This window comes from Corapipo altera, unplaced genomic scaffold (assembly GCF_003945725.1).
Source record: "Corapipo altera isolate COAL_440 unplaced genomic scaffold, ASM394572v1 49, whole genome shotgun sequence".
NCBI lineage: Eukaryota > Metazoa > Chordata > Aves > Passeriformes > Pipridae > Corapipo > Corapipo altera.
This window is the reverse complement of record NW_020884879.1, coordinates 1,694,499-1,765,106: the sequence shown is the minus strand read 5'-3', so window position 1 is coordinate 1,765,106 and position 70,608 is coordinate 1,694,499. Positions and strand designations below refer to the sequence as shown.

At 38.1% G+C, this 70,608-nt stretch overlaps 1 protein-coding gene across 6 annotated transcripts; it reads right to left on the bottom strand.

The window, feature by feature from the left end:
* Positions 1-10,791: 10,791 nt before the first annotated feature.
* RBBP8 (RB binding protein 8, endonuclease) lies at positions 10,792-54,709 on the bottom strand. Of its 6 annotated transcripts, none has more exons than XM_027638746.1 (19): positions 54,594-54,709; positions 45,803-46,027; positions 40,710-40,752; positions 37,371-37,466; positions 35,365-35,477; positions 33,551-33,626; positions 30,327-30,490; positions 28,787-28,888; positions 27,995-28,092; positions 27,196-27,323; positions 25,368-26,250; positions 25,157-25,283; positions 21,607-21,707; positions 20,709-20,823; positions 20,024-20,176; positions 19,245-19,314; positions 18,201-18,297; positions 13,829-13,970; positions 10,792-11,924 (listed from the first exon to the last, which is right to left on the bottom strand). In XM_027638746.1, the coding sequence occupies exons 2-19, from the start codon at positions 45,912-45,914 to the stop codon at positions 11,827-11,829; spliced, it is 2,718 nt and encodes a 905-aa protein (XP_027494547.1). In that variant the 5' UTR covers positions 45,915-46,027; positions 54,594-54,709; the 3' UTR covers positions 10,792-11,826. The 6 variants fall into 6 exon arrangements, with proteins under 6 accessions (XP_027494547.1, XP_027494549.1, XP_027494546.1 ...); XM_027638748.1 differs by lacking the exon at positions 54,594-54,709 and adding an exon at positions 52,835-52,881; XM_027638745.1 differs by lacking the exon at positions 54,594-54,709 and adding an exon at positions 48,839-48,958.
* Positions 54,710-70,608: the final 15,899 nt, after the last annotated feature.

Genomic DNA, 70,608 nt, shown 5'->3' with positions numbered 1-70,608 from the left:
AGACAGGACAGACGGCAGCAATGAGGTGCAGGGCGAGCCAGATGAGTATAGTGACCAGCCACAGTTAGCATGCACTGGTCTTTTATATCCCATAATTCTCCCCCACTTGTTATTCTCCAAACCACCATGATCCCTCCCTTTTGCCACTTTTGATTCCTCCCCATAACATCCTGTAAGTTTGTTCCATCCCAAGGTGCTGTTCCCTGCATCTCACAATGTGCCAAACCCCTCAGGAGAGCATCTCCTGAGGTGACACCCTGATGGATGTCACCCTTGGCCCGTGGGGCTGAGGTTCCCCCAGGACAGCCCTGCAAAGGGCAGGGAGGGACTCATGTTCCCAGTGAGGTTATAGGGACTCCCCACCTGCTGTCCTCCCTCTGTGCTCCTCTTAGGGGATGGTGAACCTTTTGTCACATAACAACACGAGGTCTGACACATGGAAAACTTTTTGCCGTCTCAGGTTACTTTGAAAGCGTTGCTTAAATAAAAGCATAAATTTATACAATCTTTTGATTTTAGGGGCTGCAGCTTTGTTGATACAACAACTGTGGGCTTTGCCATGACCCCAAAAGCGATGCAGCAATGAATTTGGGAAAGTGGAATGGTCTGAAAACACAACCAAAATACCTAAATGCACACACATAAATAGTAAAAGAGGAAGAGTGCAGAAGGGCTGTCAGTAGGCCAGGAAAACCCTGGAATTTCACATGTTGAAAATTCATCCAACGTCCTTGATATAAAGTTACATGCAGGCCACTTCTGAGCAATAAATGAGTCTATATTATCCCAAAGCCTTAGAAAAGCTGAACAGGTTAGTGAGTGGGCAGCTCGGAAATCCTCCTTGAAAAATTCTTCCTTTCGGCATCAACCATGTCCAAGGAGTATCAGGCCTTTTATGTTGTAGCTTTTTTTTACCTTCAAAAAAATGAGATGTGCACAGCAGCAGATATGCTGCTTGAGAATTGCAGAGACAGCAGCCACACACATAATCACATTATTTTAGTTTTCTACGCTCCGTTTCTGATATTTTCCCACATGCATGATTTATTCTTGGCTAGTATGTAGCTCAAATCTATTAAAAAGATGCAGTGCCCTTTGTCTGAGTGGTAAAAATATACAGAAAAAGAGGCAACTAAGATTTAAAATACACTAAGCCAATTTGAAATATCTGATTCAACAGCCACCAGTCGTATGACAGTACAAGGAAAGTCACCAGAGTAGGTTAATACAGATATGTGTTTTGAAAGTGGATGTAGAATAGGCCAGGACCTGAGAAGACGGTCTTGGGCCATCCTTAACATGCTTCTCTGGGGAAATGGAGTAATTTCACACAAAACTCCCCACACATGGGTTGCCTTTGCCAGTGCCCCAACCTACAGCTGAGCTTTCTGCACTGGGATGAAAATTACAGCAATTTCTAATTGCTGAACTCCATCATGTTTTAGTGTGTCTTGAGTCTCTTGCCCTTTGAAACAAGATCCCCTTTTGAAAACCTTTCAAGTTAGTCTGAACCAAAAGCCTGAATCCAGAATTGTGAGAGAGATGGGAAATTGCTACGGAAAATATTTTACCACCAGGAATGCAGGTGATTGCCCTTGGCAGGCAAGCATCAGTTTTGTTCCTGGAAAGGTATGTACATCTAGGACATGGAAGAGTTGAGCAGATTAAAGAGGGGTGATGCCTCTAGGTAGCAAATTAGGGGGGCAGAGGAAATGTTTGTTTTTGGGAGACTCCTGTGAGTCTCATAACTGTATGTGGAAGGCAGTTCCCTCTAGGAGAATGACTCAGTGCTTACTACAGCTAGTGGGTGTCTTTGCCGGGTGTAAAGAGCTGCCACGAGTTATGGGGACATGGGTGAGAGCCCCTAGATCAGGTCATGTCGAGTTTACAGACCCATTTGGAATAATCATTTGTAGTCTCTCTGGGTAATTTATAAATGCCTTAAGTCTTAGTGTTCCTGTTCTCATGTCCTTCCCAGTTCAGTCCTGAGATAAACAGATTCTGCAGAAGTTTTCTTCTGAGAAATCCCATGAGATTTATTTTTATTTATACTGAATGGGAATTTTTTTACATCACAAAGGGAAATATACTTTTCAAACAATTGTTTCAGTGGCAGCTCACATTTGCTTTAACATAAATGCCTTTATAAATGAACCCTATTCTATGAGGAGATCATGTATGCAGTAACTTTAAACAGCTGGCACAGCCTGGAGACCACCAGTCTCCACAGCACATATCTGTCTTTTAAAAAAAAATATTGATCACATTTAATGACTTAAAAATAAGACAGGTATTTCCATATATTTCCATAATGCTATGGTAGAACAGTTTGGTCACCTGATGTCTTGACAAAAATTTCAGAAAAGCCTCCTTTGTTTATCCTTAGAGTGGAGAAGAGCCTTAACAAAGAAAGAGCCTAACTCTTGATGAGTGCAGTTGTAGAGGGGCTTACCAGTAAGCACCACTAACCCGACTCCCCTGGCTCAGTGCTATCCTTTAACTAAAGTAGAAGATGGAGCAGATGAGAGATATATGCAATTCCTGTCTCAGGAATGCATAATACTTTTCAAGAGTAATCACTAAGAAAATACTCAATATTCAGAGGTTGAGCAATAAAAAGGGTTTTTTGACAGACCTCACCACTAGTTAACTCTTTCAACACAGGCTGGAGAAAAAAAGAATCATATTTCCAATGATTTCATGTGCTTCTCTATTATAGACCAAAGGAGAAGTAGAGGGAAGTATGGCTAAAAAAATATTCTTTGTAACTTTTTACATTTCCTTTTTTCCTTGCTTAAGTGTCAAAGTATTAGGATTAAACTTCAAAAGTCCCACTGGTGTCTCTGAATTATTTTCAAAGCATTTAACGATTTATTAGCAATTAATAGAGTGTGCTTGGCAGGCAAACAACCTGTAAAGTATTCAGCTGATACCTAGCAAGCAAAACATTTTAGAAATGCGTATAAAGAGCACAGTGATTCAGAGAGGGTTGTCATGATGAATTTGAGTTTCTTGCCAGCCTCTATTAATTTGACAGTAATAATATAAACTGAATTTCATTAGGACAGAAGTGAAATACTTCAAGAAGTCTAGTATTTCAAATCCAATTATTTTAGATTTAATTTCATGGAAAATTTTGCCTTTTTGTTCTGAAGTGGAACACTACTGTGACTTAAGATGCTGGATATTTCCATGTAATAGAAATAAGAAATTAGCTTTTCTGATTTGCAACTATTAGTGTCTTGGTTCTCATTATATTCATCCTTATATTTGTGTGAGAGAGTACCTGTATTTTTGCAAACTATCTTAAGTAAAAGAAAATTTGAATTAAAATAATTGCCTCTTCTAGGACATCTGTTCAACATTAAAAGAGTATCAACTCATTATCTGATACACATTATCCAAGATAATGTTAGCTTTTTTTCTCATTTTATGCTTCTTTTCAATTGCTGCTTAAATTCCCAAGCTCTCTGAAATGGTGAGTCATTAGGAATGTAATTTCAAAGACTGTATTTAATCTCTTTATCTTTTCCCACAACTGATTTACCCAAGGGCACAAGTAAAGTACATGAAACATATTCCTACAGGTCCCTAAATCGTTATTTCTTTCTTATCTAGCCTTATTTTATTCTCACTTTATTTAAAATTGCTCTAAAAAGACTCATCAAGTTGGTAATTTTGACTGGGAGGGAATTGAGCAGCTTTTATCACCACATGGATTTGAGCTGATGACTGGATCTGAATTTTTTCTCTTCTGCTTCTTGTTTCATGTGTATCCGATCCATAGCACAGTCTCCTGTCTATTCCGACTGGCTTTGGAGTACAGGCATGTAAAGGTTTTGTCCTTTCTATGACTATGCTTTTTTCTTAAAGCCTTCTCCACACAAAACTGTTGTCTAAGTAGAAACCATGTCCGGTAAGGTATTAAGTGAAAACGAATTCATTCAAAACAGTTATTAAAGTTGGTGACTATTGAAAATGAAAAAACCCCAAACCCAAAAACCTAACTGATCTCTACTTTGAAGTTTAAAATCCTAGGTAAGAATGTAAACCACTCAGAAATAAGAAGGGAGAAAAAAGGAGATCTTCTGTATTTCCAAATTATGGTTAATATTATATTTATTCTGGTACAGTAGCTGAAATATATTAATATGTGTCATCACCACATGGAAGTAGTAATCTTCGTGGAAGAAACTGGTGGAATAGAGGTAGATGGGGAAGTTTTCCTACCATTATTTCTGGGGATATTTTCCTCACTTTTCTTGTCTGAATATATCATGTATGTCATCAGATTGTATTTAAAACTTTGCTGGTGCATTGGCTGGTTCCAAGTGTAGTCACTTACTGGTGTAGAAAGTAGGTACCAAATGTTGCTGTTCTGATTTGGTTTGAAGATGCCTTCCTAACAAATACATGCTTTCAGCCTAAATCAGCTTTCCCCTCTGTAATGAAAAACCTTTCTCCCATGTTGACCTGAAGCTCCAACTAATTTTTCTAATAAGTGACTAAAAAGGAGCCTTGGCTATAAATGAAACTGATAAGCCTTGTTCATGGCTGCAGCTGGAATGCAGACAAAAGCCACCCAAGGACAAGCGGTCTTCAAATGTCCTTCTCAAAGTTCCTGCTGGGCAGGGTTATCTCCCACCATTGCCAAGTGTGGGAGACATGCGTCGCTGCCCTTGACTGGAGGCTCCTAGTGCCTCTCTTCACAATGAAGATGATACAGTAATTTCTCCCAGCCACCTGGATGTCCATGTGGCTCTGCTACGATGATGCTTGCACCTCAAGCACTGCCCAGGATGCCAAATGTCTAGCCACACACGCATCCTAAAAATATTCTGAAGAGGAGAAGCAGATTTTGAAAGAATGGGAGATGGAAGACAACTGTAACCCAGAAAAAAAATCTCCTATCAATATGACCATCGAGGGGAGATTTATCTATATTTACAGGACTCATAAATTCAAACTTGATGATCAAAATGCATTTTGTATTGCTATAACACATCCCTGTCCTAAGACACAGCAACCTAACATGTGCTGACCCATCACTTTGTAGCCTGTAAAATAATTCACAGAAGATAACACTGTTTATATCATCTACAGAACATAGTTTTTCCATGTGCTGACAGGAACACAGACTGCAAAGCACAGACTAAAGAAAAATGCTTTACATTTGTTTTTATCCAGAGAAACTACATGGACCTAAAGCAAGCATGGTCCACCTTCCATTGAGGTAAACTTTGGGCTTATTTCTGCACTGTCTCGCTCCCTCCCTTGGTAGTTAGGTGTTCATACTTGCACACAGAGAATACTCCTGGAAATTTTATGCTTACTCTGGGCAGGAACAAAGCAAAGACCAACTCTGTTCAGATCGAGCAGTCTTTCTGCACTAAGACACAAAAGACACAGGAATCATCAGCTCCTTCCAAATTTTTCACAACTGATTGATTTGAATACAGCAAATCCCTTTCTCTGAGGATTGGGGCCAATGTTTATTATTTCTAAAAACAAGAGTCCACTGATACCCCATACCATGATGATACCATCAACAAGCACCTTGTCACTCCCTTCTGCTCCCTCCTCTGTTCTTTCCCTGCCTATGATTTTGTCCTCTTCTATTGTTTTTCCTTTTTCTTTTGACAGGAGTTTCTAATTATCAGCAGATATTGTTTTCCTCCTGCTTCATTAGGGACAAGGCATTCATCTTTTCTGCATGAGAAAGGCAAAGTTCAAAAGCACAACTAATTAAAAGCAACTAATGATCAAGTTGGCCTCGAAGGCACTGCGGGAAATGCAGTTTGCCTGTGGACATTTTACCAACAATCTGTATGACTTCTGTGCTTCAAGCAGCTCCCAAAATGGCTTTTAAACAAAGGCTTGCTTCTCAGGCTGAGATCCCTTTGCAGACCCGGCAGATAACACTCTGGAAGTGCTAAAGCCATCACCTTGCCATCTTTATGTTTTTGGGAATGACACTAAGCCACTGACTTGAAGGTTGTACAATTGTTGGGCCCATACCAGTGTCTGAACATCACAGGCTTTAATATATGCTAAGAATCACTAGGAATCCAGGGGCAATGGATGCACGGTACTCCAGTAGTCCAGAAGGAGCTCTGCTGGAACCCCTGAGCATTACCTTGATCCGAGTATGGAAAAACTGACTTTCAGAAGCCACTTCAGCCCCTTCCAGTGATGATTGTTTTTGATGTCAAATGGATGTGTTCTTAGGTATTACTGTTTCTTTGAGGGTTCTTACTACATGAATGTCAAGTCTTCAAGCTCTTCCAATCATGGCTAATGTCATATCATTATTTATCTACATATCTACAAGAGGCACAAATCCTAGCATCAATTACGCTAATTTCCCCCTTATCTCATAAAATGAGAAGAGGCACCATGAATCCTAAGACACAGACAAGAAGAGGAACCTAGAAGACATCTGCAGCTGTCCTGGCTGTTCTACCAGATGATGGATGCATGACCCAACAGGTACTGCTATTCAGAGATTCTCCTTTGCATACTCACACCTGAAGAAATTTCTCCCACTCTCTCAAATTCTGAATATTGGCTTCATGTAAGACAGCAGGCAATTGTCCCAATCCCCTCTTAAGAGACAGGCCTACTTCAGTCTACAGCTTTTATCCCAAATTTCCTTTCTTTTTCAGTGCTTATAGATGTGGAAAAAACCACCTCAAAACCACAGTCCACTCCTCTGACAGCACAGCTGACTGCAATCACAATGTGCTGCCATGCCATGAAGAGGATAGAGACAGCCAATGTTAATTATAAATGTAACAATATTTAAAGTTATTTTTTTAGCAGACTTTCTTGACTGGCTCCCTTTTTCCTTCAATTCCTCTGGGCTAAAGACATGCTATTGCAAGAGTTTGCTAAAAAAGCAGGTAAACTGTAATTAGAAGTGACTGCATATAATAATCTTTAACTGAACTTCTAAAATTTACAAATGTCACTCATCTTTTTGGTACCCAAACGTTCCTGAGACTACTGATATTTCTTTAGGATTTTCTCTTAGTTTTTTGGAAGGGAAATCAGTCTGCTTCTATTCTTGTTTCTAGACATTTTTTAAAGTGATCTCTTACTTGTGAAGATGAAACACTTTTTCTGTCATTAGAAGAGCTAGGCAAGAGATCTACAGTTTTTAAATCTACAATTTTAAAACCAACTGAAGTCTTAAAAAAATTGGCTAACTAAAAGAGAAAGGGTAGCTCTTGCACTGTTTGAAACACAAAAGCAGTTCCTTACTGTCCTCTAGTGGAGTAGTAATATCCTCACAGACAATATCTGCTCCTTTCCGCTTGTAACTAAACCTGCTGCCCCTTGGTAAGCAACCCTTCCTGTTTACTGCTTCTACACTTCATGACTTCATTGGCATCTCTCACAATCCTTCTTGTGTGTAAAGGGGTTCTGCTCTGCAAATTCCCCCCTCTTCTATATCCCAGTTCGACTTGCACAGTGAATAATGTAACCAACTTTCTACTTTGCCCTCCACCCTTTCTCAAAACATAAAAAGGCTGAATGAAATGGGACCTAGCAGAACCCCACCGTAATTTCCTCCTGCTGTGATGATTTATGTACCTTTAAACAGGTGATATCTAGGAAAGAACTCCTCATTTTGTGCCATGACTTGGTTCTACTGTGAGCTGTCAGATGAATCGTGCTTTGACACCTTCAGAGTCCAAAAGACCATCAGAATGGCACCTTGTAAAAGTGTCATCTTTTCACATCATTCTTATCTGTAGGTTTGAAAATCTTGTTTGTTATACTCTTACCAATTAGCCCATTTTCCAGTACTGTATAATAAACTCTTCAGGCTGCAGTACCACTGATCTCCTTCAAGTCTTTTTTAAAGCCTGGTGGCAGAATTGTCACTTTGTTCTTCTTAACCACCAAAGCTGCTCTGGTGTGCCCAGGTGGCCAAGAAGGCCAATGGCATCCTGGCCTGTATCAGTAACAGTGTGGCCAGCAGGACCAGGGAAGTGATTCTGCCCCTGTACTCAGCGCTGGTGAGGCCTCACCTCGAGTACTGTGTCCAGTTCTGGGCCCCTCAGTTCAGGAAAGACATTGAGGTGCTGGAGCAGGTCCAGAGAAGGGCAACAAGGCTGGTGAAAGGACGTGAACACAAGTCCTATGAGGAGAGGCTGAGGGAGCTGGGGTTGTTTAGCCTTGAGAAGAGAAGGCTCAGGGGAGACCTCATCACTCTCTACAACTCCCTGAGAGGAGGTTGTAGGCAGGTGGGGGTTGGTCTCTTCTCCCAGGCAATCAGCAGTAGGACAAGAGGGCATGGCCTTAAGCTGCGCCAGGGAGGTTTAGGTTAGATATTAGAAAGAAATTCTTTACAGAGAGGGTAATCAGCCATTGGAATGGGCTGCCCAGGGATGTGGTAGATTCTCTGTCCCTGGAGGTTTTTAAGATGAGGCTGGATGTGGCACTTAGTGCCATGGTCTAGCAACTGTGGTGGTAGTGGATCAAGGGTTGGACTTGATGATCTCAGAGGTCCTTTCCAACCCATCTGATTCTATGATTCTATGAATGCCAGGTTCCATGCTGCAGTGAGGGATTTAGTAGTTTCTTCTCTCACTTTCCAATCCATGGGAGTGGGCTCCAGTCCTGGCTGCCATTGACTTTCCCTGCCATTTCAGTTTACAACAGCTCTGCTCACCCACCCTACAAAAGAAGGTTCTTACGCACTTCCATAACGAACACAGCTGTAAAAATCCCACTTTTCTCATCTTACCTTTAAATGTTCTAATTATTGTTTGATCTTTTACTTTACAAACTTACTGTGAAGTTTGTTCTTTCTCATAGTTCTTTAAAATAGGATTTATAATTAATTCTTTTAGAAATGTTCTCAAACAGCCTATTTCATAGCAAATTTTACATTTGATGAGTTACAATGTGCCTCCAACTTTTCTTATTGTGGACACAACTTCTACTTTGTAAAGATTCACCCTAGTTGAAAGCAGTCTCCTACCCTTCTTTTTGTGTTAAAAACTTCTTTTTTATGGATAAATATTTACTCAGAGCATTTAACAGTTGTCTTAAAACAATTTTCAAGATATCTGCAAGAATTCCACTTTTTGGCAACACCCATTAATTTTGTTCAAAGTTTTTTCAGGAAACTAGACTTACCTTGGCAAGGTTTCTTTGACTGCCTGCTCCAAGAAATGAACTTCCACAGCGTGTAAACATTTACTGTCAGCATGTGTTATAATATATGGGAATGACCAAAGATTTTAATTGTTATTTGGCTTTATGCCTTTGGTATGCCTTAGGATATACCCCTGTGAAAGGCTAAAGTAAATATATCAACTAAGCAGGTAGGATGGGGACAGTACCTACTGTTATACCTTCTTCTGTCTTTCTGCAAGGTCTGTGATTTCAACCTAAGAGGATTTGCATTACTTAGTGTTACAGTTAAATTGATTACATTTTTTTTTTTTTTTTTTTTTAGGCCTATGCCCTATATCGTACTGATGGAAGCCTGTTCAACCTAAGGTGACTGAAGGCCCACACCAAGACCTTAAACCACCTTGTCCGGGAGCTGCCTTATGCTGATGATGCCGCCCTCGTCGCCCACACAGAAGCAGCTCTGCAGTGTTTAACATCCTACTTTGCAGATGCTGCTGAGCTCTTTGGGCTGGAAGTCAGCTTAAAGAAGACAGAAGTTCTCTATCAACCTGCACCTCAGGAAGTCTTCCATCCTCCCCATATCACCATTGGCCAATCAGAGCTCAAATCATTCCAGCAGTTTAATTACCTAGGTAGCCTCATCTCCTTGGACGGTAAGATTGACGGAGAGATAGACAACAGGTTAGCAAAGGCATAGAGTGCCTTCGGAAGGCTTTATAAAAGAGTTTGGTGAAATAAACACCTGAAGAAAAGTACGAAGATCAGTGTTTATAGAGCCATAGTGCTGTCTACTCTCTTATATGGATCTGAATCATGGGTCATCTACCACCACCACCTGCGTCTCCTAGAACGCTTCTATCAATGCTGCCTCCGTACAATCCTAAACATCCACTGGTCAGATTATGTGACTAATATGTCTGTTCTAGAACAAGCAGCAATCACAAGCATTGAGGTCATGTTGCTGAGAACACAGCTGTGTTGGGCAGGGCACGTCTCAAGGATGAAGGACCACTGCCTCCCTAAGATCGTGCTTTATGGTGAACTTGCCACCGGCTGCCGCAGAGAGGAGCCCTGAAGAGAAGATTCAAGGACTCCCTGAAACAACATCTCAGCCTTGGTCATATTGATCATCATAACTGGTCTGCTCTGGCCTCCAGTCGGGAGGTCTGGAGACACACCATCTATAACGCTGCTGCTTCCTTTGAGAACACACGCAGGATCACTGTCGAGGAGAAAAGACAACGCAGAAAGAATCGTGCCTTGCAGAATATACCACCTAAGGAGTCTTTCTGTTGTGCCTTTTGCAACCGGACGTGCCTGACTCGTATTGGCCTTTTTAGCCACCAGCGCGCTTGTAGCAAATGTGGGTAGAGTCCTTCCCAAATCTTCGTTCATGAAGCCTAGCCATCATGATGCCCTGACCTCTCCACCGGCAGAACTTGCCAACATTTCTATATAACTACACCTGTAATCAAATGGTCCTATCCACCAAGTTTTTAAATACATATTTTTATACACACACACACACAAACACTCTCACATAAACACACACACATATCAAATACAAGAATAGAAATTACAGATATATTTATATATATAAAAATTTTTAAATATATAAATCCTTGGAGTATCTGTATTTTCTATTATTTTATTTTGACTTAAGGCATTTAAATAGTTCCTTGCTTTATGATATCTTTTTTAAAAAAAGAGTTCTCACTGGTTGAACCTAACTCTGATTGTAGCTTCTTTATTCCTCAGTATCTTATAGGTAGGCAAGCCAAAGATCACTAGGTAGGTATTACCCTGCCTCTGTTGATACTGTATGCTCTTACTTCCTAAATGCAAGTATGGAACTATATTGCCTGTTACAAAAAATTAATTTAAAATACCTCTGGACAATCCTTTGTAATCTAGGTGATGAGCATTGCTGTCCACTAGGAGAACTCTAGGTAGAGTTGTCACCCAAATTTAGAAATAGCAATGCTTATATCTATCAACAAGTGAGACACAGATATGCAAAAAGGTCCAAATTAAGAAAAAAAAAAGAAATATTGGATATTCTAATTTAAATACTTAGGAAAACACGGTGCTATACATTTAACACCAAAATTTAAGAATGACACTTAGACTTCATGGTTTTCCTACCTCCAAACTATTAACAGTAGATACATTTCATATTTAATACAACTTTATTACAAGCAAATATAACCATTACTGCCATAAGAGAAAGGCCATATAAGAAAATCCAGTGCAAAATAAAAGCACCCTAGAAAATCCACATTTCTGTTCCCATTAATAGACATTTACCCTTGCAAGAATAAATGATTTCAGTGACTTAAAAGCAGTTACTCACTGACACAAAGTTTAGACAGGATTTGCTGCAATTTTAGCCGTTGACTTCAAAGGAAAAAAAAAAAGTGAGAGACTCATTGTCTGACAGGTGCAAAAATTAATACAAAATGTATTAACACAATATGAAACAAACATACATTAAATAGTTTTTGTTTCCTGCTAAATCAGACTTTCAAATGAATTCTATAAAATTTACATATTCAATTAAACAGTTTATCTATCATTGTGGAAAACATAGTCCTTTATTTCAAGTTTATATTAACTATAAATATCTATGGGTAGGAAAGATACGCTTCAAGTTGGCAGGCCTTACTTCCCCATCCTTTATGTCTTTTGCTCTTTGCCTTTTGGAGAAAACATCACAGCATAAGGCTGCCGTCTTTTTGGACGCTGACAGGGAGCAAGATCCTCTTTAATGTATCCTTAAAAGAATAAGAATAAATCTGAAGTAAGAAATATAATACAAAACCAGACATAACTTTAGCTTAAATTTGTGTTTACCCTCAAAAAATAACTTGTGATTTTTATTTCCTTTTGTGGGAACTGGTTCTCACTTCACAAAAAGTTATGAGATCCCAAGGTACAATATCATTCATTAAAACACTTCTCTGCTTTCTAGTAGGTGAGTGCACAGTAATGCTCTGCAGACAGTCAACACTGAAGAGAATGGTAACTATGAATTGTTCAACTGTTAAAAAACAAAACTGCACTTTTCATTTTCTTTTCTACAGAAGATTTTATGTAAGTAACAAAGTATGCAAGCACTGCTAATTCAGTTGACTAATAAAAACCACTTTCAAAAATGTAAATCCTAGTCATGCAGAGAAATGGCACTTTAGGCACATGTGCTCTGTGAGTCTAAACAGCACATCCTTCTGTTTTAAGGGCACCCTTATTTATTGAAGACTTATCCACCTGGAAAAAGCCAAACATGAACCGACAGATCAAACACACCTTGAAAGCTTTCTGATAAGAAAAGTGTATAGCAAATTTCTATAACATACTCAACTTAGCTAACACTGACAGTGAGCAGACATTTTATGCAAGTCGATTACAGCACCTGGCTTTTGTCAAACCCTTACTGTTTATCAGGAACAACATCCACCACAGTGAGAGTAGTAGATTCCTTCTTCATAGTTGGAAAATGCTGTCTATGTAACTCAGTTATTTAAAAAAAACCAACACAAACCACAATTGGTTCAAAATACCAATAAGAAGTAGAAAATACATCTGTTGTACCCCACTACTTTGGAGCAACGGCTGCAATTGCTCATTGTGGGAACTCTCTCTGGTGTTCTGGAGTTTTTGCTGCACCGTTACATAATTTTTTTTTTTTCCAGGGGAGGGTTGATCTTAAGTCTGCCTCTGATATGCTTTTGAGGACCACTAACAACTGAACAGCTCTTATTCTAGCATAATGAGGAGACAGCCAAGAATTTTTAAAGAGTCTGTAAGCAGATTCCGAATGGGTAGCAACAAGTCATGTAAAAATCAAAGCTCCCTGTTCTGAAAGATTAAGAATAATACTGCAACACTACCACACAAGAACACATACACATCTCTGGCTACATTTTCCTATGCCTGACCTATGTCTGTTGTTCGAAGATTAATTCTTCACAGCTAATAACAAATGCACAAGTAAAGATATAAGTAACTCAGAGAGTTCATACAGGGCTCCTCACCACTTCTGAGGAAATGTATATAGACTGTACTACAAACTCACCGTGTTTTAATATAACTAGAAAAACCTAATTTGTATAGCAAGCTCTAGGATTTTGAAAAATTATTTAGGAAAGAACAAACTCCTGGGTAAAGAGAAGTCAAAGAAACCCCAAAACCCAAACAGCACAGTTTTTTATTGTCACTAACAAGCAGGGTATATGTATTAAAAACTATTTAATCACACCCTACCTGCAACATACCCATTATCATGTGGTGTTACGAAGCTCTAAAAATACTGACGAAGGACATCAACAGTGCTGCCTGTCCCTCCTCAGTAAGTAAAATCTCTCAGCCTTTGCCTCTGAAAACCCAGTTCTTGCTTTGATTCAAAGACATGTAGGGTTTTAATTAAGTTCTAGGAAAATCCCAATTATTTCTGCCTTCTCTATCTAGGGTCTAAGAAAGTTTTCATATATTCCTTTCTTAGTAGTACAGGAGCTGCTAAAAATAGACAATATTTATTTAAAATAATGGCTGCTGATAAGTAAACAGACCTCAATAGGACTGGGTGAGAAAGGCTACAGATAATTTCAGGGAACCATTTCTGGTAAACAAAATCAGCTTTGAAAAGTGCTTTGTAAGATTTTTTTTTTTTTTCACAAACCTCTTTCCATGCAGGTTTGGGTGGAAGGAAATCCAACCTCCCAGAAATTTTCAGGAGTATTTGGAGGAATGTAGCGAAATCTGTGTCTGGAACAGGAAGCTAGTTTCTTCTCTCTCTCTTCTTCTGGAATGTCTGCATAATACTAAATATTAGGGGAAAAAATCCAAGTTAACAAATTCATACATATACAGCAACTGCTTTACACAATGACATTGTCAATCACTGTGTTTATTAACACAGTTATCTAAAAATGGTGAGGATAGCCAAGAGTAGAGATTTGTTATCCAAGTGACAAACACCTGGCAATTATCCTAAAAGCTTACTGAACTTACAGATTATTTATGGTGGCAAATTTGTTAGCTTCCTATCTTTTAACATACCATAGGTACGAGGTTTATGCACGTGTATAATTGCTTATGTCAACCATTTTACTGACTGATTTTACAAATATAAGTAGCACAGGTGTTGAAATAGATGGGAATTTTTAAAATTTATTAAGTTTCAGCTTGCATTTACAAACAAAATTAAAGAAATGAAGAAACACACTACAAAAGCCCCACTGCAGAATTATTTCATGTCTACATTTATATCAGCAACAGCAAACTTAAGTAAAAATTCTTCCTTCTTAACAATCCTGTAATTAGGAGTAAATAAAGAGCTAGTTTAACTAGCTGTCACTGAGACTCCACAAACTGTCTGCCAACCGCACATTCTCTACAGTAAATTGGTTACTCTTTTATTCCTGTCAGCTGTACTGGACGTTGCAAAGACTTCAAACCTTTTTGCTGCATGTTCCCATGAGTAGCATTAAGAAAGTTAGGGTGGTTTTTTTTCCATGCAGTTTTGTACTGTTTCAGTTTGTAATTCTAATTGTGTCTCCTAAAAATACGAATCTGGCACTTTGATATTAGAGAATGCCAAAATATTTTCAAAGCGAATTCACCATGTGATTAAGTGGCAAGCCAACAGTCACAGCGACACAAGAAACCTGACCCTAGTAGAAGTGGCAATACAATTCTACTGAAATGACAGTGTTACAATTCAAAAAGGCAAACCAAAGTTTAAAGCTCATTCGATCAACTGCAAAGTGATCTAGACTGGTGAAATCAGAAAAGGAAAAGGAGCCAATAGAGATTACTTCCTTTCCCCAACTACTAGTAGGATTTTGCATAAAAATCCTCCTTCAAAAAATCATGAGATATAAATATTGATGATTGTACAGAAAAGAGTAATCACAGCTCTGAATATGTCAGTGTCAAAACTGCATGAACTAGGAAAAGCAGACTTGTTTCATTTTGTGATTCTGTAGTCCATGGGAACTGCAACTCTACCTAAAACAGGTACATTTTCTCCCATCCCAAATCAATTCAGACTTTGTGCCATTTCACAAAGTGTGAGACCAGAACATACTGTGCTCTCTCCCTTATTAGTACAGGCATCTGTAACATGTGGATCTCCCAGTCAAGAACACAGATTTAGGTTGTTAGCAGGTTGTAACCAAAATTCAGGTTATGGTCTGTCTACTATGAAGTCCAGGAATGTGGGACAGAATAAACAGCCCATTCCATATATAATATTCAGGAATTGTTATGAGCCCCTAGTAAAAGGTTCTTCAAAACTTTTTGAGTTTAAGTCCAGGATCAGTCACTGAATTTGTAGACGCTTCATTTGACAATGTTTGCCATCGTCTTATAAAACGTTCCCTTAAAGCAGAAAAAGCCTATGCCAAGACCAGAACTTAAGTGGGTATCATCAGTCTCTTGGGGATTGAGTCAGATAGATTAAGGTTACTTTTCCAGCTAGACTTCAGAGACCCATCTGGAAAGATGTTTGTGTCACTCAGTTAAATATCTAGAAACTAATGAAAGAGGAGGAACAAGTAATTATCATCTGGAACACATCAATTTTCCCTGCAAAAGGTAAGAACATGGTGTAAAGTCAGCAAAATTAATACAAGAATTCTACAATATCTGTATAAGCCAAATAATACTAAGTCTTATTTAGGGATAATTAGCAGTGCTCCATATTTTTGTCCTGTAAATAGCCTGAAAATTTAGAAATTGACCTACTAAAAGTTTGTAATGTGCTGCATTTTTTTTTAAATTAAAACATTTAGATTGGTAAGGAATATTTATAGATCCAACAATGAAAAATACAGTACAGTTCAGTGGCAACAGAAAATAAAAAGACCAATCAAAAATCAAGACAAGTATGTTTTAAATAGAAATTAGAAAGTAACTTTTTTTCTTTGCCTTGTTCAGAAATCTGTTAGGGTTGACATGAGAATGGGAGAGTTACGTATGTCAGCTAAACAGCAGTAAGAACTCTCAGCTGTTTTCTAGATTGATTTCCCTGTCCACAGCATTTTCAGTCCGCACAAAACATTCGAGCTAGGGTTTTCCATGGTGAAGATAGGCAATACCTCATCCTACAGTGTCTTCTCTGTAAAATAACTGTTTACAGAACTCTACAATTTCAAGTCTCAGAAAGGGAACTCCCATTAGTTTAGCATGAAGTTACTTACAGAATAATTTCTGTAATCTAAATGCATATAAAAACATTTGACTGATTCTCTTGCTCATCCAAAGTGTAGCTAGACTTTATAGCCACACTAACAAATGTTACTTTTACAAGCTACCAGTAACTCCTGCCTACAATCTTTCTCTGATAGCATCGCAAAGTTGTAACAAAACAAGAGGTCTTATCAAAAGTTCTACACTGTAAAGTGAATGAGATGCTTCCACAATTTTAAGATAAGCACTTATAAAGGACTGTAATATCAGTCTGCTGCGGCATGTGCAGAAATTAAATCTGCCAGGTCTTTTCAGAGTGACAGGTAACTCACCCTACTCACATCACTTGCAGCACACAGCCAGAAACAACTGACTGATATCTACCCACTCCCAAAATATTTCCTAAGGCTTTGGTGACTTTTCAAACCCACATGGCTAATCAGTAAGCCAAAACTTTTTAAAAGCATCATTTATGCTTTATCCAATACTCCCTTCTTCCATAGGCATTTAATTCAAAGCTAGTTTTATTACTGTGCAATGACAGAGCCAAGCATTCCCTACATTTCAAGACATTCATCTTGAATGGCGTAGACTTAAAAAAAACCTCAAAAAACCAAAATCAACAACAAAACCACATTTTCCTGACACTTAATGTAAAAACCTACTCTTATGAAACTGGAGCTGTGAATGTTTTCAGACACCACAGTTACCACTCTAACTTGACAGAAAGTAATAAGAACTGCATTTGCAGAGAGAAGATCTGCAGGTTACAGAAACAGGAAATTAAAACACTAACCACATGGCTCTTGGACCAAGAAATAGACTGAAGGTTTGAGGGGTTTTTTTTGTTTTGTTATTTTCCAATATCTTGTTTTCTTTCAATTAAACATATATTAAACATATATTTTATTTTCTTTAAATTAAAAATATTTTTGAAAATGGTGTTTATAGTTATAAAACTTAAATATCTGTATTTAATGAGTTTCATCAAAACTATTTTTCAGGAATGTGTTTTAATTAAAAATATAGTCTTATAAATTTCTTCAACTAAGTAAATGGGACTTGACTGCAAACTGAATAGCAGAAGATTCTATGAAAAATGTTGATTCTATATGGGTGTGGAAATTAGGTCAAAATATTCCAGAAAATCCAGCATTATTCAGTCACCAATCCACATTTCTAGTGAGTCATAATTTATTAGATAATCACCAATGATTAAGTTCAGCCTGAAAGCCAAATTAAATATGTCCTTAATACACATGTAATTACTTCAATATTTTATCTCTACACCAAGTATCTGAAAGCAGTTTACTAAATTGAAAGGGAGGAAAAAAATGTGAACATGAAACCTGAAATGTAATACCTTTTATCCTGCTAATGTAAACATTTTTGCATGCATTTGCACATATAAACACACTGCCACCTATGCTGGTGCAATTATTTGAAAAACTTATCACAGAAGCAAGGGAAAAAACAAGCAAACCAAACAGAGATAGATATATCTATTTATAAACAGGAACAATCCAGTCCCTGTAAATTTCAGTAGAGCTTTTGAGCTGAAATTTAAAACTTTTAATAATTCTTTGACTTACTGATCTTATTGGAACCATGATGTTAGAGGCTTCTATAATACATATACACAAAAAAACCCCAATACTTTATATGCAGTTACTACAGCTGAAAACAAACCAACCAACCGCAAACTTGGTAAAACAGCTTTGGTAAACACTTACTCCTCTGCTACTGTAGGTAATGACAATGATGCAACCAGATTCATGATTTCAACAGCACTTTAGCACTTAAATAATGTCAGAGTTAGGGGAATGGAAGACTGACCAAACTTTTAAAGCATTACTTACTATTTCACATTCCTTACAAGTATGGCCAAGTAATTTTCTTCTTTCTTCTTTTTTTCGAATAACCTCAATATGAGGAAAATCTAACACAGTATTCTTTCTGAAAAATAGAAACATTTTCACATGATAGTACTTTTATTTCTTCTACATAACTGGAAATTTCTGTTTTTTAGAACATAATGATGGAGAATCAAGGAAAAAAAATATCAGATAATGCCTGCAAAACCCAAATCAGATTGTATTTCATAGCTGAATAGGACTATTTTTATAAATAAAAGTTTTTAAATGTAATACGATCTTTTACATAACCAGAGATGTATGTCTCATTATTATGGCTTTTCATTGTGTGAAAGTAATTATTAGATAGAAATTGTTCTGCAGAGTATTTATTTTTGCCTGAGTTGTGCTTGCACTGATTTCCATGAGAGGAACATATGTGGGGGTTTAAGACCAGAACAGATTCTTTTCAACTTATCTGCTCACAAAACACTAAACAAGTTTTCCTCTACAAAGAAAACATACACCAAAGTGAAAAACAAAACAAGCTAACTGAAGGGCTTGGTATCATTATGAAATAAAGACACAGACTTCCAGTGATGATTATACAGGCAGCAAATAGAGGAGGCACTAAGAGGCACAGTTGTTGAACATTATTCATTTATTGTGCAGAGCAAGGGGCAAAAATATCAGAGAAGGAAAGATTTTTATTTGTACAAGCAACCTATAGGTTCTTGGCTCTTAAACTCATACATGACCACATGCCTGTAAGAAACCACATGGATTACAAAACACTGTGTTTCATAAATTATAAAAAGCAGAACAGGCACTACCTTCTCTTCAGCAAATATGATAGGCATCTCAACATGGTTACTTTTTTTCCCCTACCCCAGCTTTTATCTAAGGTTTTTATCTAATTAAGTAGATCTTTTGCCTGTGCATCTTCAACTGCTAATATATAACAAACATGTTGATTTTATGGAGGAACAAGCTCCCTATAGGGAGAATATAAAGAGCCTTAGAATGTCTATACAGAACAAATTAAATTACCTTTCATCACTTTTGAAATATGGCTCCACAAAAGCTTTCTGTTTGGCTTTATCTTGTTTATCCTCATGCTCTGTACATATACATGCAAAACAAAAAGTTACATATCATATAAGGTTAACAGAAAACTGCCTGGGAAAACTTCTGTAAAATTATTAACCAACTAAAACCAATAAAACCTCGTCATGTACATTCAGTCTGAGATAACAGATTCAAGTATGTACTAAAAACAATATAGAATTGACTGAACTGACAATCAAAAAACCTTCCTGGAGTAGCAGGAAAACAGTAGCAAGACAAGTAAAAAAGACAAGCAGAATATTAAAGGGAAGGTTGCTTAAAATACAAAATACTGTAAAATCTTTGATAGAACCTGGGATAGGGAGAAGAAAGGAAGTAATTAATCTGTAGCCAAAAACTAGTATGACTCTTTGGGATGATCTTGTGCAGGGCTAAGTTGGATTGATGATCCTTGTGGGTCCCTTCCAACTCAGCATATTCTGTGATTCTGTTTGCTCTAAGAGTCACTTTGCTGTCCTGCTGTTCTGCCAACTTCCATTACACATCCCACATTTGGGTGGTGACTGTATAAACGAACTAGTGAAATAATTATCATATTGGTTTATCTTATGTCCTTACAATTAATCAATTTTCACATGAATATATGAAAAAACAACCGATGGTTTACTTGGCATATTTGTTCCTAGAGAACAGAGCCTGATTTCAAATCAACTTTTGCAGTTTAACTAGTCTAATAAAGACAAAATCAAATCATATCGCACTCTTTAGTTTCTTGCTTGCTACTGTTATTCCCTTATCCCGCTCTTCATCATGAAGAGTTTCTTTTTCATCACATGCAGAAGGACTATCTTCTGGTAGGTAGGATTCATATTCTTCATGGGTTGTCCGATCAAACATCTCTGTTATTTCTCCTCCTATTATAAAAAGTACAGTGAACATCCAAATCAGCCTCTCCATGATTTTAGTCAAGAAAGTGCATTTTGATTGAATGTGTATCAAAAGAAGTAACATTTAGTCTTTCCACAGAAAGTCTAGTATGATGACATAGTAAACTTCCAAAGCTGCTTGTTACAAGAGTGACTGTTGCAGGTGAGAGCAGAGCTGTTACATGGTTAAGTATTTAACTCTTTGAGCACTATAAATGAACTGGCTCTCTTGGCATAAATCCTACCATTTTCTTAATCTTAAAAAAAAAACCTCAAAATCCACAACCAGACTGATCTGTGCAACCTATAAAAATACATCAGCAGTTTTTTACTGTAAAACATTTCTTACTATATAGTCATACAGGGAAAAAATGCCATTCACTCTTCCCTTCTCAAAAAAAACCTCCAAACAACAACCCAACAAAAAACACCCCAAAACCCAACCAAAAAAAAAAACAACAAAACAACGCCCCACACACCACAAAAAGCAGCAAACCAAAGGGGAAGAAAAAAGTCTTACTTGGACTGCTTTCCTGATTTTGCTCTTGATTTTTCATTTTTAATAGCACACTATCACTAACATATGTGTAATCCATATCAACAACTTCCCCTCCGACTTTGCTCTGAGAATCACCCTAAAAAAAGCAAAAATGACAATGGCCTTCAGATGCAACTGGTGTAGTCAGTGTCAGTTCTGTGTATTCTGAAACACTTTCATAGCAATTACTGGCTTCTTTTTGGACACCCTTTTTTTCCCCCACAGTAATGTCTGCATGATAAAGATATAAAATCTATGTAAAGAATAACATGTTTTGAAATTCAAGTGTGAAGCATTTATTTGATGGGCAAGAAATGCCTTAAAAAAATTTCATGTTAAACTCTCCAAAGATAAAAAGTAACATTGAAACATACAGAAATGAAAGACTGGACAAATTAATAGATTTTAAGATAGTCTTTAAGTGAGAGAGACAAAACAAGCAGACTTCATTAAAATTCTCAGAGATCTTAATAACCAAGTTGCACTCAACTCAGTGAAAGATAACAGTCATTATTGGCACATTTTCTATCACTTAACATAAAGAGATATCACAGATGTATCACACTGAACATTTTCACAGGAAAAATAATGTGATTTAGAATATTTTTTGTCTTAAAAGAAACTCAAAACCACCTCCAAAAACATCAGTTTCATATGGAGTATATGTCTGCTGAGTTTATCAACTAGACAGTGGAAATGTTGTAGGATAACTGTAGTGTACTACGCAAAAACAAACATTTCAGGTGTGCAAACAAATATTAAATGAGATGAACTTAGAATTTTGGTAGAAAATGGGTTTGGTCTGCCCAGAACAATGTTCATGATAGTTTTTCAGGTTTTTCAACATCACAGAACATGCAGACTTGTTACAAAAGTTTACCTTGGTATCAATCACAGTAATGTCCATTTTGTACTGTGAAAGGTCAGCTCCTGGGTCTACGCTCCACTGTAAGTTTTCTAAAGAGGGTTTATCTTTCAGGTCTGGATGCAGAGAATATGAGGAAAAAAAAGACAAACAGAATCAAAGTCTGCCAGCAGCACCCTATAGTGTGTAATTTACATCGGCTTCCCTTTTATCAATTCATCTATGGGTTTAGGGATTATTTTTCTCCAACAGGCTCATTTGGTGTAAATCGTATTTTGTCTGAAGAGTCAGAAATAGATCTTTTAAGTTTTTTTGTCATATTCAGGAAGCACACTACACCTTTGGGTTTGTATGAGGCATATAATACATAAAATACACTTGCAGGTAAATCCTCTGTCAGGTAGTATTGATAATGCATAGAAGACATTCATAGGCTCATAGAATTGTTTAGGTTGGAAAAGACCTCGAAGATCATTGAGTCCAACCATTAAGCCAGCACTGCCAAGTCCACCACTAAACCAAGTTCTTAAGTACCACATCCACAAGTTTTTTGAACACTTCCAGAGATGGTGAACTCACCAATTCCCTGGGCAACCCATTCCAATGCCTGACAACCCCCTCAGTGAGGAAGTTACTCCTAATATCCAATTCAAACCACCCCTTGCGCAAAATGAGGCCATTTCCTCTTGTCCTATCTGGTTACTTGGAAGAAGTAGGTGACCTCCACCTGTCTATAACCTCCTTACAAGTAGTTGTAGAGAGCGATAAGGTCTGTCCAAAGCCTCCTTTTCTCCAGGCCAAACAATCCCTGTTCCCTCAGGTGCTCCTCATAAGACTTGTGCTCCATCCCCTTCACCAGCTCCATTGCCTTCTCTGGACATGCTCCTGCACCTCAATGTCTTTCTTTTAGTGAGTGGTCCAAAACTCAATACAGGATTTGAGGTGCAGCTTCATCAGTGCAGAGTGACAGAGTGATAGCCACCAGTGCAGAGTGACAGCCCTGGTCCTGCTGGCCACAGTAGTTCTGACACAGACCTTTTTGGCCACCTGGGCACACAGCCACCTCATTGTTCAGATGGCTGTTGACCAGCACCCCAGGTCCTCTTCCACCAGGCAGCTTTCCAGCCACCCTTCCCCCAGCCTGTAGCAATGTTACATGGGGCTGTTGTGACCCAAGTGGAGAACCTGGCACTTGGCCTTCACAGAATCACAGAATATGCTGAGTTGGAAGGGACTCACAAGGATCATCGAGTCTAGCTCCTGGCCCTGCGCAGGACCATCCACAAGAGTCACAACATGTGCCTGAGAGTATCATCCAAATGCTTCTTGAACTCTGTCAGGCTTGGTGCTGTAACCACTTCCTAGGGAGCCCAACCACCCTCTAGGCTAATATCCAACCTAAACCTCCCATGACACAGCTTCAGGTCATTGCCTCAGGTCTTGCCACTGGTCACCACAGAGATGAGATCAGTGCCTGCCCCTCCTCCTCACCTCATGAGGAAGTTGTAGACTACGATGAGGTCTCCCCTCAGTCTCCTCTTCTCCAGGTTGAACAGACCAAGTGGCTTATACCATTGGCCTCAGCCCATCCATCCAGATCCCTCTGCAGATCCTTCCTACTCTCCAGCAGATCACACTTCCACACAACTCGAGCTGTCTGTAAACTGACTCAGGCTGCACTTGATACCCTCATCCAGGCCATTGATAAAGACATTAAACAGGACTGGCCCCAACACTGAGTCCTGGGGAACATCACTGGTGACCAGCCACCAGCTGGATGTAACTCCATTTGCCACCACCCTCTGGGCCTGGCCATCTAGACAGTTTTTTACGCAGTTAAGAGTACACCTGTCCAAGCCATAAGCACTCAGTTTCTCTAGGAGAATGCTGTGGGAAACAACATCAAAGGCTTTGCTGAAGTCCAGGTAAACATCCTCAGTCTTTCCCTCATCCACTAAGCAGGTGTGGATGCCTCATAGACTTGTGTGTCTCAGTAATGCAGCAGGTTGCTGACCCTTTCTCCTTGGATTATGGGGGCTTCATTCTGCTCCCTTTCCCTGTCTTCCAGTGCAGGGGACTGGGTACCCTGAGAACAACTCATCTTACTATTAAAGACAGAGGCAAAGATGGCATTAAGTAACTCAGACCCTTCTTCAACCTTTGCCACTATGATTCCCCCTGCATTCAATAAAGAATGGAGATTCTCCTTAGCCCTCCTTTTGCTGCTGATGGATTTCTAGAAACATTTTTTATTGTCTTTTACAGCAGTAGCCAGATTAAGCTCTAGTTGGTTTTGGTCATTCTAATTTTCTTTCTGTGTAACCTCACAACATCCTTGTAGTCCTCCCGTCATCCTGAGTTGCTTGCCCCTTCTTCCAAAGGGTCATAAACTCTCTTTTTTAATCCCTGAGTTCCAGGCAATGTTCAGTCAGGTTGGTCTTCCTTCTCACCAGCTCATCTTTCAGCACATCAGGACAGCCTGCTCCTGGGCCCTAAAGATTTCCTTCTTGAAGAATGTCCAGACTTCCTGGACTCCTCTACCCTTCAGGACTCCCTCCTAACGGAAAACTGTCAACCAGTATCCTAAACAGGTGAAAGTCTCCCCTCCAAAAGTCAAAAGTGGCAGTTCTGCTACCCCCGACTCCTTACTTCTCTGAGAACTGAAAACTATCATTTTGTGACTGTTGTGCTCAAGATGGTCCCGACCATCACTTCACCCACCAGTCCTTCTGTCCACAAACAATACATCTAGGGGGTGCCTTCCCTAGCTGGCTTGCTACTTACATTAGATCAATGAGTCAGGTCTAAGAAAAAAGCACAGAAGTGTAAGAAAAGAGTATAGAAGTGTCTGGGTGTTGTTCCAAAGACATCTCTTGATTTGTCTGTGAAGAGAATATTTAGATTCCAAGCTACACAGCCACACCAACTAGTGACAGATATGTTTTAAATTCTAATGCAAGTATTTCTAAATAAAGTAGGCAGTGTAATAGCTCACCTAGGGAGTACAGAAGCCTTGATTTTACAATCCTAGTTCAAAAAATCAGTTTTCAGACTGAGAACATTTAATAGGAAAGAAGATACAAGGAAGAGTATATATACAGGAAGAGTATATGGCAGCCTATGTTTATTATCACTAAAGGTACAAATTTCTTTAACAGATCATTAGGAATAATGAAAAATATTAACTAAATAGTTTATCCTTACACTTAAGTACAGTTTTCAAGCATTTGAAAAAAGTTTAAACCCAAACTTGCTGAGATTTTTATTATTACACTGCTAAACAATAGCAATGCTAAACAAACAAGAAAGAACAAGATTCCTAGCCTGTTGAGTGTACACCTGAATACCAACGATATATTTATTAAACAGTGGCAAAAGAATGCCAGGAAGATACAGACTGTAAATGTGGGGGGTAATCTTTAGAAGTCCTGAATAGAATGAGTCTGAGTTAGAAGCAGAACAAGTGATTAAAATGGAAGAAAGGAACATATGAAACATTCTACTCAACCATAGCGCAGGCTGAGGCGGTAGGGCAGCAATAAAAGGAACATTTTCATCAAGTTACCTTGCTCATTTTGCAGTACTTTACTTTTTGATACTCTGCAAGGGTTTGGTTGAAGCACAGATGCTGGTTCAGACTCTCCATGTCCTGTCCTTGTTTTCCTTCTATTTGGTACGTGGCCACCGGCAACCTAACAACAAATTGCAATTTTACTATTTCCCAAAACTTAAATATAGTATTTCAAAGGAGCAGAAAAGAAGTCAGAAAAGTGTACCTGTAAATCACCAAAAAGTTCCTCTGTCTCTGCAGAACTTGGCAATGGTGCAAATTTGAAGGGAGGAACTTCTTCTTTCATTTGGATCTGTTTTTTCTTATCTGGGAATGTTTTTCCCAGCATTGCCTCTTGTACATACGATTCCTCTTGTAAATCTCTACCGAACAAACAGCTCTCGTTGGCATTCTGAATGGACGATAAACCTTCAGGAATGGGCTTCCCCAGGTGTGAAAAAATGTCATTCAGAGTCACCTGTTTCAGTCTATTTTTACATGTCTCCTCACCTCCTTGTTTTTTCTCTTGACAACGAACTCCAGAGAAGCGATCGGACAGATCCAAGGGCTTATCAACTGTATGTTCCCCATTAATATGCTGAACATCTGATCGAAAGGGCACAGAGTTCTCTTTGTTGAAAGATGTTTTTTCACAGCTAACTGCATGATCATCTTCAGTTTTCTTTCTCTTAGCACACCTGCCTTCTAGCTGCTTCTGGTGCACGAGAAGGAAATCGCTCTTGATCACCTCATTTTTAGCTGTGCAAGTGTTTCCAACACAGGTTACAGCCTCACTAGTATTCTTTTTCACAACCATCTGCCTATTGATAGACGCCTGGCTGATAACTGAGTTGATTTCTGTTCCAAGATTCAGTGGTGCAACAAAAGCAACATCTTCAGATTTTGATTTACTTTTATGAGATCTGGAACTGGATGGATTGTTGAAGAGGTTGGTTTTGAGATTAGCCTTCAATCCTGAATCTAAAATACAAGGAGCATGACCTGTACTTAAGTTGTTCTTCATACTGCTAGAAGCTCCAAAAACAGGAGAAGCTACCTGAGAATCCCAGTCAACATGTGGTGGAGTGTTCTGAGATGGATCTGAAATACTGAATACAATGCGAGATGAGAGATTTTTCTGGTGTACACAGGCTGGGAGGAGAGAAAGGGATATACAGAAATTCTAAGTTTCCTATTACTGATCTGCTATAAAGCTGTGCAGGTTGCTAGTATTAACTGAAAACAGAAAGAAAAACCAAAGGGAACTTATTCTAGGAGTAAGTACTGTTGCAATTAAAGAGCTATAAAAGGCAAACAAAACACAGATCTTGCCCTTCATTTTGGTATGGTGTGAAAATCTGTTCCACATTCAACTGAAAACAGAGGACAGACCTAAGCCTGCCTAGGAATCTCTTCTATCCAAGGACTCCCTACCTTTCAGTGCAGTGAAAAGGAAGAAAGAGAGAAAGACTGCTATTGCAACCAATCTAGGTTCTTGTATAGATCTTAAAACCAAGACAACATATTCTCAAAGCTTCTCCAAGTGAAGGAAAAAAGTGCAAGCTTCTTTCAGGTACTCTGTTTTTTACCTGTCATCAATAAAATAAACATTTGAGATGACAAATAGGGCCAAAAAATTTCAGTTTAGACCACAACATCCTTAGGAGAGTGGGAAGGGCAACACTAAATCAGTATGACACCTAAACTGCAGAAAAGTTTAATGATCATTTTCCTATTCCAGCTTTAGGCCCATTATCCCCAGGGTTATGAGCCTCACACGATGTCTTGCAATAATGACAAGCTGGGAAGGCAGGGACTGTGTACACAAAAAGCCCAAATCAGAAGTTTGTGAATGAAGTAAAAGTCCACAGTTTTGCATTTTATCAGTTTCTTTGCTTCCAATGTTATCTACTTGAAAGAAACACCTATGATATGAAAACACTTATTTCCATGTGTTTAAAGCAAAATGCTGTTAAGGTTTTAAATTCTACTAAAACCAGAACTTCCTATAAGCCTGTTTAAAACAGTATTATTATAACTGTGTGGAAACACACCCTAAATTGCTGTCATCATTTCTTGATTCAGAAGCTGGATGCTTTCTTGAGTCTTCAGTCTGCATGCTCTCTGGGGCCTGGTTCATAACTGTATTAGTGTGGGGAAGATTCAGTACACTCTGGGACTCCTATAGATGGTGAAGGAAAACAAAGAAAGGAAGCGTGAGAAGATACTGGAATTAAAAATTAGAAATATCAGAATTAAAAACTAGAAATGTGCTAGATTTGCACACAAATACTCAGAGGACCCATTCAAATTGAAACATTCAAATCTTCATGAAAAATAGTAAAAGCTAGGAGATGAACTTTTGGCCAGCAACTTTAAAGAAATCTTATGGAAATTGAAAATAATTCATCATTCAAATGCTCACACAGAGAAACAGTCTGCATACTATAATTTTCATGGTAGTTTCCAAGCAAAAACATCAAGTAATCTGACCTGGAATCACCAAACAGTCTCATCACCTAATACTCTATTTCAGTGTCTTAGACTTGATTACTGCACAAAGGGAGTTTGGCAGACCCAAGGGTTTAGATCACTGTATTAATAAAACTTGCAAGTTCTATACAAAGTGGGAACCATGTCCCAACCCTTCTCCCCAACCCCCAGATAGTCAGCTGAGTTGTATCTCTTCTTGCTAGAGCAACTCAGTAACGAGTAAGCAAAAGCAAACCAAAGTGAGCTTACTGGAACTCAGAATACCTTTGCAGAGTCTTAATGCAAAAGTGGAAAAACATGGTTTTGAAAACAACTGGCCCAAAAAGCTGGTTATGTAAGAAATTTGGGAATAGTACTTACAGATTCCTCTTGAACACCAAGTCCAATAGTTTCTGCGACAACTGCAGCCAAGTTAAAAGATGGCTTTGGATTGGGATATCCTCCCACTCTTGGTTTATCTTTGTGAGAAGATCACAGTAAGTTACATATATTTCATAGTCTCTTACTCCACTCACACAAATGGTACAAACACAGAACTAAAAAGTTCACAAATTAAAACTGGCATTCATGGAAATAGTTTGACCTGTATCAGATAAAAATCATATCTGAAAGTGCTAAGTGGAAGAGGGGGGCAGAAGAAGAATTTCTGATGAGAGCAAACTGCTGTATCAGCACAGAGAAATATGTTTCCAATATGAATATAGCTTCCAAAAATGAACATACAAAGACAAGTCAGTGTAAAAGTTGCTTTTCAATCTCCCAGTCCAGGGCAGGAATAGTCTGAGAAAAGCACATAGATCAGTGGTGATGTATATTTATAGTAAAATGCTTCTCTTGCATATTTCCTTGGTGACAGTCACCATTATTTTTCCTATGTTTTTATTAGAAAAACAAATAGATGAGTTTCCCTTTGAGGGGTTTAACATTACACAGCCCACTAAGCTGGGGCAAGTTAATAAGATTGGAAAGTACAAGAACTACAACCACTACAACCATGACCTGAACGAATGATTCCATGCTAATTCTCACAGTCATTAGTTAAAAAGGTTTGCACCTTTTTACATTTCTTTGTTAAAGAGATGAACCCTCAGTTTTACAATATATTTGCCTTATTTTGAATGGAATTAGAACTAAATCTATTAACACACTTACTTGGTACAGGGGACAGTTGTGGATCACAGGTGTCTGCCACTAGTATCTCTCCTCTATGGTTACTGCTCACTTGTGTGGAAAAGAGTGGAATTTTTCCAAACTCTAGGAGATGTAGAAACATTTTCACTCAGTGAAATTAGGTATCCTGTTGTGATAATTTTGTGTAGATACAGACAATGATCCTGACCTTAAAAGCGCTTGAATATGAGTTTTGATATGTCAGTAGATCCAGTAATCTAAGCACACCTGATAATTTGTCATAATGATACCTCAGAATAAAGCCACAAATATTTCATATAAATCCTTTTTCTCACAAATATGATCCCAGCCAGTCAGCCCTAAAACAATACTAACAAAGAATTACACCACCGTCTATACTGACCACATAAATATATGTATTCAAGCTCTATTTTACCTGTTAATATGGCAACAAAACAATTAGAGAGTAAACCATCCAAGGGACTAATGTTCTGCATCAGCTAACGTAATAAAGTGAAAAGGTGAAAACCTGAGATCTGAATTATGGGCAACTCTGCCATGTAGTCTTTTCTGTCCAGATGACCGACAGCTTTTCATAGGCATTAACTGTGATAGGTATTTACACCATTTCTTACATATTATACTTTGGATTCATTTAGTAGCTCAATTTTTATATTCAGAAAATGGAGAGGTATAGCTATGCTTAGAAAGGAGAAATTATTCACAGTACTAAAAATTTCAAATGCAAACTAAAGGCTATGAATAACCAGCTCACCCTTTTTACTCCACTGTTGTCCTATTTTTATTCTTCAAAAGAGGCTTTTAGTCAAGACTCCTATTTAAATATACTCATACATTATTTAAAATACCTTTTCTTATGCCAGAAGATAGATTAACAAAATAAGAGCACCTGGATTATCGTATTTCCTGTGTATCATTAAAATACAAGCACAAACCCCCTTATTTCACAAAAAATATTTCTCATAGTTATAATACATTAGAACTTACAGAACAAAGTCGGGAAATAAACTGTGGACAATACTCCTAGACTTAAGACAGAAAACAAATGCAAATGGTGTATCAGCACTAGAAGAAGAAAGATCATGTAGGTATCTACCAGTTTCAGTAAAATTACTTTAATTTGCATATTCTGCAGAGGAATTGCAGAATGTGGCAAAACATTTGTTTCCCTCTCCGCTAGGTGGTGGCATCGCTGCATGCACAAGGCAAACCCGAACAGATTTTTTTTTAGCTAATTTGTACTTACAGAAGAAATACAGGTTGAAAAACTGTTACATTTGCTCATGGATAAAGAAAAGTAGAAGGTTGAGATAAGTTCTGAGCATACTGCTGACATAACAGTTGCTGCCAAAGACATTTTCCCCTGACTCACGTATTATTGCACAAAAAGGAAAAAGGTAAACCAAAAAAAGGCACAAGATTATTTTTTTTTTTTTTTTAGTTTTTGCCCTTTGCAATCAAATTTATACATCATCTTTCTCTATAGCCCTTAAGATAATTTTTAAGTTAATTAAAAAAAAATCAAAACCAATACTCTTACCACTGTTGCTAAGTTCCAAATCTGAGTGTGCATGTTCTGTGTATCGGATATGCCTATTCTCTTTTTTTCTCCTCATACGATTAACCACAGAAAATGAAGAGGTCAGAACTGGAGAATCTGGAATGATTCCTTCTTCTAATTCCACTGCTTGCTGCTTTTGCTCCCTGGAGACCAAATCAAGTGGTCAAATAAAAATCCCCAGTCAGCAAGATGAAGAGTTTACATTTCAGCAAGCAGGACAATCATATGGTCCAAGAAAGCAACATTTACGAAATGCAGCCATCTCAAAAGCATCACAGTGTAAAAAAGTTATATTACAAGCCGGTTTTTAGATATATCTAAAACCAAATTCACCATTGCTCCATCAAGCCAAGGAACAGCATAAAACCCTAGCTCTTCACACTTGAAGTCAACGTATAACTACTGCAATGTGGAAGACTTTTTCCCTGGAAGAACATAGGCATTGGAGAGTTTATAGCTTGCTCTCTGAAGCATGTGCTACTTTAAGAAAAGAATGCTGAAACAGATGGATTAGTGTCTCTTCTCCCAGTCCATCCCAAGAATACTAACTCTCTTAAACACAAAACAAAAGCTTTTGGACAATTTTAAATAGCAATGGGCAGCACTCAAAGCAATCCCTCTCCAGAGCATTTGATGTTACCTCCAATTCACAAGGTCTTCAGAGATTGATGTAAAAAGCATGTAAAGCAGGTAATGTAAAACAGAAAATCAGTTGCAGCGTTTATCTTCTCTCAAACTGTCAGCTCTAACAGCCTGTTGCAGAGTCAGTATATAAAAACTGGCATTAAAAATAACTGTATTTTCTTTCAAAAAACTGTATCTAGACATAGCAAGGAAATAACTACAAAGAAAGTGTTAATTTTGGATCTTTTAACTTAAATACACTTTGTTTAGTAATTAATAAGAGGCTACCTGCTCTGTGGTGGTGGCAGTGAGAAATGGAAGAGGCAGTAAAAGAAAAGTACACAGAAATCTAACTCGAACTGCTTGGTCATCTTTCTGCAGTTGCACTTTTCCTTACGATTCTCAAGAGAAAACACAGGCCAAAAGATCACTTCCCAACTATAAAAAGAAGGATATAAGGTTTTGATCTAAGGGAAGAAGAGGAAATGTTGATATATTTCTGCTTGGATTGAAGTGAACCACAAGATCTTATATAAAATAAGGTAATGGAAAACTGTAAAAAGCTGTCTGACTTACGACAAAAAGCGTTTCTGCACTTAGGCTTTTTTACTGTGATTAACTCAGAACACTTAATAACAAACATTGACGCACTTGATGCTCCGAAGCCCTGACGAATCCTACTGTGTGATTTTGTAATTCCTCTTTTCTAGCAGATTTACAAAAAAAAAAAAAAGCACTTGAAAACTGTATCATCTACTAGCAATATCTTAAGAAACAAATCAAAACAAACAGTAAAACAATACATTCATCTATTTACTTTGCAAATTTAAGTTGGCTGCTAAAGTTCTCTTCAAATTTACTAACACGTGTGGCCTTGTATGACAAATTAACCTACTATAAATGTATTCTTCAGTATGTTAGTTCCATGCAAACTAAGAGGTAGTTCCTACATACAATCACAAAACAACACCATCAACTGAAAAAGCTGCTATATACATAAATACATAATAAATTATGAACAATGGAATTATCTGACACCTCAGAAAAGGTTTTAGCAGAAATTTCCTTGCTGTTTCCATCCACACATAATCAAATCCTAACTGATAAAGAATCAGATAATACAATTCTTCTACAATTTCATTGATTTCACTTTTATGGAGAATTCTTACATTTTTTTCTCTAATATTACACCTTGGTAACAAAATACAGAAGACTGCAAAAATCTGATTTCATGTTATGGACCAGAAACAACTTGCTATTTTACACCTACACATTGATAGTATATTGATCTAAGTTATTACTTCTAAATAAAGTAACATGACTATAGTTAAACCAAAACATCCAAATGCAGTGACTATATTATAAACACAAGGGTCATCCTTGTTAATTACTGTTTATCCACTCAAGTCTGCACTCATTTACATGACCACCTAACATGCAGAGCAAGTAACTTAGCGTTACATTGGTCATTCTCAACTTTCCCACATTGGCTGAAGATTTTTACAAAAAGCTAAACCACAAGACTGGAGATCAAACTCAGTGAATTAGGACGGATCTGCCTGGTGCCAATTTTTTTCAAGTCATCTTCTCACTGCATAGAAGAACCATTACTGAGCAGCAATTACACATTGTGAAGGATATAGAAATTTGTTCCTACTTGGTACTAAAAGGTAATACTCCTATGGTCATGAAGTACATTACTCCAAGAAGATTAAATGCATACAGAAAAAGAAATTACAATTAAGGTGCAAAGGATGGGAGACAAACCAAGAAACACAAAGTAATAGGACCACACTAACTCTGAATAGAAATCCAGTTGTTTTACTTCTCTACCAAAGCTACCTTCTGACAAAGACAAGAAGAAATTAGGTGCATAAAAAGGCTGACATATCACGTCCACAAATCCTGCCCCACTTCCCCCAAGCATGTACACAACTTATTCACAGATATGCAAAAGTGAGATAAGTTTCAGATGATGTCAAATCATAACAAGAATGGAACACTACCTCTGATTTGCACAGTGCACCATATTTGCATATTAACCACAACATTACATGGCACATTCTTGCCATTTCAAATTAAAATTTGATGGTCACTTCGTAGCTTCCCATTTTCATGGTTTTCTTTCAAAATTTACTATGGTCTTTTTTCTTTTAAAATTGTAACATTATTGTAAGTTTATTTTAAAAATTTATTGTAAGATCCTGGGATTTTCTAAGAAACTACTTTTCTAAAGTTTTAACCAAGAAGGAAAGAATTGATAAAGAGTTGACTGAGGAATAAAAGTACGAGACATAAGGCTTTGCTATATACCATGACCAGAGGTCAAAAAAATTCCTATGACAGATTTACCTCTCTCGGTTTAAAAAAAGACATGACCATTTAAGAGAAAACATAAAATCTGCACAATAGAAAGAGGTTAGGTTTATGTTGCTACAGTGGCAGAATGCTATCTTTTCACAATCTATCAAAATAAGGAAACCAGTTTTAAACACTTAAAAGCTGATGTTTATATTCCCAGACATTTCTACTGGGGAATAGGGGAAAGGGGGAAATATCTAAAACAACTCAAAACTTACTCCAGCTCCTTCTGTAATTGCTGGAACTGTTCAGTTATCTTTTTATTTTCATCCTGTAAGTTGTTTTTTTCATTCACTGCAGTTTATACAAAAAAAGAGAAAAAGAAAATCAACAAACATATGTTAATATCATAATTTTGCCGGGTCCTTTAATTGTAATTGTAACTAATTACAAAATGTAAAATTGTAAAATGTGAAACCCTCTCTATGGTTTACAAAAATGAAGTTTCAAGCTAATCATTAAAAAGGTTGCAAATGATGTGTTAGAAAAGGGAAAGGTGTCACAATTACTGGATCATAATATTTGTTCTACACATTCATTAATTACTTTTGTCCATGTACATACAAGCGAGACTGTGGTGTAAATATGAATGAATTGCTCACTTGAATTCATGGACAAAATTGCTTCCTTAGACTGAGGATAACCCATGAAGTATAAACCAATTAGAATTTGGTTTTAGCCACTGAAGCAACCAGCTAGTTGAAGAGAATGAAAAAAATCCTCCAACAAGAATTTCTTTAAAATCAGTTCAATATTTTGGAAATTAAGAGAGACTAATCAGAACTTTTTGATTTTAGTTTTCTTAATTTTCAGTTCATTCTGTCTGTGCTTCACACAAGCTTATGGCATCACCCTTCAGTCTTTTTTCCATGCTGTCTCAAACTAACATAGTGATTAGCTCCCAACTTTTCTGTTTGCTTTAATTTTTGTATTCTTGTTCTTATTTTGTTGTTCTTGTGTATTTTACCACTGGATTACTTTTGACTGACCTTTTCCACTGGTTGTCATATAGATCTCAACCCAAATCCACAGAATCCTACTGTTCTGTCAGACAGTGTTCCAGAAGGTTTGTACCTAATAGGTCTCACCCTGATTTTTAAGGTTCCGAGCTTTATTTAAAGATTAACAGGGTTCAGCCAATCATTAAACACAGAATTCAGAATATTTTTACACAAATGTGCAATAATAAAAAGCCTTGAAAAATTGATGTATTTTGTATTAGCACAGAACATAATATTTCCATAACTTAATTAAGCATTGAAAAGCTACCTTTTGTATTTGGAATTTCTCATGTATTAAATCTCATTGAAAGTCTGCTTGCTCTTGATCAAGCAAGACAACTAAATAATACAAAATAATTAATGGTAAAGATACAACTAACATTTTAAAATCCTGTCCTGTATTATTTAGCACTTCATACAACCAATCTTTCCAAACTCTCTTTATGAATGCATTTGTGTCCTGCTTGAATGTCACCTAGAAGAGTTTATTTTGCCCCACATGTACTACTTCCTGATTTCAAAGTGTGCTGCCTACAAGCTGCCTGGTGTAGATTCTTTTGTGGTTTCCGTGGGTCATGTGAAAGTTATGGGTTTACTGCAGTTAAAGTTCAAGTTCAGCTAACTCCAGGACACAAGCTGGACCCAGGGCACTTAGTCTGAACTTGCTACTTTGCGATCACCAGTTGCTTTGAAGTCATGGCTTCTTTAGGAAAGCTGGCAATCAGTCATTCTAGCTGCAGGAATAAACAGAAGCAGCCACATTTTATCTAAAGTAGCTACTTTACACAGTAAGATTTTCCACGTCAGTTCACTTTCGGTATCAGCACTTCAATCTAAGAAGGTGGGTCAAATGACTAGTAAGTAATTGGTACGTTACATATTTTCAGACTGTAGAGTTAAAGTATCCCCCGACTGAACTTTTTGGGTTTACTAAGCACACCACATATAAATTATATCAAGTTACAGGAATTCATGAAGAGCTAGTCTACAAAATAGTATGTTTTGTCTTCAGACTTGTGGATAAAACTCACTAAGCTCAGTAATAAGTTTGAGATTCTGCTGCCGGATGTTTTCAAACTCTTGCTGCTTCTTTCTCATGTGTTCTTCAGTTACAGCACATCGATCACATAATCCTGCTCTTAACCTACAATAAAATTGAGAAAAAAATGTCCCTCTGTTAAGAAAATATTGCCATACGTGAAGCAGATATCCACGTTAACAGACCTTTCGAACAATGAATACCAGAAAATTTGTGACAACTGTGCAGAACGCCACTAAGTACTGTGGGTTTATATGTTGACATAGCAATATTTTAAGATTTCCAAATGACCTAATAGTACATGAACTAACATTTGCATAAATGACTGTAAATACTTGATACTTCTAAAGTAACATGCATTACTTTAGTAAATAAAGTAGAGCATGCTACTCTTTGCCACTGAAAGCCTTTGTGAGACGTCAGGATAATGTCAGACATAAATTACCAGTCACTGTAAGTAAAGTTCATTCAAGAAAATACAAATAAGCAAACAATTTCAGTAAGTATTTAGTAAGTGTTTCAGAAAGTATTCAGTATTATTACTTTATCTAAGAAGGATATATTACTGTCATTAAGCAAAACAATCAAATAAAAAGGACAAAGTTCACTCTGTAACAAATGCCATGCAAATGTCTTCTTTTATGTAGACACCAATAACTAAAGTGGATCCAAAAGTTTATGTCATGTGAGGCATTAACTTCGCTGTCTCTAATGGTTTAGATCAGCTGTTTAAAGCACATCTGTGACCAGAAAGTACTTGTTACAATCACTCCATCTTACCTGGCACATTCATTCATGCAATGAAATATACGTTCATTTTATAGGTGATAACTGAAGTATATTTATTTCTGGTACACAATAAAAGCTAACAGTATTACCAAAGCAAAAAGTAGACTCTCTTTTGTCTGCTAAATAAGAAACCAGTCAGTCAACAGTTCTGCACTGCTGCTGCTACCACATCAAGTATTAAAAAAACTCAAGCAAACGAAGTTTCCAATTTCAATTTCCAATTTCCAAACAGTTGAATATTGGAAGTAAGAGCCATACTGGTTTATTGGTACTCTAATATTGTGGAATTATGGAAAGAATAAATACTGAAATGCCTCTTCATATTATCTAATTGTGTAATAGACAACATATTATAATCTCGTTGTATTAAATCATTTTAAGTACTCTTTTAGTTTTCTGCAATGTAAACTCTTCCTCTGCTAAAGGATTAGAAAAGTCCATCCACACTATGAGTGTCCCTTTAATTACATGGTGTGAAAGTTTATTACTTGCACGGTTACAAGTTTATTCCTAAAGCCTTTCACAGAGAAACAGAGTTGAAATCAAAATTTGAGTATCACAGCTCTAAAATTTGAAGTAACAGGGAATGTTGGAAAATAATTTATTACGTAATGATGTCCTGTTCCCAGAAAGCTTCTGAGAGCCTATTAACAGCAAATTTAACATACATGTTCCAAAACAGGTATAACTTTTAAAGATGAAAAAATGCACTGTAATTTCATGTCTGTTGGTTTTGTTTTGCTATACCAGATTAAACAGGAACAAATAAGGGAAAGGCAGAATGGGTCAAAAGGCAATGAGAACAACTAAGCCCAAAAGAAAGCAAAGCACAGAACCTGTAATTAAATTTAGGTAAAACAGACAATTGGTAAAAAAGATTCCCTCAAATTTGAAAGATTTCCGAATGAGTTGTTTAATGAGCTTCACAATATATTATAGCCTTTGGATTTTGTACTTGTATTATGTCTTGGCTGATATGTAAATTTACCTCTACAAAAATGGATGTAAGAGAACGCACCCTAAAATGTCTGTTTGCCTCCCAAGCTGCTCTATTTTATTTATCTTAACTGAACTAAGTAAACTAAGCACTTCAAAAATAACAATATAACAAAACAACCAAAACATAATAAATTCAACGGGCAAAGTATCCAGAGCTACTCTGTAAGAGCAAAACACAGCAAACTCAAAAGCTAGAAAACACTACTCCACCTGTCTTCTAAAACCTTGATGGTGTCATGAAGCGCTTTTTGCTGTTCTCTGAGCTGTTGGTTCTTGGTATAGAACTCTTCAAGCCTCTCTGCATCCCTGAAAGCAAACAGAGAAAAATTAGTTCTACCTTTAAATTACATTTTTCAATAGAGAATTCTCTCTGGGATGTTTCTTTCATATTCTTGGGAAAATCTTATTATCTTCAGCACAAATATTAAGTTGAAGACAAACGAAGCAAGTGTTTGTGACGAACGACAATTTAGAAATGACTGAATTAGGAAACATGCTGCTAGTTTCTAATTTGTATTACGTTGATCTTCTGTTGATAAATCTGATTTTTGCTCAGGTAAAAGTTAAGAGTTGACAGTCAAAGCACAAAAGCTAATAACATTCAAGCAACAATCTCAGAGAACATAAGCACAAACACTTCTCTTACACTTTACTATGTTGTGGAGCTGTTGGGAATCTAATGGGGGCTTTCACAATCAAGTCATTTTGGTCTTTTCTTAGCAGGCAGTGAATCTTGCAGTGTGGCAAACCACATTAGGTTTAGAAATGTCTGAAAGGTCTTTAGGTCCATTAGAGGTTTACTTTCTCAAGAAACAATTTGCAGAGTCTATAAAGCATGTATTCCTGTAATATGAATACAGCGAAAAAAACTCTCTTTCCAAACCCATCAGAAATAGAAGATCTTGAGAAAAATACCTTCCCTAAAAGCCAGAGTTAATTAATTAGCAAAGAGTATCTCCTCCTTAAAAGAGGTAAGGAAAAGCAGTAACATTAACTTCCCAGTTTTATCTCCCCTTTACTTTTATTACAGGATCACCCCACCTCCTCAAGATGTAAAGTACAAGCTAGAAGAACAATTTTTTTCTACAAGGCAATTAACATTCAGTAAAAGCTAAGCAACTGAATCTGTGTAACACGACAATGACAAACTTCTGAGAATTCATTTCCAGCTCTTTTTACCACAGAATCCTTTGTATATATCCATGAAAGCGGTTGTTTGTTTTCAGTGTGCCTGAGATGGATTATTTAAGGAAGTCATGAAATTGGCTCACGAAAAGCTGTTAAGCTCACACACAATAGGAAATGAAAACATATTTACTAACTTGTTGATACAGCTCTTTTACACAAGCATACTTTTATATTGGCACTATCCCTTTAACATATGTTTAGTCAAACCCATTTTCATATTGCTGGCATTCCAGTAATACAAGAAATTAGAAATCATGGGGCACAAAGTGAATGGGACTGCTGGAAGCTTCTACAGAGTACAATCACAGACGCGTTTTATTAATCCTGAATTTTAAATACAGACACTTTATCTTTCTGTACTACCATCAAGACCAATTTAGGTCTTTTCAATTCCATATTCAACCAACAAAACAGTTACATGCAAACAGCACGAGGGACCGTTTAAGACTTGTACTTTCACTTGGGGAGGCCAACCCGTAAAAGTTCTGTTACATCAGTTCGTTAACCAAGTACAGCCAGGCCATGGTAAAATTTGAATTGAGAAAAGCAATCTGTATTTTTCTGGTGTTTAGGCATTAAAAAAACCAAAAATCTCATTTTTTTTCAATTTATGCAACTTACAGGAGGCCTAAAGTAGCAAATTTTTAAATCATTTCTCTAGTTTAATTTAATAAATAAATAAGACAATAACATACACTAATACTACATGCCTTCCACCTAAACCCTATAAAATGTTCCATGAAGGTACTAATATGACAGAAGGAACTAGGTTGTTGGTTGTTTTGTTTTTTTTTTCCCCTTAAAATTCCAGTGCAGCTGATAAACGTCACAAGACATTTTTGGCTATGAAGGCACCCTGCATAATGGCTGGTCTCTGACCTAGAATTTACAAGTCATTAGCCTCAATGCTGGAGTGGGATACAAAATAAGGCACTCATTGTCAGCTGATTACCAAGTCTGAAATACTAAACCTCAGGTATTCAGATGCACTAAGGAGAACAAGACCTCCTATGTAACAGTACTGTATCTACATTGTGGGAGTTGTAGAGAGATTCCAACAAATAATGATTAAACCATTTGGTATGTGTTCAGTCACACCACTGATAATATTCATCATCTAGAAAATTGACTGATCATTTAAGATTTTAGAACATGGAAGCAACTTATGATACACCAGGCTAACAAAACCAGCAAGAGATAATTTAATTCTTTTAGATTAAAAAATTAATAACTACTTAATTTATAAATTATACTTAAGAAACAACAAGATGTTAAATTGATTTTTTCCAGAAGCATAAGTGTAGTCTCTAAGAATAATACATAGCACCACATATTGGCTAACTGAAAGCTGAAAAATAACCTAATATAATATTATGTATTAACATAAATATATTCCTTGTGATTCTTCAGTATAAGATTATATGTCTTTGACTGCAGATGGCAATGCAAATCTGGAGCGTTTTTGCTACTTCTCAGAAGAGTTTAATTTCTTTAATATATCTAATATAATTATATTGTTTTCCACAATGGAAAAAGATCAAGTAATTTATTCCTATTCCTCCTACACAGCCACTTTATAAAGTGCAACTCATAATATAGATCATATGTAATAGTACCATAATAGTAATGTAATCAAATCTGAAGTGAAAATTTAAATAAACAATCACAGGCATAACTGTTATCTTTTAATTAAATATGGCTGTAGTCAGCAGAAGGAAAAGAAATGCTAATTTAATGCTGTAAATACATATTATAATTCTACTGTACAGGTAAATCTTGTAATTCAGGTTTTTCCCAAATTGCTTCTAATGAACAGAACTAAAAATAAGTAGCATATAATGACTGCAAAAGAAGTTGGATATGTCTTAAAATATAAGAATTGAGTGAAAATTAACAAGACTATTAGCAGAATCTTTACTGAATGACTGAAAGCTGAGTTAAAGCACAATACCTGATATTAAAGGCAAACGTAGCCAAAAAGAAAAAATCTAAATAAAGTTGGCTTCTTGTCTTGTCCCTTACTTCACTTTACAGATTTGACCTCAATTCTGAAATGCCTCCTTAATTATCTTTCGTATTAGCAATGCCAACATCTTGACTGGCATCCTAGAAATACTACAGATAAGAAAACTGTAGGAGTCACTTGTTCAAAGAAGGCAAACGCAGTGTTCAGGTTACATACCCTATAAACAGTTACGTACATCTTCAGATGACTTCAGCTGAACTACTAAAGTGAGCAGAGTTTTGTACACAAGTGAAGGAAGATTCCATGAAATCTCAATTGATCTTACAAAAATTACAGCTCATTAATGGCAGTCTGATTCTCTTTTAATAAATTAGATCATTGGGATGTGTACTTACAAGCATCTTTCCTTTTTTAACTTAGATATTTTCAGCTGTAAGCCTGAAAAGTAGAAAGAAGAAAATACATGTTATAGAATTCTGATTTTAAAAAACTAGTGAAACAATAAATTAACTTTCCTTTTGCCAATGACATCTGCAAAGAGACAAAAAAAATGTCACTAATCTGGAGAGAAGATCACAGAAATCACAGAATATTCTGAGTTGGAAGGGACCCAAAAGGATCATCGAGTCCAACTTGTAAGTGAATGGCCCCTATGGGGATCAAACCCACAACCTTGGCATTATTAGGACTGTGCTCTAACCAACTAAGTTAATGGTTCATTCTGGACTTTTCAAGTATGTTCTACAGGATATTGGAAACAAATATAGTTATTACAGTCTCTAGGAAGGAGGGACTTCTTAAACAAACACTCAGATTCCCACTTAAACAGGTATAAAACACTCTTGTAAAAAAACCACACATGAATAGGTAGCACCATCAATATATTTTCATTGACTATGCCCACCTAAGTAGCATAAATTATGTTCTATGTGCACATAAATGCATAATACTACACTGGAAATGAAGCATCCAACCACTGAACTGTGAAATGCATTACAGTGTATATGCAGAAAGGAAACACTAAAAATATGTGATCCAAGGCTTTAAAGCACGAAAGAACAACACACTCCATTGGAGATGAACTACCAGACTCTCTCAGCCAAAGCTTCTTTGGGAGATCTTAAGGTGAATTGAGGAATGATACTTCATCTGTGGCCTTTCTCCCAGTAAGACTCCCACACTCCTAAACATGTATTCTGTGCAGAAGTAAAAAGTTCTGCAAATACAACTAATGTTCTCAGCAGGAGTGGCCTGCTGACAGCCCAGGGGACAGAACACTGTCCAACCAATCTGCTTGCAAGGTTTTGGGTGCATTTGTATGTGCACAGAGGGAGGAAGGCAAAGGTGCTCCAAGCACAGCACAGCTTAACAAGCTGGATGCAGTGCTATGGAAGTGTATGTGATTACCCACACACAAGCTGGCCATTCCTATTCAAATAAATGGCCAGAAATAATCAGACCACAATGATAGAACATTTTCTTAAATACAAATCCAACAAATTTTTGTGTGACATCAGAAAATAACATAATTTTTTCCTAGCGCCATTATTTTCTTCTAACTATGAAAGGCTGCTACCAACTTCAAGTTGAACATTAGGTGTCTTGTAACCTCTCTTGCAAAAGCATTATGCATTTTGGATAATAGGACAAACTTATGAAACCAGAAAACTTTCAAGAAAGCTTCCAACAAGTTTGAATTTAAGTCAAAACACAGAGTTGATACTACTACAGAAAATGTAGGTTAAGGCAGCTAACAGACTTTTTTTTTCTCCCCTACCACACTCAACTGGGAACAAAGGGGAAAACTATTTGCTTGAGAAGGTTCACTCTTCAGGTCACTTACAACATCAGGCTAGCCATAGCCTCAGTGACCCCATGCTTGCTTCAAGATGCCAGTGAGACAATGAGATAAAAATGCAGAAAGACCATTTAAAAAATAGTTAGGAAATACAGCAAGATTTCTTTTATCTCCAAGTGTTCAGCACCTGTGAGATGTTATGTTCTATCATGCAGATCAGCACAGAAAGAGGGTTTATTTTTTTAAGTAGTTGCTATTCATCAAGTCAATTAGGCATCTGCAATTAGAACCCCTATAAAGCGTGCTTTAATGCTGCTCCACACCCGTCAGAAGGAATGAAGCTGCACAACAATGCATCTCCTGTATGAACAGGTAGTCTGTTCAGCAAGTATTTAGGATTGTAACTTTGGCAACCTGAGCCACCAATTGAAGAGGCAGGGCTCAAAAGGCCCACTACTGTGCTACAGGTAACACTATCTCCCCTCTCACCTGAATTCAGGAGGAACTAAACTAGTTACTTAAAGGTTGCATTTTTTCTTAGTTCAACGACTGCAATGAGAAGGCAGGAAACCAGACTGTTACATTTATCCAAGAGCATTGAATTACTACATCTGGTATAATCGCTTCCTTTTGCTTTTCCAGGGCCTTGGGAGGTTTTAAGCATACTCATTTAAGGAGCTTTGCTTTTTTAGGTTTCCTTATTTAACACTCTAGTGACTATACAAACCTATGTGGAATTGCACTACGTAACTTCCCAATTCAATTTTATCTTTCACACAACATTTCTATGGAATAGAGAAGCTGCAGACTATATAAATCTACGTTGCCTAAAGCTCCTATGAGCATTAGTAAAAGGCACACTATCCTCCTTAAGGTGATGGAGATCTTTAAACTGTCATTAGGCAGATTAATAAAACACACAACACTATTTTATGAACCTTGCTACTTGATTAGACTACATACCTGTAACATTTCCATTAATGGCTACGACAATTTCTGTTCTGATGAATTTTCAAGTGCATTAAAAGCATTTTCCTAGAACTGACAGTGCCTGGGAGAACTGTAGAATTTTTATCACTAATGTTTTCTTGAAACAGGTTGGACAAGCTTCTGTCAGCAATGACACAGACATAATCCTACCTTAAGGGTATAGAGATGGACTAGATGACCTTCTAAAATCCCTTCCAGCTCCACTTTCTGTAATTATTTACTTTTGAGGACCTTCCAGCTATTTCCTTTCCTACAGCAATCTATCGACAGGATTGCTTTCCTCATAGTTTTCTCTGCATCTCTGACTACAGTTTTTTGTCTATTGATATCTTCTGCTTTTCAGAGGTAAGGAATAATTGAAAAAAAGCTAGGCTAGTTCTTGTACATGAAACTCTGCTTACAATTCTGTGCCGATACATATATATATATAAAATATATTTTTTTTAGTACAGAGCTTTAGACTTGAATTAATCCTCAGAAACCATCTTGATATGATCCATATGCACCAAGTATCTATATAATTATTTCAAGCCAGAGGTAAGAATTAACATCTGTAGAAATAAGTAACTTTACAAAAAGCATTAGTAAATTCCTTTCAATTTTGTGAGCACTGTGCAAGTATCCCACACATTCTACAGACAGGAAATAAAAGCAAATATAATCACCACTATTCTGAGCTGCTGAGCACTTCTGAACTCTATGAAAAGTCAACTGACACTGACCATGCCCAGCATCTTTGGAAAATAGGTTGTAGGTGTCCTACCAATTGCCTCATAATGAATTTGAGCTAAATGATAGCTGTTTTGTCTGAAGAGGACCAAAATTCGGAATTTTTTGCAAGTCATCAGTTTAAAAGAGTAAGAAGCTGGATTTTTCTTTAGATAACAACGGAAAAACACAACCTTTACAATAAAGTAACATCAAAATGCAATAAAATCCATTTCAAACTGTGTGAGTTTAAAGTATTCTCTAGTCTATATTCTATAGATATAACTTATACAATATGTCCAACCATTTCAATTTCCTGTGTCATAAATTCTACTTGTCATGGATCGTTAACAAATAATAAGAATTCCACCATTTCAGTGTTCAGTATGCTGTGCATTGTACACACCAAAAGACTTTTCTCCAACTACTAACTTTCCCTTAATCCACCTTCCACCACCTTTAAAATAATTTTTTGCTGACATTTAGATTGGAAACTCATGAGTCAATTTTAATTCTTATTTATAGACTTCAGGAACAAGCGAAGTCCAGGCAAGCCTGTGTTTGATGTTTCTAAAATATCTTCCAGTACCATTTTCTATAAGAGGATCCCCACCTTCTGAAAAAATTAACTATCCTTCAGGCATGTCTTTGATGTTATCATGGAAGACCTAATTTTACCTAACACAGTGCGGTGCGGGACATACTGACAAAGGGCTAGGCATGAAAAAGACTGCCTGGTGGCAAAATTACCTGGCCACACCCAGCATGCACTCTAAAGAGGATCTTGCTTGCATAAAGAAAACCAAAACTTTCAAATCACGTGCTGCACATCCCAAGAAACTAGAGAAAGGGTCACTTAACACAGCTTTCTACATGGGAGCTTTTTGTTTGTACAGTTGTTGTTGTTCAGACATGCCACGGATTGCCAGATCCCAATTCCGACAGCACTTCCGCATTTACCTGTGCTTGACATCACACCCACCCCGAAAAGAACCACCAACAATTAAAAAAAAAAGTCATTAAGAAAAAGTAAATTTTCGGTGTGTTTTGTAACACAATATAAAATTATATTTCATATGGTTAACACAGACTTTTCTTCAGTGTAACAAAATGCCACTTTCTGGTATATCTTTCCTTTCAGGTACCAAAACGATAAATGGTTTTTTTTGGTTGGTTGTTGGGGTTTTTTGTTTGTTTGTAATAATTAGTAACACGAAGTGTCACAGCCCAGTGCTGCAAACTATTGAATCTATACATGAGACTTTAGATTAGCAGAAGAAAATGTTAACTTCTTATGAAAAGTTTCCAGCAAAAAAATTTATGAATACTACCTGTAAAACAATATTACAATAGCAACACATATAGTGCAATAATTCATCTTTCCTGAACTACTGAAGAATGAACAGACACTAACAGTCAATCTGTAGTAAAACTGTTATCACACGTCACAAAATATAAAGTAAGAATAAACATTTATAAAAATATTATAAATTTTGCTGAGAAAATCTAGAACACTACAAAGCGAAGGAATACTTTTCATTTCAGTAACATTAATCTACAGTGGTATTTCACACAAGTTAGGGAAAATAAACAGTGCAAATCATTTTAATGTATCTAAAGTAACTAAAGCCAAAGAAAGAAGAAAAAAAATTCATTGAATAACATGGTTTGGAAACTTTGAATCATAATCCATTAAAGGTAAAGTACCACTTAAATATTTTCTAAGTAAGCACAAATTCCATGTAATATTGTGTTACTTTTTCTTCACTGATCTAGCAAATCATTTATCCTTGTTGATAGCTTAATCCTGTTATACCAGGCTTAGGTGGTCAATCTGTAAGGATCATTTGTAATCATCCAATCAACTTTCTGCATAACTTAAGACACTAAAAATCTATTTAGTTCCATGCAATGTATCTAGGTTCAAAGTCTTCCTGTGGCAATTGACAAATCCAAGCTTTAACCTGACAAGCCCAAACCTAAATGATTTACCTTGAACTTCTTTATCATGACATTCTTTCAGTTTGGACCACAATTCCTTGAAGAAATCTCCTGAAGGTTCTGCAGAACTAGGGCTCCCACAGCTTCCTCCAGATGCATTCATCTTGCTTTTTTCTGCTCCCAGCCTCCTTGACTTATTTGCAGAACTGGCTCAGTCTCAAACTTTGTATTTTAAATTACATAGTTATGAAGCTGTTTCTGAAGACAGGTGTATACCTGTAACAACAGAATGACAACACTTATGTTTGCATGTATCAGAGTATAACTTGTAGCCATAGATGAACTACAAAATTTACTGTCTATCCTTGTTGAGGATACATATACTATATATAGTTATATACTTTTATACTGACAGTCACCCTGAAGGCTCTGATGATGCCAAGTATTTTGCTGCAAAGAATTACAAACTAACAGATTTTCCCTCCCCTTAAAAAGGTATCAAGTTAAAATCAGATTAAGATACTTAGGAGTCTTTATGCTTTTCCTATGTAAAGATACAGTTAAACAGAATTCCTGCTTTCCAAAAGTAACCCAAATCCGTGAGCCAAAATCTGGCTGCCAGCAAAAGCATTTGTCAAAGTTTTATCACAGATGTATTTGTGTATATACATCCTTCACATAAACATGAATTCAAATGACACCCTTTTGCAAAGAAAAGCTCACATCTCCTTGAAATCTTCCTATTTCTACAGTGAAATGATTCCCACTCCCTGATGAAAATTGGAGAGTAATCTCAAAATTAATAAATCTCCAAAACACTAATATTTGAGGAGAACTACCAAAGTCAGATAGTTCTGTCTTAAAAGCTTGACCACCTACACAGCTCAGGATAGTCTTACCCACAATTCTATCTGTTTTGAAGGGTTTCTTAGAACAGATGATGCCCTCAGGTAAACTTCAGGGGAAGCACAGTACTCAAATCTGGATCTGAGCCAAGATAAGATTTTTATCCTTCAGTTCCCTGTGTGTGAAACTGGCCATTCTAAGTTTTCAGCATTTTTATGCAGTCAATTTTAAACAAACACTTTTGAACAGGCACTGTGTCATTAGCAGCTGGACATGGCTATCTCTATGACTCTGTAATATAAAATACAAGAAATTAAAAAAAAATCTTAGGTTTTTTTGTACTCTTCCCAAATTAGCAGCCTGAGCAAGCAAACCACTATGTCTACATAGACAAATAAAAGGAACAATTTGCTCCCAAATTTTTGAGGCACAAGTTACAGCTGTAGTTCAAAAGATGCAAGGTCTACAATTAGCCAAGAAGCTGCATTTCCTTCCTTGAGAGTCTTCGAGCAACTTAGAATATCTGGGTGCAGCTACTGGTTCAGCTGGTCCCCTAGATTCACCATGATAAAATGTTCAGTCCAGTGGTCAGTAACCAAGTGTAGGGCCTGGAGGCTTTGGTTCCACTCTCCTTTCTCATATCTCTGTGCACAGTTTTAAGCCACTTTTCTTTCAGCCTGGCTGTCTTTAAAATGGAATAAAAATAATGGAACAAAACATTATTCTCAATAACACAGAAACACTCGAACTGTACATTTTCTATAGTAGAAGGATACTTAGATGTCAAAGTAATGCTTTAACATGCTCTGTCCATAGAAAATTCAGAGCCTATTTCAGTATCTGGTTTCAACCTAGCAAATGTTATCTTCAAAGAGGTCCTTCATAGAAAATAAAATTACCTTTTCAAATTAGCAATGACTACAATTCCTTGGTGGAAGTAACAGTAATCTGCTTGCACCTTTGCAGCTGAAATGCTCCACTCTTTGTGCAGCCACATTAAGCCATCTCACAATGCTTCTTTGTGGGACCAATTGCCTAGTGACATTAGGAATGTCTTTTAAACTCTTGTTTTTCCAACTTCAGCAACAGATATTTCAATCTTTTTCCTCTGCCAAGTGCTAAGGGCAGTGAAAACCACAAACCTGCTTTCACTTACTGTTTTAGATTTGTGTGTCAGATTAATCATTTTCTAGGATAAGTCGTCTGACTCTTGACAGTAAATGCTGCCCCTACTGTTTGTTTTGGTTTTGTTTTTTTTTCCCCAATATGACTTTGAGAAAAACAAATGAACAAAACTTGCTCGGAGTTTCTGCAAATGATTAGTACGTCGACTAAATACAAACAGAGAAAAAAAAAAGCAACTAATTTTCCCAAGCTTAACCTGTTTCAAGATCCCAAAACGATACATTGCTTCCTACAGGTGTTCAACCTGCCTTAAAATACAGGAACCCTAACAACTGTTTAGATCGAGCCTTTGACAGGCCTGGGCAGATGCACAGGTGTAAAAGTGATGGCTTAGTCTCCAGTCCTAAGAAAGGGCTTTCCAGTCCTTCGGGAAAAAAACCCCAAACACCTGAGCTGGATGTACAGACACTTGCAGGCAGGGACAGGACTGGAAGCTGCCTGAGGGGGGCTGGAAGCACCACGCCAACCCCTCTCCCGGATATCCTGCCGACCGACGCTCTCATAAAACCACTTAAGTACGTCCGTTTCCCTCTTCTTCCACACAGCATCTCCGTCCGGCACCGTAAGGCTCTGCAGGGCTTCACGAGTGACTGCCTTCCAGCAATGCCGCAGCACCGACAGCGCGCCGAGGCTGCTTATCCGTGTTTACACCTCTCCGCCGGGAACACGCCGCCTCTCCGGGATTCTGGGGAGCACACGGAGCCCCGATCCCCACCAGAAACCCTGGGCACCAGGCTGCTCCTACAAACTCAACTCTCCTCTACCTCCCGGCGGTGAACTTTATTCTCCTTTCCCTCCTGCACGAACACCGCACAGAAAACTCACTCGAGAGACACGCCGGGATGCTCCGGGAAATCCTGCCATGGGAGCTTCCCGCCAGCCTTGGGTCACGCCCAGCAGCCGGGACGGCCGGGGAGGGGTCGGGCATGTCCAACACGCCCCTTCCTGGGTCAGGCGGGGCAATGCCGGCAGCGCACCCGGCGGGGGCCCCAGGCCTGGCGGGGCTGTGGCGAGCCTGTCCCTCGGGCGGAGCGGGGGCGGCGCGCGCGCCGTTACCTGGTTGGCTCCGGCGGCTCCGCCCGCGAACGGCGGGAAAATAGGAAAAGCTGGAGCGAGCACCTTCCCTGCCCGGGGGAAAGGGGGAGAGAGGCGCGGGCAGCTCTCGCGAGGCTTCCGCGCTACTCTCGCGAGAGAGCAGGGCGTGAGGGTCTGCCTCCCCTCCCCCCACCCCGGCGGGGGTGCGGCAAGCGCGGGGTTGGTGTGCCGGGAGTGGCACAGGATCGCGGGATCAGTTAGGTTGGAAGAGGTCTTGGGGATCAGCGAGTCCAACCTGTGACCCAGCACCACCATGTCAACTAGACCATAGCACTAAGTGCCACCTTCAGTCTTTCCTTACAGACTTCCAGGGACAGTGACTTTACCACCTCCCTGGGCGGTCCATTCCAATGTGTAATCACACTTTCTGTGAAGAAATTGCTCCTGATGTCCTAACCTAAACTTCCACTGGCACAACCTGAGGCCATTTCTTCTCATTCTGTCACTTGCTACTTGGGAGAAGAGCCCGACCCCCACCTGGCTACACCCTCCTTTCAGGCAGTTGTAGAGAGGGATAAAGTTACCCCTGAGCCTCCTTTTCTCCGTGCTAAACAACCTCAGCTCCCTCAGCCGCTTCTCACAAGACTTGTGCTCCAGACCCTCAATATTCTTAATGGGTCAGAACTGAACATAGTACTCGAGGTGTGGCCTCACCAGTGCCTGGTGATCCAGATGGCCAGGCTATTTCTGGTACAAGCCAGGATGCCATTGGCCTTTCTGGCCATGTGGGCACACTGCTGGCTCATGTTCATCCATCAATGTCATCAGGCATTGTCCCAGCCCTCTCCTCCTCTGCCCCAGTGCTTGAGGTTTCCACAGAGAGCTACCAGAAGAAAGCCAAGGGGACAAGCCAGGATTTTTGATCTGCTGATTACTGGGATTTACACACAGATGCATTTGCAGTGCTTCCCCCTGCCTTCTTGATCAGAATGGTTTCCATGGTTTGTCATTTTAGCACACAGCAGAACAGCCTGGGGCACATTTTGGTGTTTTATGTGAGTATGAAAACAGGTAGGCTCATATAATTATTATTGCATAAGGCAGATGAACTCTGGTGTCACTTTTGACACTTCTTGCAACACAATTTTTTTCCCCAAATTGTGGATCAATGTTCCTTCATTCCTTGGGACCAACCCTGCTGTCTGCAATGAGATAAACCCCTTGATTTTAAGTTTGTAGTTCTTAGTGGTGAAATAGAAACAAAATACATCTTTTCATTATCACTGCTCTGCCTTCACATGATTCCACTGGACCATTTGGATGTGTATAGGGACACCTACAGAGACAGCTTAGTGGCATGACTAGAAGACACAGTGTGGTGATCAGTTTGCAAGGGCCAGTGCTGCAAACCTATACTTTCTAGATCGTTAATAGCAGTATCTAAAAAGTTATGTTTTCGGATATTTAATAATTGTTAGTAGCTGTTCCATCTTACCTTTGTTACATATTCAGATCACTCAGATCTCCAGAAGGTGTCATAAACATGGAACTACAGCGTAAATAAGACTGGATCTGAAATACTGTTTCAACAATTTTGAAGTATTTTGAAATACTGTCAGACAGAAGTCCAAGATGACCTGTGATTAAGCAGACTTCAAATCTGTTGCTAACCTTTGTTGAAAATACTCTTGGTTTCCCATAAAATACTTACCATGAATTCAGAAGTGTTTTGAAAAAATCTTAATAGTTAACTTTTCTGCTTCTTCCTCACAGTTGTTTAACCACTTAGTTTTCAACTAAGATAAAATAAATGCGATATTCAGGAGCTCAGCAGGAGATTGCTTATATTGTAAGTTTGATCCATTATCATATCAGTACACATATGGTGAACTAAAATAATAGGTTGTGATAGACACTCCAGTCCTCCTAAAAAAGCTACTTGTTGGCAGCTTTTCATTCTACTTTTCAAGCTTCTATAATCTAAAAGTTTGTGATGTAGGCAAGTAATCATTTCCTCAGAGTTAAGAGAAACGGATGTCTTAAATATACACATGGATCTGATAAGTAGCAATAAAATAGCCCTCTTACTGATTGATGAGATATTTTACCATAAACTGTACCTTTCTTTCTATTTATAGGAGGCACTCTGGAAAATAATTATGTCATCCCTTTTATTTCCCAATAAACTGTGTGAGCAGTTTGTTCTCGTATTCTCTCATGTTGAACTTTACAACAACATAAATCCACTGACTTCTACCGTGTTATTCTTATCTACTCAACGGTAAGTGATAATGGATTAAGACTAATGGTTGAACTTTACTCTTATCTCCCTTCCAGATTTATTTGATTTTATGTATTCCATAATCACATGGTGACTGAATAGGTCCCTGGCTCATTGAACATATTAGAAAATTACTGAAGAGTCTGATATTCCACATTCATTTATACTGGATGTTTTAAGCTGACTTGTCTGGCTGGAACTGCATCTCGTTCACCTCATAAGAGTAAACACACACCTAGACAATAAAACTGTGGGAAAAATGCTTCACCGTTGTTGAGCTTGAACAGATACAACACTTCCTGTGGTGTCATGGCTCATGTCCAGATTTCAAAATAACCCTTAATACAGCACATTAAAATAAGTGACAGAATACTTATCCATGAGCAGCTCTGATAAAAAGGGAATCTAATTTTATCCTGGCCCTTTTTAGACCTGTCTGGTCTGAAATGTTTAATCTTATAATAGTATGTGGAGCTGTTGGTTTTCAGGTACGGTTTAGTGGTAATACCTTTCTTCTTGATGACTGAACAATTTACCAGCAAATCAACTAATGACTGAATTTCTATTGTAAGAGTAGTGCAATGTTGCATCACAGATAAAATAAAAAATCGCTCTTTATTCTCACGCTTGCACCCCTGTTTTCAAGTGTAGTGCAGAGGCTGCATCAGTGTTTCAAACCATTCAGGTAGCAGCAGGTGACCTAGCTCGCTGCATATGCATACAGAATAGGGCTAAAAGAGGTTAGCAGAAGGCTTACTTTTTTTTTTGCTTATATTACTTTAAATTTAGATTTAAACATTAAAACCAGCTTTGAATTAAAATGGGAAGTCCAACTTAAATATTTCATATGTTGTAAGGACAATGGTAACTATTTCACTCTTTGCCTGTATGTGTATATACACATACATATATATATAAAATAGTGAGGTCCTTATTTATTTGTATGAGATTGAATGGATTGCACTTACACATACATGGCCAGTGTGTTCACAACCTCCTTGACTTGCAGATCTGTAACTGAGGGATAAATATAATGTTTAACTCTCTAGTTGTATTAATTCAACGAATTTCATGTTGCAGTTGCCAGTGAGGACATCAAAGGAGACCAACTTCAGATGCAGCATATAAGACCGTGTGGCACAGTTCAGCTGCTGCCTAAATGGGATTTAAACTGGGAGTGTAGGAGCTGACAGTCCCCTGAATGGCATGTTTTCTTACAGCTGGGAGGGCACACAGAGAACACCACTGCTGTCTGGCACAGGTGGTTGCTTTCTCTGGAAAAATAGGGAGGAGCCACTCCATCACCCCCACTAGTTGAATTTGATTCTTCTCAAGCTGCTTGCGTAGCCACTTTTTGAAATCAAGCCAAGATCAAATTCCCTGATGCCAGTAACACTGTTCACTTTAAGAAACCCTCTTCTTTGAAGTGCTTTCACTGCTCCTCGTCTGTAGACAGAAAAAGCCAGGGCTTATTCAACTGAAACTCTCAGGTCTCTTAGAGAGTCTTGATGGAGGGAAATAAAAAAAGCAACCTGAGGGATGCTGTTGCAGGACCCCAGACCAGTGTTGCTGGTCTTCAGGCTCTAAGCAGCAGCACCTATTTGTGTTAGCTGCATGCAGAAATGTTTTGCTCCTACTGATGTTTCTCAGGGCAGCACGACTAGTTTGAGTAGTTATGTGTGTTTGTCTCAGCTGAAGTAAGTTTACAGATCTGTGCACAAAATCATGCCACCTACCTTTTACTGTAGTGAACGACATAAATTCAGGGCCAGAAAACAAGCAAAATGAAATAACATGTAGGAAATAATATTTTACTTACCATTTGAGAGAAAAAAAAAAGTCCCCAAACAATGGCCCCTGCTCTTCCAGCCCCCTAAAAAAGAGCAGCTGAGGAAAACCCGCATAAAACAGAACACATAAACAGGAGAGAGAGAGAGGGTGGCAAGCAGTATTTTGAAAAAGTGATTTATTTAGTTTGAATTTTAAAAATGTGCTGTGTAAAAATCCTAAAGCTTTAGAAATCAAAGCTCTCTTGTAGCATTTTATAGTCTCTACAGAGACTTCCTGTGCAAACCATACAGTTCAACCAGCTATAATTTTTTCTTTGGAAAATGGTTTATTCCTTATAATATTTCCTTACATACTTGATAGCAGAATCAACAGAGTTGATAAGAAAATTAAACTTTTTTTGTTGATAAATGTTATTACCTTCTGTGAGAATACAGAACTTTCCCTATGCTTTTTTTCTGTTTACCCACACTTGGAAGAAAAATTTTTACACACAGATACAATGCTGCTAATTAGAAGGTAATTTCAATTCATTGATTTTTTTTTTTTTTAAGTACTCAGGAGGCCTTTTTCTTGGCACTCTACAAATGAATAATATTCATTTTAACATCAACCTGGAAACAGCTGGCAAGTAAACACCTTTATAATTAAAGCTTCCTGTTGTGTGCCTACCATAAAGTCTTACATAATCCTGTATAGATATATTTGTATCTAATGGTTTATATCCACTGATTCTGAATATTTTTTTTTCACATCATCAAAGAGAATGGTGATTGTTTCCTGTAAAGATAGACAAAATTAAGATTTCTCGGGAGACGGAAGTAGTTATGTGAAGGTTTTCAAAAATGTAGCTGCACAGATGGCGAGAAGATTCACATTTACTTAAGTTAAAGAGTTATTTTGTCCTAACAGGCATGACAAAACCTGTCTTCATTCCTTTCTATTCAGCTCAGCAAGTACCTCTGTGCTCCAGTAGTTAATCAGTTACCAGATTCCACAGCTTTTGTTTTCACACTGTTTAATTTTTCTTATTTGACACAGAACCTGTGAATGGATTCAGTCACAGATACAGGTAGAACTTTCAGGTCAGCCTACTCTTTATGATTAGGACTGCTTTTTATTACCATTACCACCACCATTACTCATTCCAAACAGGTAAACTTCTAATAAATATGTAGAAAGCAAGCAGTAACAATGTACATTTCCTGTCTTACTATGAAGCTAATTCTGAATATGTAAATCTAGACTTAATTAATTTACTTTATAAAATTGAACAATTAAAAAAGTTAGTCTGGCAAGAATTAATAACTGCACATCTTACTGTGATGGCACCATGCCTTGTCACAGCAGTCCTGTTATGAGACAGGGATTATAAAAACACTGTATAAAAGAGAAGACCAATAGGCAATACTTAAATGACTTGCTCAAAATACTAAGTCTTTGGTAGTGGAGTTTCTATCTCTCACTCCCATGCTAGGTTCATTGAACTGTCTCTCCAGTAAAGACTCTTGCAGAGGAGATGATGTTGAGCTGCACACAGAAGGGTCAAAAAGCTGCAATCACAAAAATCCTGTCAACAAACACCATTGAGACTGGCAGTACTCGGACACATTAAGGAGATAGCCATTATACCACTTCAAGCATCAGAGAAATTTTTTGCTTAAGGTTATCTTAAATTAATTTTAAAGAAAGATTTTCAAAACTCACCCTTCTGTTTGAATTGTGAAAAGTTCTGTTCTTGATCGGGGTGATAAATATTTACTATTGACTTCCCCTCCAGCTATAAACCTCAAGTGTAAGTAAGATGAGGAAGCCACTGTGGACCACACTAGAGAATGCCGAGAGGAGATCTGCTGCACCTAAGATATATACAATGTGCAATGGATAACCTAATATGCCTTTCATTTAACTGGCTGGGCAGGTTTCTGCATTCTGGAGAGCATGGAATCATACCAGAATTTGTTGGCATAACAGACCCATCAGACCGGTTCCCGGGGCGCCCAGGAACCTGCCCAACCAGTCTGCATCAAAGGCTGGCCCAACATGCTGCAGCTCAGCTCGGGGAGGCTTCATACGCGGTGAATTATTCACGCCTCTGTCAACTCCCAACATACTACTCAGAGAGAATGATGTAGCCTCTAGCAAAGTAATTTACCGAGGGGTGGGGGAGTGATACATCCTTTTTAAGTGTAGCAAGATCTTATTGTTATAAATTTTCTTTCGTTTCATATGCAGATGCACTGGGCTAGAGCTCTTGCCCAGCATAAGTGCAAGGAGAAATAGGAAAGAAAATACCTTTTTTTTATAACACAAACCATACAGACTTATTATAACCAAATAACACCAAATTTTTAGTGTGACCAGCTAAAAACCCCTGAAATTATGCACCAAGACTTATTTATATATATATACACCTATTGTATGCCTAGGATTCAGCATAACTTTGTTACCACATGAGAAACGGGACACTGGGAGCTTGCATGTGGAATATCCACCTTGTGACTTTGGTGGAGACCTAGGTCTGTGCAAGCCCACCCGGAATTACTGCATAGTGTATTTCGAGGTGAAACAGGTCAGAGAACATGTTGTGTATGCGACATGCTTCCATAACTGTGGGGAACTGCAGCAGCTGCCCTGTTACAGTATCACATGGGCTGCCACAGCAGCTGCGCTGCTTCTTGTTCGTGGCTGCAGGGCAAGAATACTTGCACAGCAGTCCTGCATATTGCATAGTTATTCAGGCTGTAGGCAGAGATCAGGATATGCCCCGACAGAAGCCTGCATCTGTGTAAACTTACTACTTTTTTTTTCCCCAGATACAAATATAGTCCATAACTTTCAGATCTCCTGCCGTGATTGTCAGAGATGTTGAGTGAAATCAGTAAGAGCTGTAAGTCTAACACTTCTGGAAATGTGATCATGAGTACATACAGTCAGCCTGCTAAACCTTTGCCTATTTTTAATTTAGGCACCTGAATTTAAACACTCAGACTTGAAAAAATTAAATGTTGTCAAAGGCTCTGAGTAACTGCAGAAAGCTGTGTTTGTTCATAAAATGATCTCACAGTGGTATCATTTATCATTTTTTAGATTGTGTATTCTTACCCATTTTAATAATACTTACAAGACAACTAGTGATCAGAACAGGAAACTACCATCAAATTCAACCAGCGTTCTGCAGCACAGACAGTATTTTCATCATTAACCAGAATATGAAAAAGTAGACATGCTGACATTTGAATATACTCAGATTATTTTACTACAGGAAAGTAACCCTTCCTAAAAGACCACATCTTATAACAGACTTGAAAGGAAGGCTCTTTTCTGAAGAGGGCAACTAACTGGGCTGAAATGACAGATGTAAGCTGTTTGTGCTTGTAGTCACACAGCCTTAGGCTATGATTTCATACAGCTAAGCAGGGCTGGGCTTGGTCAGTACTTGGATAAATGATTTACAGAAAGTGCTGCAGGAAGTGGTTTTGGTGATTCAGTAGATTTTACGGATTTATTGGGCACTATTGCCAACTGTGATGGAGACATTGAGTTCTGGATATGCCACAGTCTTGATGCTATATACTGAAGTTTTTAAGCACTCCAAAGCCCTTTCCACAAGCACTACATCTTGAGCTGTAAGTCCCTGTCCAATGTGAATGAACTGTGTTTGCCTACAGTTTGTTTTCATGAGTGTCACATATTTGGATAAACTGTGTAACTGATTAACACAGGTAAATTACCACCCAAAATAGCTGTAAGACTGTATAATGTGGAAAAGGTTCTGCTTGCATAACAGACTTAAGGAGGGCTGATGTGCTTCAAAGTTGGTCTACTGCCAGCTATGTCAGCTGGTCTCATAAAAGATACTGTCTGAAATTTTACTTTCTTCATTCTGAGTGCATTATTAAAACTGGAGTCTTATAGTGAACCTGATGGTAGGCCTTTAAAAAACATTGTGCTCGCCATTTAACTTTTTACTGGAGTCTGAAAAGTATAGGAATAAAGGGGATCTTTACTATGTCTTCCTTTGACTTGAGAGCTTAAAGGAGACTCTTGCTCCCCCCAAACCAAAACCACCATGTACACACCTTAGAGATACAGCAGGGGCTTCTCACCAGTTGAGACTTCTCATACAGATTTGCTGGGAGAGTTGATTCATTAAGTTAGGCTTTTATATTCACTTCCACAAATAACAGGAATTTAATTTTTCATAAGTAAAAAGGTAAAGGTATAGGACAGAGAAGTTACTGTATGTATCATTACATTCTTGGATAAACATGACTTGACTCTTGTTCTCAGCCTTGTAACTCGTGGCAGTTCTATTAGTACATTTACTGCAGATATAAATATTGTAGTGTCAGGCTGGCTTGGAGTTCTCTGTGAGAGAGATTGCTTTTCTTCCTGAAGAAGGCAGTATTATTATCTGAAGTACCAAATCCTCTCTTATTTCAAATATAATTTACAATAAACGGATGTCACAGATGAATTCTCTTTCAAATCAAACCTATTATTAAATGCTTTTACAACTGAGAATAAATTATATGTAAATTATATATGATATATATATCATCTCCAGCTTCTGTGAAGAAAAGTCGCATAATGCTTATGTGTGAACTCTACCGATTTATGCAGTGATCATATAAAATCTTCTCCAGAAGAGTCTGAGAGGTGCAATTCTGAAAAGTAAGACAATATAAATGGTGCAGGCTTCAACTTGTTCTTATACTGAAGGTATGCACAAACATTCATGTCTACAAGTATTCATTACAGAGAGTTTACAACATACCTCCCCGTAGCTATCAAAAGCTGTTCAGTTCTTTCACAAGCAAATTCAGATAACACACGTGCCCCCACCCCCTATCAGAGTTAGGTAATATTTCTCTCCCCTTGACTAGTTGTGTAGCAGTGTAAGGACAGAAGACTGTTGGTTCATAAAGGCACATTGAAAAACAGACCAAGTTCTACTTTGGATAACAAAGAGAGGTAGCAGCAGTTAATTTCTGACCTAAAGGCTAACTAGAGAAAAATTACTTCAAGGGAAGCAAAGGATGCAATCTAAAGCATTTTCTGAAGCTTCTCTGAGCAAGAACAGGTTTAGAACTTGTTGCAACCAATTTGTTGATGACAACAGTGTCTCACCTACCTTGGCTGAGACAGCAGGACTGGACATTGGCAGGATATAAAAAACAAATTACAAGAGAACTATCATTATTCTCACTACAAGAGTAAGGCTGATATACAAGCTTGGCTATTTTCCTCTGAGAGGAAAAAGCCTTAAAATGTTCTTATTTTTGATGTCTGTCTAACTCTTTCTCTGCAGTTCTCAAGACTGTCTTTAACAGTTGGCCTGATTTAGTAATTCAAGAAGGGTAATTAGTTTTGTGAAGTTTTGAGTGTAGAGTGGTCTCACTATGGGCTGTAATACTACAGGAATGTTGTGAGGAAATGTAAGAGAAGAACTAATTCCTAGGAAATTCCAGCATTCTCTTCCATTCTTGGAAAGGAGGAGGGGAAAAAAGGAAATACAATCAGAAAGTGACTGAAGCACCTGAAACCATTACACTGGAATGATTATTTTGGAATGAGATTGCACAAATGGCTGGAACCTCCATTTTTGCCAAATTCAATGTGTAGGGGTACAAATTTCCAGCACTTTCTCATATAAAGAGTGATTTATTGTTACTTTTTTCAGAAAAGGCTGCCACAGATTAAAGTATCCCTTGTCACTGGATTTTCTTCTTGTCTATTTGTTTGTATTTGACCAGGTTTGAATTATTATTATAAAGCAGATACAGATATTTAGGAATATTTGGCTTTTTTTTTTAAAATGAAGATCGATCTTTACAGAAGAGTTAGCATTTGCTATAAAGAGAGTTACAAAGCAGGAACCAGAAGTGGCATTGCTGTAATTGTTTGGAGGTCTGAATAATAAATATTTTTCTGTTATTTGTCTTCTTTTCAGATGATATTGTATTAAGCAACAGGCTTCCTACATGGAAGCACAGGATATCATGGGAACCACAGTTATCTTTTCACATGCTGAAATTAGATATTTTATTTCTCTATTTTGTTATCTGCACCTTTAGTTATTTCAAATGTGAGAACTACTTTCTCACCCCTTAGCTTGTACTTATGCCCTCTTCTGCAGTCCTTGGTCAAAGACCTTGGAAAATCGAAGTAGACTGTCTACTACTCATTTATCTTCTGTTTTACTAATACACTTCATAGTTTTATTAAGAAGCTACAGTTTTCTGTTACAAGGCACTTGCTGAAATGTTCTTAGCATCAGGTTTCTCTTTGTGTTTCATATTGCAAAATGTAGTAATAGTTTAAATCAAGCTGTTACTGAAGAAAGAATTACTAAAATTTGCACTAGGTCGATTTTTTAAAAAAAGAATATGTATTTGTTGCTTTCTGGTTCTTTGAGAATTAGTGCTTCTACAGCTAAATGACAGTAATTTGTCAAGGGCTACTGATGTGTATCTAGAATATATAGAATAAGACCAGTCTTTCTTCATCAAAAATATCTACAAAATAGTTTTTTAATCAATTTTGCTAACTACAACATATTGAAATTACAAGGTACTATGAGAAGGGGTCTAAATCTGAAGTTAGCTGCTGTTGTTTCAAAAGCCACCTCTTTCAAAACAATCAAGTAACATATAGAAAACCTAAGGAAACTGATGTTTATATAGCTCCTATACCTGATTCCTCAACAATGTTCTGTGTCTTGGGGATATCCATAACTAAAAAGAAATTGGTATTGTCTCATATTTCTTCTATTTGCTTTTTGTGTAGAATTATTGCATAATTCGGGTTGGAAGGGACCTTAAAGTTCATCTTGTTCCAACTGCTCTGCCATAGGCATGGACACCTTCCACTAGACCAGGTTAATCAGAGCCCCGTCCAACCTGGCCTTCAACACCTCTAGGGATAGGAAGTCCTCAACCTCTCTGGGTAACCTGTTCCAGTGCCTCACCCTCAGTAAAGAATTTCTCCCTAATATCTAATCTAAACCTACCCTCCTTCAGCTTAATGCTATTCCCTCTTGTCCTGTCACTGCATACCCTTGTGAAAAGTCTCTCTCCAGCCTTCTTGTAAGCCACCTTTAGGTATTGGAAGGATGAAGTGAAAAGAACTTCTGACTTCTGAGAGTGCTTTTCTTTGGTCTTATTTGTCATTGATTCTCATGTTAAATTTAATTTTATGACCTCTGACACTTACCCACTGTCCCCACTTAAGTGTCTGAGCAGGTATTTATGTCTTGGCGTAATCATACTGAACTAAATTATTTTCTGTTAAAATTAATGAAACTAACAGGGAGATTAATTTGTCCTACTTCTTTCATCTGACCTCCTCCTCTCCTTCTCTCATAAGATTAGCTCAGTTGGTCAGAGCATGGAGCTAATAACACCAAAGTTTTAGGCTTGATCCCCATATGGACCATTCACTTAAGAGCTGGACTCAGTGATCCTTGTGGGTCCATTCCAACTCAGAATATTCTGTGATTCTGTGATTTCTTCAAATTCTGTCTTGTATGATCATTGTTCATATTCAGCAGCTACCAAAGTACTGCCTTCATTGCTTAAACTCTTGTCAGCTCTCTTAGGACTTTAAAAGGAATAGTTCACACCAGTCTGGCAGCGTTATTAAAACTGTATAAGAAGAGTGGTTTGTTTCTATGCCTCATCCACTATTTCTTCTTTATCCCATTTAAAATATAGATAATCTACCTTCTAGTCAATCTCAGGAGGAGGTGTCTTCTGGCAGAGGGAGGGGAAGAGCAGTGGGAGGTGGAGAAGGTGTGGGAGTGCCATCCTCCAGCACAAGCTTCTGCAGAGCTTCTGTCCACCTTCCTCTGAGATACACAGCTGGAGCCTGGACATTCACGAATGTTAAAGGGGTCATCACTCACCTCCTTGATTTATCCAGAAGCCAACTTTGCCATTGTCTTCAAATAGTGCCAATGAAAGTGTTTGTGGATTTTCTTAGTGGAGGGCATCAGTGAAATAATCTGCCTTAAAAATTCTATAATTAAGCAAAAGTAACTTTTAAACCAAAATTGTTAAATTGATGTAATGACAAAGCCCAACAAACCCGGTATGAGGATAGTTGAAGTACTGGCAAACGTTGACAGGGTAGACAAAATTGATGAACCCACAGGATTTTTTTCTTTAAACAAAACATATGTTTCACTTTGAAACACCACAGAGGTAGCATGTCTGAGGGGAGACATGCTCAGGCCTTTTTAATACATGAACGGCATCAAACTTTTGAGAAACTAGCACATGCACAGTGACCAAGACCTTATTTAATATGATATGAATGTTCTTAGAGGCCTTAATTTCATGAAGAAACTATATAATGAACTGACAGCTAGACAGCAAGTACATTACTGGACTAATTCTAGAAACAACACAACACATTTTCCTTATTCCAAACTGTTTATGACTGAAGAGATGGGATCAACAGAAAAACCCCCAAACAAACAAACACAGAAAAGGTAATTGTGATTTAACGGTATCTTTTGTGTTAGATTTATCTTCCTCCCTCAGGAAAGCTGTATAGCTAAAACATGAACTCTTCACCTGCACAGAAAAGATGTAAACTTTGAAGTGATTCTCTGTTACCTGATGCTGGTCAAATTTCGTTTTGCACTGTGTTTACTGTGCTGTGCATAACAACACAGCTTTTTCAAAGCTCTAGTGATCAAAAGAAGAAGTACAATACAGACACAATGTAAGTATTATTGTTTCCATAAGTACTTATGAACTTCTGAAAATTCCAAGGGAAGTGGTAATTTGCCATAAGGAAAGCGTAGTTTGCTCCTGACAGAAGGCAGGGTTGTCAGGACTGATGGCTCAGGCCACCTTTTTTCCAAGCCTCCACCTGAGGCAAGGCCAGCATCCAGCAGATAGCTCATGGCTGAGTCATGCTGTCTGAGAAAACAGATAATACAGGATTTCAGTGTAGTGGAGTTTTTTGGATGATTCATTTAAGCTAGACCAAATTAATCTGCAGCCACTTATACTGACTATATCAGCTAAGCTAAGTCAGGAAGTCTGGTTTGGACTGTGGATTTCAGTGATTAGACAACTTTTTGGATTTGCTCTGTGCAATTAGTTTAAAATCTCATCTTTCATCAGTGTGTCTGACATGGGAAGATTAGAGAAAAGTAAGCTAAGGCATGAATTTACAGCACTCTGGCTACTTTGCCCTATTCCCTTCCAAACAAACCCTTGTATTAAGTTTAAGTATATCCTACTGTCCAAGTGGACCAACTAGTGAACCCTGATGGCATTCCTTAGACTTCTTGGCGGTGGTTACCTTGTATAGCTGGGACTTAAATTAATCTACTGAAGCTTGCTCTATCCCACATGTGAGATTCATTTGTATTCTTCCATGACTAGCACAAAGTGGGCAGAAATGTCAGTAAGCCTGACCTGGAGCATCTTGTCTAAACTGGCGCTTGTACCAGTAAAGTGTGTAGATTAATTGGGTGCTATGTAATTCAGGTATCCACCCTTTTTGCGAGTTCTCACAATATGTTCTTCTTTAGGAAATAAATCACCTTTTAAGAGATGTGTTTTTGAAATTAAAATAATTGGAATTTGATCTAGAGTTAAAAAAATCTCTACTTGTTCAGTGTAAAGGCCTTGAGTATCTCTATTTGTAAATCAGCAATGTGATTTTCTTCTCACCTAAGCATCTAGAAATGCAAAATCAGAACACAGTGGTGAAACCATTCTTTTTTGGCCCAGAATGCACCCTCTGGAATTAACGTAACCACATTTATATGATGTGTCCCCCCCACCTTGTGTGCACCCTAATAATCTATGTCTAGCTAAAACTAACTGAGTAACAACAATCACTCTCAGCTGGCCCAAATACAGACTCTCCACCTACCTACTTATAACTGGGCTGACTCATACACAATTGAGACCAGACAGTATGCTGTGTAAAATGGCAGCAAATAGAAACCTAAAAGGCAACAAAGAATACTGTCTAACAAACCCTGTTTGAATTCAGTGAATGAAAATGTGTGAGCTAAATGCAAATCTAAGAGAACACTTTCTCCCACCCAAGCAATTTAAAGTACATATGGAATAGTGAACAAACAGTGTATATGTACCTTCAGTCGTATTTTTTTTCTGACACTCATGTGTATAGTTCACTCCTGGCTCCTATTCAAGCAAGTACAGGAATAATTAGTTCTAAGAACAAATATCAGGGACTCATATTTGAGTTATGCTTTAAAAGGCACTGAAACAAAAACATAAAGTATTAAACAACATCTAAGGTGTTGAACTAGGCTCTGCTACCATTTAAGCAGGCTTCTTTTTATAAATTGAGGGATTGTTATTTCATTAAGGAAGTGCACAAAATTATTTTTCATCCTGAAATGGATGATCTCAGTGTAGGTGCATGAAAAAAATGTTCTTTTGTGCTTTCTCCTTTTATTGATTTGCTGCTCTTTAGGTTTTGTGTTCTAGGATTCTTCAGAGACTTCTCTCTATTTATTCTGTGGGGTCACACAGAACCAAGGCATGAAATGGGTTCCCCTGTTTCATAAACTGGGCTGGCAAGGATCCTGCTGCCTAGATGTCTGTGCTGGAAGGGACATGGAGTGTTGTTGTCCATGCAGACAATTGCTGCATCCCCTGTGCAGCCAGCTATCCAGTTCTTCCACAGTAAAAGGCCAGCAAAATAGATAAATGTTGACTATTTTGGGGTGAGAGCAGAGGGGAAGGAGGGAATATATCTCCTTGCAGGAGTAATCTGCTGCTTCCACTTTCTTCCCTGCAGCAGCAGGGGTTAAACCCTCAGTTCTCTCATTTTGTCAGCACATGAGTTACTTTATCCTCTTTTTTAGGGTGCCAAGATCCAATATTCCTTACATGCTGAGAAGGACTGGGACAGCTGTTTTCTAAGAATTCTGCACCCTTATATACTTACTGCTGAGATGATATCTTTGCTGGTTTTCCAATCATGTCTACCTTTGATATTTTAAACACAAAGTAGTACAAGGATTAATGCATACTGGAATGTGCATACTGGAACAAGGCCTATTTGTTACAGGAAACTATTGTCACGCGTTACTGACAATCTGACATAGGCTCAATTGTCTGCATTGCAGCATAAAACTTACCTTTGAGGAAATACAAACCATTTATCAATGGCTAATCTCCAGGTTGTTTTCTTAACATCAGTGAGAAACAATAATTCAGTGACAGAGAAGTTGTTTTCTGGTCATAGGTACTCTACCTGGGTCACCAACAACACCAGGGGTATTTTCTTTAGTAAATATTTTTTTTCTTTTCCACATTATTGCAGTGCTAAGCCAGAGGAATAGCACCACCAAAAAACATTCTGGTCTCAGCCAATTTCCTGGTACATAGATTGATTTCAGCTAGTACTGGAACTGGTTTAAAAACTGAAAACAACTGCTTTGGTTTCCCCTTCTTTATTTAAAGTTTCTAGACCATGTTTTGCCCATTGCTGTGAAAAAACATGAAAGCTCAAGTGTACCCTGGCCACACACCACCTTTCGTGCTCAAAAACTAGGCAGGATCTGGCCCTGCTTCTGTCACTGAGATCAAAATACCTTTTTTAGCATAAAAAGGAATTTATTGGTAGAACAAAAGGCAAGTCATTGAAAAGTTTCTTTTAAGGGACACCAGAATTACTGAGAATCCAAATAATATTTATCTTCAGTAAAACTGTTTCTGTCTGCCATAGGCATGACATAAAGTTTAGACTCAGCCCCTGGGGGTGAGTAATATCAGGAGTGATCAAGGGCAGGAAAGCTGGACAGGGCGCTAAGTTTTGTTTTGCTTCGGGCTTACAACAGCCCTATTGCACTGGAACAGCATCTTCTCTTTTTCAGCTGGCCTAATGAAATATTCCACCTCTTTTGGATGTGTGGGTTGTAGGGACAGAGGGAATATATACAGCACTGAAAATCCCATTTGGAATTGCACAGCACACTCCAAAGCGCTTGGCTGGTGGGCTGCAGCCTGTACAGCAGCACCCTGTGCTGTGGTTGTTGACAAGTCTTGCTAAGGCCAAGGTTGGAGAAGGCAGCAGCTGACACCAGTGGTATTATTCAGGTTGTGATTAAGGGAAGAAGGGAATGGGAACAGAAGAGATGACAGCTGACATAGCAACAGAAGTATGAATCAGAGTACAGGCAGGGGGAAGGAATTTGGACTAGAACAAAATCTGGATTTAAGTTTGAAAGTTTTCTTCTTGTGAAAGTAAATGCCTGCTGCTACTTACTCTGAATATACTCATTCTCAGGAGTTTATACTGTTACCCAACTGCTTATGAAGCAGTTCACAAGTACTTGTCAGAGGCAACCTGCATATTTATTTTCCAAAGAGAATTTAATCTTGTTTATGTGGAGGAAGTGATTAGCACCTTTGCTAAGCATATTGTAATCTAGAAACCAGACAAAAAAAACCCAGTAACATGAGTGTTTCAAATCATCAGCATAATTTTCAGCAGTATCAATCAAGCAACATGCTTAAGAAATCAAGAAAACATCTTTATCCAAGCCACTTTCTCCCATTTCTATTCTGGTTCAAATTTTCCTCTGATTCAACTTCAGAATAACCACCTTATGGCAATTGTTAGGAAGGCTGGAAGAGTTAAATCAGGGTGAATACGGCCCTTTTGTTTGTGCTATCTGTACTTTTTGTACTCTAAAGCCCAGGGTGACACTTGATATTGTACTTAGTCAAAGCTTTTCAAAGGGCGCTCACTGTATCAGATTAATGATGCTCTGAGTTACACAGGCAGCAAATCAACCAAATCAATACACATACAATAGTTCAGGTGGACTTTTTTTTCTTTCTTTTTTTTTTCTAAAGAATGAAGGACTTGCTGTGGCAACACCACCGGAAAGATAGAAATATGTGGGCAGATGGCAGTAGGGTCTCGTTTGGACAAGTGAACAGCCTGAACTAGTGTCATCTCACCTGGCATGTGACCTGAGAGAATTTGCCTCTGAGTTCTTTCCTCCCTTTTGCATGGCCCTTTGTTCATTGTCTTTCAGCAGTGACTGATGTTTGAAATACATATGCTACTGCTACTGCTGCTTACAGAGCTCTAGGACCCGAGGAAAAAACAACGTGAACTTTGGGGACATTTCAAAAGCAAAAGGACATATCTATCTTGGGACAACCATTTAGTCTGATGTCTTTATAAAGTTTTGCCCCTGAAAACACAGCAACTGCCTAATTTTGAGCAGCCATGACCTTACTTTTACTTTGAGGGGATAGACACTCAGGTCAGCTGGGACCTCTGCCCTTCCATCAGGACAGCCAGCCATCTCGATAGTAAGTGCAAATTGACGTGTGAAATACTTTAAAAAAATCCCGATGCTAGGAGAAAAAAAAGAGATAAACCTGCCCATTTTTATGCAAATGTTTGGGTCAGAACATTAAGAAGGTCTCAACCTGAGGAGTTTGCCTCTGCGAGACCAGACTACAAGCCTTCTAGAGAAATTCCAATGAGATTGTTGTTACAAATGCTAAATTGGCTTTTCTGTTTCTTTTCTTCTTCTTCTTTTTTTTTTTTAATTAGGTTACCTGGTTTTATCACGAAGGAAGATCAAAAGACACACAAGCACCATAAAAAAAGCTAGGTGAAGATACAAGTGCAGAGAACCTGGCAAAAGACTGCCAGATGAGTGACCCTGGGGAGGCTGAGCTGGCTTCTGGCTGAGTCTGAGATTCCAAAATCAAACTGAGCAAGTTGCATTCACTGCATTCACTTAGGAAAGGCAGATGCATCACAACTGGAGTTTTATTTCTGTACTTCTTGTGTAACTGGAAGACGCCTAATAGCAGGAATGCTGTTCCCTCAGATCCCTACTGGAGGAGATGATTACTTACGGCAGAGCGTGTGTGAGGAAAAATGTTGGCTTCCTCTTTGGTAGTACTTTCCCCAATTTGTTACACAGCATGACAAATAGAACAACACTTCCATGATGTTTATATGTTTTATAACACATGTTAGCAGTAGAATCAAGACCAAGTGCCAAGATACTTAATTAATTCCACTTTCCTGAATTATCCATAAGGTTTGAGTTATGTATGGCAATTATCTCCTTTAAACTGTTAAGCATGCAGAAAGTGGTTATTGCCCGCTGTCCACCATGTCAGGGACAGTGAATCTTGCTACTGTGTGCTCGTATGGTGACACAGTAGTGCCACACACCTTCCTGCTGCTGTTAGAGCCATGACAAGCTGCTCTGGTGGCCCTGCGGTGCTGGGCTGTGCTCCTGTGTGAGGCTGCCAGCAACTCACCGCCTGAGGAGTTCCCATTCCAGGAGGTGAGGCAGAAAAGGGTAAGGCACTGGTGTATCATCATCATGGCTGCAATATGGAGGAGGAGAAAAGATACAGAGAAGTGGTGACAGGTCCATGGTTGCCCTAAGAAGCTGGAGTCACTGTAAGGAACTGAATTCCCCAGGTAATCTATGTCTCCATCCCAGGACTTACCCACAGAGCTACCTGTTAAATCATAAAAAACCTTAGAGGTTTCTTTTAGAGTTTAGTTTCCTCATATTGCTTAAAACAATGCCAGTCCCTGGCCCCATGCTTGCTCCATGTAAGTTCAAGGGCTCTGGCATCTTGAGCAAACAAGGAAAACCACAATCAAAGGGCAAAACATGCTGCTCCTTGCTTGGACTTCTAGTTTTGTTCTTTCTGCTGAAGGTGCCTGGTTTCATTTTAATTATCTTAATCTGATTAGTCTTCACTGGACATGTTTTTTGGTAATGATCCTAAACTTAACAGTCTGAGGCTGCTGTGTGATTCTGTAGGGTGATATAGGACCTCCCAACCTGCTTGCAGGACCCATTACAGGCCCTCTGTACAGAAGATGGTGAATTAAGTGGTTCTGGTGCATTTGGTGTTTTATGGCAACAAATTACCAATGTCCTGTGGTGGGTCTCATGGCCCTGATAGAGCTCCCTAAGCCACATGTGAGGCTTCACTGCATAGAACCAATGTACTTGAGTCTGCTTTGAGATGCATGGTTTGCTTCAGTGGTTCTTCTGTGGGCTTCTGGCATACTCTGAGATACAGCTCTCTGTCAGTTTACAGGATAAAGATGATGTAGCTGGTCCATATTTAAAAGGTAGACCACCATCTGTCCCAGCAATCCGTAGTGAGAAGTCAAAACCAGAGGGCAGTGCATGAGCAAATGATGAATTTCAGCTCCTTCCCAGAGAGCTGGGCAGGGAGGAGGAGGTGTTCTCCAGATCACAGCTTTTCCTGTTGGTCTGGGGAGCCACAGCAAATGGAGGTGGTAGGAATCCAGCTCAAAGCTTATAAAGCTGGGGTCCCTGGAGAGGGACATTGCTATAAAAATGCCTGCTCTTAGCCTACTAGGAAAAGAAAACAGTTAATGGTGAAAAATTAGAGTGTTTTTGCGATTGCATTTAAAACCTGAGGAAAGCCTGTAATGGGCTAAATGGACTACTTAGAGAAAAGCCCATGTTTTCCTCTTTTTTGTGTGTGTTTTAATTTACTGTGTAGCTGCCATTATCCATAAACCAGAACTTACTACTCTGTTACAACAGGAGAAAAGAACACTTTATTGTCTGCTGTTGGCAGATCACCCAAAGTCCCCTCCCAACTTAACAAGCATTAAGCTTCAATAAGACACAAGACACTTCAGAAAAAAAACATCGCCACAAGGCTAATGATGACAACAGCTGCCAGCAAACTTTCCATTGCAAGCAAGTAAAGACTTGAAACAAATTTTAGCTCAAGTTTTGTTTTAGTAGCATCAGTGACATGTCTGTACCGGCAACAGCTCAAATTGCATTCCTTAACACTAGGACTGTAGACCTATCTCCTGGAGTCATTACATTGCAACAGCCTGGTAGTCATGAGTAGAGTTGTGAAGTCTTTAATGAATCTGACCTTTTTCTTCTTTTAAGAAGAGGTATTTATGCCCTAAATGGCCAGTGAGACAAGTCACTGGAGTCTCATACAGATGAGAATTTCTTCATGCAGAAGAAAGTTAAGGTACCTTTCATGTTTGGAAGAGAACACGAGAAGGAGGTTGTGGATCTCAACAAAGCTGAAGAGAAAATAAATTTGTAATTTTGTTTACTTTTTTGATACTAATTTCTGATACAATAAATTCTTAGCAAGTCATTTAAAACCTGGTCCACATCAGTGACCTTACCTACATGAATAAGAGCTTTGTACAATATGAGGTCTGACCTCCATTCATTTTTACAGTCTATAGTGCAGTGCAGATTTTAATTGTACACCTCTTTCTCCCAACAGGGTGGATTATGAAGTTGCTTTACATGAATTTGCTCTATACAGAAAGCTTTGAAGATAATTAGACAAGAACGACAGAAACATCTTGGTAACAGTCTGAACAATGTAAATACAAGATGGTAGAACACAGGTAGCGAGTACAGATTGGTAGGAGGAAGAGTTCATGCTGTTTGTCAGTTATTGATGCCCTCCCCCTTCTCAGAACAAGTGTTGCCATTTTGTTCAGCATCCTTAAGACCTGTAAAGAAATAATGAACAAAGGCAGGCTGGAAGGCCCTTCTGACTTCCTAACTGTCTTTTCCATCTTGTGAAAAGAGTGATCTTAAAATGGGGACTGTCTTGCAGAGATGGAGTCAACCACTGGGTAAAAGTGGAACTTACTCAACAAATCTACTCCCTGTGCTGCAATCAGGAACATTTACATGTCAGTTTTCTGACAAAAGTACGTTTTTTTTTTCTCTGTGTAACCTAAGACAGAGGCAGAAATTGCAGTTGCTCTAAGAAGAATCAGGAAATTTTGGGTCACATAGGCTGCATCTCCCTTAGTTGGTGGAGCACAAGCCAGAAAGCTGCCTGAAACTAAATGCACTCATCTGTGTGTCTGCAGTTCTGGTCCTAAAGTACAGGTCATGAGCCTTAAGTGTCTTGCTGAAGACACCAGCCTTTTTAGAAGGCTCCTACGCTGACTTGTCGGCATTGTACTGACCATGTAATTTTGCTGCATGATGATAAGAGCATATAATAATAACATGAGTTAACATGGCCTATGGATTGGCATATGTTTGAATGTGGACTAAAGAATAGTATGGCTCTAAATCCCTGCTTGTTTGAAATTCCTGCATTTTGGGCATTAGTATTGAAATTATTTGAATATGAAACAAATTTGAGCTAAGCATGTACTGGGACACAAGCTTGAAATACACTCTAAAAGTAACCATGGTGGTGTCCACACCCATGCAGACTATAGTGCAAATCCCATTACTGAAGCTGCATAGGCGCACGCTGATGTGACCTTCTGCTTTTGTTTAGTTATGGTGCAAATACACCAAGTAAAGCATGCACTTACCCAACAAAAATACAAACCTTCTAAGGTGGTTCTACAAAAATGTTTTATATTTGTGATCCTAATTGTCAGCAGAACAGTACAGGCAAAAGGATCGTGCTATTAAGGAGTTACACTGACTAAAGAAAAAAAAAAGCTAATCATAAAAAGTAAAGAAGAATATTGGATTTGAGAATTTATGCTCAGTATTTTGTATAGAAAACCTGATATTAAAGCTGCAAAGAATCCTCATCTGTATTTCAGGGATGTAATCCTGGTTACTTATATACAAAATGCTTGCCTGTCTTGATTATTTAGGATATATTTCTTAATTTCTTTTAGAACAGAACAACACCAAATTGCTATATTCTTACTTCAA

What these genes read in the sequence shown, in the direction of transcription:
- RBBP8 (XM_027638746.1), bottom strand. Translation starts at nt 45,914, where the DNA reads ATGAATGCATCTGGAGGAAGCTGTGGGAGCCCTAGTTCTGCAGAACCT. An exon ending in TTGGTGTTCAAGAGGAATCT is followed by an intron (nt 27,324 to 27,994) that starts GTAAGTACTATT and finishes CACCATCTATAG; the next exon opens with GAGTCCCAGAGTGTACTGAA. An exon ending in CTTGTAAGGAATGTGAAATA is followed by an intron (nt 13,971 to 18,200) that starts GTAAGTAATGCT and finishes CCTAATATTTAG; the next exon opens with TATTATGCAGACATTCCAGA.